The sequence below is a fragment of the Cannabis sativa genome, chromosome 8 (assembly GCF_029168945.1).
Source record: "Cannabis sativa cultivar Pink pepper isolate KNU-18-1 chromosome 8, ASM2916894v1, whole genome shotgun sequence".
Classification (NCBI taxonomy): Eukaryota; Viridiplantae; Streptophyta; class Magnoliopsida; order Rosales; family Cannabaceae; genus Cannabis; species Cannabis sativa.
In genome coordinates this window covers 41714172-41772482 of record NC_083608.1, presented here as the reverse complement: position 1 = coordinate 41772482, position 58311 = coordinate 41714172, and the positions used below count along the sequence as shown (strand labels likewise).

General features: G+C 35.5%; 3 protein-coding genes across 4 annotated transcripts; 2 read left to right on the top strand and 1 right to left on the bottom strand.

Annotated features, from left to right (window-relative positions):
- Positions 1 to 18427: 18427 nt before the first annotated feature.
- On the bottom strand, positions 18428 to 20626 carry LOC115701417 (putative dehydration-responsive element-binding protein 2H). The gene is made up of 2 exons (XM_030629206.2): positions 20236 to 20626; positions 18428 to 19289 (listed from the first exon to the last, which is right to left on the bottom strand). Exon 2 carries the CDS (start codon positions 19282 to 19284, stop codon positions 18694 to 18696), a length of 591 nt encoding a protein of 196 aa, XP_030485066.2. The 5' UTR covers positions 19285 to 19289; positions 20236 to 20626; the 3' UTR covers positions 18428 to 18693.
- A 5194-nt stretch (positions 20627 to 25820) lies between these two features.
- On the top strand, positions 25821 to 26428 carry LOC133030625 (uncharacterized). The gene is made up of 3 exons (XM_061103426.1): positions 25821 to 25857; positions 25952 to 26143; positions 26231 to 26428. The coding sequence occupies exons 1-3, from the start codon at positions 25825 to 25827 to the stop codon at positions 26426 to 26428; spliced, it is 423 nt and encodes a 140-aa protein (XP_060959409.1). The 5' UTR covers positions 25821 to 25824.
- A 5392-nt stretch (positions 26429 to 31820) lies between these two features.
- On the top strand, positions 31821 to 41433 carry LOC133029945 (carotenoid 9,10(9',10')-cleavage dioxygenase 1-like). Of its 2 annotated transcripts, XM_061101948.1 has the most exons (13): positions 31821 to 32247; positions 32362 to 32505; positions 32610 to 32712; positions 38565 to 38824; positions 38914 to 39093; positions 39246 to 39324; positions 39448 to 39529; positions 39605 to 39667; positions 39766 to 39907; positions 39983 to 40253; positions 40344 to 40552; positions 40675 to 40786; positions 41132 to 41433. In XM_061101948.1, the coding sequence occupies exons 1-12, from the start codon at positions 32128 to 32130 to the stop codon at positions 40777 to 40779; spliced, it is 1758 nt and encodes a 585-aa protein (XP_060957931.1). In that variant the 5' UTR covers positions 31821 to 32127; the 3' UTR covers positions 40780 to 40786; positions 41132 to 41433. The 2 variants fall into 2 exon arrangements, with proteins under 2 accessions (XP_060957931.1, XP_060957932.1); XM_061101949.1 differs by lacking the exon at positions 39605 to 39667 and having other exon boundaries at positions 31822 to 32247.
- Positions 41434 to 58311: the final 16878 nt, after the last annotated feature.

The following is a 58311-nucleotide window of genomic DNA, read 5'->3' as shown; positions in this document are numbered from 1 at the left end:
TCCTAAATCATAGCTCTATACAGTATCACTAGTAATTTATTGGAAGCATGCTTATCCAAGCTTTAATTTTTACTTGAGGAAATTCACCATGTTAAGTTTTTTTTTTCTTGTGAAGTTGAAGGAATTATAAGAGAGAAAAATGATAGTGATATTTCCTTTTTACTTTTTTTCTAATTGCTTTTGCATGCAGAATTGATTCTAGTAGTCTATCTAATTAAGGATAGTTGCTGCATAACATCTTAAAATTTTACTTTTGTAATTAATAGAGATTCAATCATTTTTTTTAGTGGCAAAACTACTTCAAATTACTAAAACTATAATTTTATATGTTTTTGTCTGTGAGCCTCCATTAAGTTATAATGACTAAAATACTTGTGTCACTACCTATAATTGAACCGTGTCTCATAATTATTTATGATGTGACTTAATTAAATTGTGACACATGTTATTATAGTCACCACTTATTAAAAATTAATCGGTAATTTTGCCGCTAAAGAAATATATTATATTTCTTTCGGTTAGATTATCTCTAACTTAAACATTAAAATTTAAATTTAGTGTCACACTATTATCAAATTAATACTAAATTTAGTGTCAAAACTTATTTTTACTCCAACCACAACACTAAAAACATATTCCTTATTATTATAATAATTTTTTAATAAAATAAAATATTATCTTTAATGTGTGTTAAAATTTATAATATTTTTATTGTGTAACATTTTTTCATTAAAAAGAAATACAAAATGCAATAATTTTTTACTTAAATCTAATTGAATTTAATAATAATTGATATTCACATTTAAATTTATACACAATAATAATAATTGATAAAAGTCTTTAAATTTAACAATCTAATAATTCAGGGGAATTTTTAACGGCCAAAAAATGTCAAAACTCAGGAAGAAAAATTACTAATTATGCTAAAATCAATTCCTGCCTCCATCCCACGTCAAGTGGAGCAGATTTTACAACATAGAAGGCATCCGTGACTTGTTCATATTCAATGAACATTAATTTCTCATTATGTACTAATTGTTTAAAAGAGAAAAAAAAATATAAAAAACAAAATAGGAGTAAAAAAGGAAAAAGAAAAAGGGAAACACATTCACATGATGAGATTACAAAAAAGAAAAGAAAAAAGGCCGAAGATTTGGCTCTTCCTCTCGAAATAGTACTTTTCTACCTAAATCTGATGGCATATATTCCATAATATATCACGGCTAACATTATGGCATTCCGCGTCTTATTATATTAACTCTCACACACTTTCACCAAATATACAATAAATGATAAATATGTAAATAATAATTTCTAAATAAAAATCAAAATTAGCAGGGAGGGAGGGGCATCCAGGCATTGCCATCTGTCGTATGTACTCGGCTCCATTCGCAACCTTAACAGATTTTATTTTATTTTATTTTTCTGAAGAAATATTAGAGCTTTACAAATCCTATACCCGGTTCCCACTACTTTGGAACACTAAATTAAAACTGAGTGATAACTACTCAATTATCTAAAGATATGCCCAGAACTAAGTTTATGGCATCAAAGTGTACACATTCAGATTTTGATCAGAATTGGTAATATAAACGAGAACAGAAAAAGGCAGAATATATAAACTGAAAACATTCACATTAATGTATATCTTTTATATTTTTTTGAGTTATAAAATGAACTGAAGTAATCCTCAATATATATATCTATATATTTATATTTTAATGCCATAAAACCCAGTATTCTTAACTTCTGCACAATATATATGAGAAGAAAAAAAATTAAACCTCACTAGCTTCCCATATCATAAAATAGATTCCTTTACTACTCCTAATTAGTCCTATCTAAAAGAATGAACATCTAACTACTAATAAGTATAAAGCCCCAAAAAGTTTTTTTACGAAGGTAGCTGAGCATTTCTCTTTCTAGTGACCCGAATATAACAAAACACAGCTGCAAATATGGCAGTGACAAGGCCACCAATGATAACACCTCCACCAGCCATAGACTTATCAGAATGGTGTTTCCCCATCTTTCTACTCGCCGGAGCTTCAGCCTCGGTTTCGGCCTCTTCTGGTTCTTCCTTTTCTTCATCAGATCTCTCAGCAACACTTGGAACTGGCCGATCTGCTGTCCTGTTCACATTCACAACACCTTGAGCTTTTAAAATCCCAGCAGGGTTTGGCTCAGATACTTCAGATTTATCACCTAAAGCCTGGATAACCAACATCCCAGCTAGAATTAAGCCAAACAAACAAAGCCTATGAGCCATTTCTTGATAATGGATAGTTAAGAAGAGAATGTATTGTATGTGTGGGTTGTACTTGGTTGAGTTTGTGTAGTGAGTTTATGAGTACCGGAAGGCTTTGAGTGATTTTGATTCTTTACTTACGATTGAGGGTTTGGGGGACAGTTTATATAGAAGAAGAGAAGAGAAAGAAAAGATTTTTGGGAGTGACGACGTGTGGCTGGAAGTTGAGGAGAAAGTTGAATCTTTTATTCTCCATCATAAAAGTGGTCCCATTCTATGTAAGTTTTTTTTTTTAATAAAATATTTGTAAAAAATAAAAAGCTGGAGATTATTGGGAAGAGAGAAAGAGAGGGTCAGGAGAGGAGAAGGTGACTTAGTTTTGTTTTGTACTGCTTTAGTTTATTTGATGTGAAAGTAACTAACCTAGGCAGGTGATCACTTGAAGACCTGAAAGAATTGAAAGAAAGTGAATTAGAGAAGTAGACATCTGGTGGTCACCAACTGACTATTGACAACTGGATTCTTCTTGTTGCTAAGCTATGGGGTGGCTTCACATCCCAAGTTTAATTATAAATTAATCATTGTTTATAAAAGATAAATTTGGGTTACATACTTAAATGTGTAATATAGAACGATAGTACCATCTCCAATCAAAGTATAAATAAGTGGTAAAAAGTTAAAATATAATTCATTTAAGGGATATTGGCGGCTAAACCACCTGAACTTTACGGTTTGTAACACTTAACCACCAAAACTGAATTTTTGGCGGCTAAACTACCTAAACTCCACTTCCGTTTTGCTCTGCACACCTCCGTCCAAAAATCACAGTTAAGTGTCACGGTGGACTGTCCTCGTGTACACACTTGTACACGTGACAAATTTTTAGTGGTCCACGTAATATTAATTTTAAAAATAATTATAATATTTAAAAAAATTAAAAATAAAAAAAAATTATTTTTTTTCTTTTTTACTTTTTTTTTTAATTTAAAAAAATTAAAAAATTAATTTTTTTTTTCCTTTTTTTTTTCTTTTTCTTCTTCTTCTTCTTCTTTCTTTTTTCTTCTTCTTTTTCTGCAGAAACTCTCTTTCTCTCTCTAACCCCTTTCTCTTTCTATATACATATATATATATATATACATGTGTGAAGAGATCAAATTAAATAAAGATGGTGAAACTTGGCCAGGATTGCTCAAGAAGTTCATTGATTTTAATGTTCTGCACTCATTTCACAAGCTCTGCCATTACCCCATCGACAAGGTCTCTGCATTGCTGAATCGCTTCACTTCGATTAGAATCTTGATCATGGTGAGGTAAGTGAGGTGGTTGTGTTTGTAACCGCGCTGTTGGGCAGTCCAGCGGAAGATGTCGAAGGCTAGATCTGGGTCCGATTGAGCCCATAAGGTGTCGCTGGAGAGGTGAAAACCCATGTTTCAAAATCTGAACCCATATCTCGAATTGCTTCTTGAGTGGGGTTCTGGTTCGGGATGCGATTGGGTAGTTAGGGATTTGGGGCTCTGGTGTTGGTGGGTTTAGGTTTTCTGGGTTTTGAGTGGGTGACGAAGAAAAAGTGGGTTGGGAAGAAGAAGAAGAAAGAAGAAAAAGAAAAAGAAAAAAAAAAAAGAAGAAAGGGGTTAGAGAGAGCGAGAGAGTTTCTGCAGAAAAAGAAGAAGTAAAAAGAAAGAAGAAGAAGAAGAAGAAGAAAAAAAAAAAAGGAAAAAAAAAATAATTTTTTTAAATTAAAAAAAAAAAGTAAAAAAGAAAAATAATAATTTTTTTTTATTTTTTATTTTTTAATTTTTTTAAATATTTATAATTATTTTTTAAAATTAATATTACGTGGACCACTAAAAATTTGCCACGTGTACAAGTGTGTACACGAGGACAGTCCACTGTGGCACTTAACTGTGATTTTTGGACGGAGGTGTGCAGAGCAAAACGGAAGTGGAGTTTAGGTAGTTTAGCCGCCAAAAATTCAGTTTTGGTGGTTAAGTGTTACAAACCGTAAAGTTCAGGTGGTTTAGCCGCCAATATCCCTTCATTTAATAAAAAGTGTACTCTAATGGTGGTGCGCCAAAAAGTAATGTAAATTTGGCACATAGTAAATTTTGTGCTAAATTTGGCACAACATAAAATTTACACCACAATAAATGCACTATTTTTTAATTTACATTTATGTCATTTCTATTATTTTATTAGTATATTTAATTATCACATTAAATTATGAAATATTTTATATTATTGTTTTACTATCTTACATATTAAAATAATAATAAAATTGATTATAAAGATGAGATTTTTTTTTTAATAAAACATTAATTAGATATTAAATTTATATCAAAATTTTGTAATTGTCCATTGGAGCACAAAGCTAAAATTTGGTGTAAATTTACTACAAAATTACTTTTTGTACCAAATATAGCACAATTTTTACATCTCCCATTAGAAATGTCTAATATACCATCCATTAAAACATAAAATAATTATACTAGTGTATTAATTTAGTTCCAATTTTACATCTCAAATAATAAAACCCACACTTATTCATTTTTCTTCTCTCTTTCTTGTCTCTCTCTCTCTAGAAAAGTCACACTCACACACATACTCAAGTGAGTCTAACCGGAGCACCCAACATCAGAGCACCCATTGCCGGAGTTAGCTGGACCACCATACTCCACAACAAGTGCATTAGACCACCACAAACACCCACTGTAGCAACACATTTCTTGCAAAAAAATAAAAACAAAAACTAGATATGTAATTTCTTTACTAATTGTTGTTGGGTTTAGTTGTATTTAGTTTGTATTGAATAGATCTACACATGTGATGCACATTGTTTGTTGATTTTGTGTCTGAAATGAAACTTCGATATAGTTGTATTTTCCAGGTTTTTTTGTCGTTTAATGATATTTAGTGACATGTTAGCGATATTTTTGTAATATATTTGCGAATTGGAGGTTAGGGATAAAATTTAACGATATTTACCAATGCATAGCGATATCCTTAGCGAAGTAGATCCCTGCATATTAGTTTATCAGAGATTAGCGGTGCTTATCGATGTTTGGGGACATACGTATCGATATTGTTTCATTTATATTAGTCGAGTGAATTTTAGTGATGTGTTTAGCGATATTTCACGATATATTTGCAAACGAGTCTAGGGACGAAGTTTAACAATATTTACCGATATATAGCAATGTCCTTAGCAATGTAGATCCATGCATATTTCTTTATTAAAGATTAGCAATATTTATCGATGTTGTTCCACTAATATTAGCTAAGTAAATTTTAGCAATGACAATTGATGGTTTGTGATACATTTAGCAATGTATATTAGAAAGTGTGGAATTTACTTTTTTCAAGATATTTATCGATGTGTTTGCAAGTAGCACGTAATTTTATTTTTTCAACTAATTTTTTGTTCTATGTTTATTTGCAGATTCAACTGAAACCTCTTCTTTGATCTTCACTAACTCTGGATCAGTTAACTGAGCAGCTTTAATTCACTCCAACAGATCAAATTGCAGCGTCAAGTTATAAAGTTTGCCTACAACAAACTCGATGCTAGATATGACCATGTCCTCTGCTAATTGAGGTAAAATCTGAACCATACTAGTTACTTGTCCGGGACCCTTCCTGCTCAGGGCATCAGACACTACATTGGCTTTCCCTGGATGGTAAAGGATCTCACAATCGTAATCCTTAACCAACTCTAACCAACGCCTCTGTCTCATATTCAAATCTTTCTGAGTAAAGAAATATTTGAGGCTCTTATGGTCAGTATAAATTTCACATCTCAAAAATGGTACCCTTGGTGGGGTCCAGGCAAGAGTTGGACATCATCCTGTGACTGTATATCACCAATGGTCGCGATATTGGTATCTATTGGAGATAAAAGATGCTCATCATCATCATGTTCCCAATCTTCTTGGTACACATCATCATCATGATCACACTGGCAGTAATCATTTGCATCATGCATTCGGTCATCTACAAGTTAAAATGGTTATGGTTCTCCCTCCTTCAACAATGTCATCATGTCGCCCATTTGAACCATGAAGAACTCCTTTAACTTTTTCTAATTATCCAAGTATATTCAACCTTTCTACCACTGCTCTATAGTCTAGTGTATTAGTTATAGCGGTCAAGGCAGATGGCTCGATTAGTTCCTAAGGCAATGGTGGTGGAACTATATTTTCCTTACTCATGACCTCAACAATGGTTTTGGCTTATGTTTCAAACACCAAACCTTCTTGTGTACCATTATTGTTCACCGTGTCATCCATTTCCATCTCAACACAAAGAAGGGCTTTACTATCGTTGATGGAACTGTAATACTCCTTCTCAGTAGACTAAGGGCACAAGCAGTGATGTGTGGTTAACTTCCAAAAAAAAAAAGATAAAAAAATATTAAATTTTGTTACAAATCCCAAAATCTCAAAAAACATATTGTGAAATATGTCAAAACAAGTCGCCACACATCGTTAAATGTTGCTAACTATCTACTAGCAAGTGTCGCTAAACATATTGGACCATGTCGCGCTATGTCGCTAAATATCAAATGTTATAACTAGTAAAGTAAATCATCATTAACTTAATTACAACATTTCGCGAAAAATATCACTAAATAACCATCTGCTTAAATAATGAACATAGTCACTTATATCGCCAAATATATCGATATATTTTGCTAAATATATAAACACCTAATAATTTATCAACCAACAAACAAATATCGAGAAACATCGCTAATATAAAAAAATGGCCAAAAAAATAAGAACTTACACTTGTATTAAACATTTCTAAGATGTCACTCGCCTTGATGTCTTGTTTTCACTAGCCCTCAAGGCCTTTCAAATTTATCATCCTAAGGAAATTGCTCCCACTGCAATGACCATACTTCTTTTGCACTTTCTCTGTGGCTTCAAATACCCAATACTGTATGGCAGGTGCTAGCCATGTACGGTGTACTTTGCCTTCTGAGAAAACTTCTTGCCTTTCTTCTTCTCAACATTTTTCTTGCAATGCTCCATGTCCTCACTCATAGACTACGTCAACTTATGAAAAGCATGCCCGCCCCACGAATATTGGAAGAAGAACTCGAGGTCATCAACAAATTTCAACATTTTTGGCCAACACATGGACATTGCTATCTTTCAAAATCAATACTCCCTCAACAAAGGCTCATAGTTCGAGCTTGTAGATATCATCTACAACTCACATCTCTCTACTTGGAGCATAAGTGCCTCCAACTGACCACCACTCTTCCCTTCAAAATACATCCTCAGGAAGCGGTCACTGGACTTGGCTTCTATCTCTTCGTCTGTAGGGGAACTACCTATACGGAGGCTAATAATCATTTGAAACTCAGTGCGCCTGAATCTCATGTCATTTTTACTCACATAAAATCATATCTCATCTTCCAAATCTTTATTAACTTTTATTTTTTTGTAACAGTAGGTTGTGTACCAACGAACCAGAGAAGGTCAAATCTCCAGCTACCTAGAATGGCCCAAAAGAGCATGCTTTAACCCTCTCAGTCAACTATGCTTTTCAAACTTGGCCTTAATAAGTGTAAACCTATCTAAGTCTCGATAAGTAAGACGACTTGGGAAAGGCTTGATAACTAGAAGTTTAAGCCCAGGAGCCATCTGCAAAAATTTTAAGAAAATAAACAGAAACGACATATTAAAACCCAAAGTAAAAATATCACAAACATATTTCTAATGATATCGCTAATTATATCGTTAAATTTAAATCTCCAACGCTAAACATTGCTAAGTCTATTCCCTTTATGTCGCTAAACAAATCGTTAAAGATCGCTGATTATGTATTCTCCTTTTATATAGTTGTCAATATCATTATATATTGCTAAAGATATCATAACACATCGCTAATTAGTAGACATCAACAAAAAACCAACCCAAACACAAAAAATTAAACAAAAAGCAAACATAATTCCTTTGTTATTGCTACATGTCGATAAAAAATTGCTAAAGATCAATAATCGTGTATTCCTTATTTTATTGTTGTTAATATCATTCTATATTACTAACATTATTGCTAGAGATCACTAATCGTGTATTCCCTATTCATTTGATATCGATATATATCGCTAACGATATTGCAACACATTGATAATTATAGAAAAATCCTAAAAATGAACATACATCAACAAAAATCAAACCCAAGCACATAATTTAAAAGTAAAATCAAACATATTCCTTAAGCTCAAGAATAATCCACTAAACAAACCCAAAATTTAATTTACAAAACCTAATCCATGGAAAAATCACACAAAAGTAAAAATCCATACCAAAATGTGGTGAGAATCGATGGTGGGTGGCTTAAGTCTTGTTATCCACATTGATGGAGGTCCTTAAGGTGATCAAAAAACCTAATGTAGGTGGATTACAAGACTTCAGGGTGGTTGAGCACGTGCATTTTAGTGGTTTGGGTTGGCTGAGCTCGTGGATTTCAAGATTTTTAGGGTGGTTGAGCTCGTGGTTTTCGAGGCTTTGGGGTGGAGACAGCGAGAGTTAGAGAGAGATAATGAGAAAGGGAGGACGGCCAGTGGTGGATGGGGGTTCTACGTTGGAGAGTGAGAGAGTTAGAGAGTTAGAAAGAGGGAGGGTTTTTTGAAATGTAAGGGTATTTTTGGGAGTATGAGATATTAGAAGTGTTTATCGAGATTTTTATAAACTAATTTATTATGTGAAAGCTAAAGAAACTGATCAAAGATAAAGAAAATAACAATTAGATTTTTACATGGTTAGGGTGTTAACGAGCTTTATTCCACGAATCAATATTATTACTTGAAAGCTGGAAAAACCTTAAGGTTTACAAGAATGTCTGAACTCTAAATCTTGCTTGAGCAATTAAGGAGTGAGTTTCTAACTCCTTTGTATGAAAGATTTTTCGTATATTTATAGTGTTTAGGGTTCTTGCTAATTAGCCCTTGTCCACTGATAAGATGATTACAAGTAACATATTGACATTGGCTTATCTAGTGAAATTCAGCCCATGAGGCACACACTGTATGTTGATGTGGCTGCCATATCACGTTGGCAATTTCCAAAAATCATGTCCTATATCTATGGAGAAGAAAGACTTATTATATTATTGATTGCTAATTACTATCTCACCATATTTATGAAGATATGATCTTCGAGCGTGATCCTTGGAACTTAATTCTTGATATCTCAAGATCTCGTAATTAATGAGAATGCTTTTTAGCTAGACATCTGGATGCTCATTGTTTACTTCTCTGGATGTTTTGTTTGATGTCTTTCAGATGTGCGTTGTGCTCGAAGAGTATCTCACCTAGAGGAGCTTTCTGCCTTCCATCTGGAAAGTATGTTCTTGCTAATGGACCTCGTCCATTATTCTAATTGGGCCCGCTGTTGGGCCTAAAATAACTAAATGGTATTTGATGTTGGAATTTCACGTGTCCCCATTCAGAAACACAAATAACATTTACCCCCAAGCTTCAAGAACTCTAGGAGTTATGGAAGCTTGCATCCTTCCTCATGGATGGACAGATGGAGACTAAAGGTGGACCTTTAAGAATTCCACATTAATCTTGTTTGTGGTTGACAACTCTCCATTTTTTTAAAAAAATAGATCAAAATGTTGCATTATATTATCAGTTTATGGAGATAACTTTCACCGATGAGCCGTGTGTGGCGAAGCTTGATGAAATGACAGTTGATTAAATGAGTGTGAGTCTCAAGGAGAATATAATCATTCAGATTTTCTCAATTCAAAACATTGCATTAAATGTCCGACTGTGCCTTTTCCCAGACCGTTGGATATTTCTTCCTTTTTTTCTTGAGCGTAAACCTGGTCGTTGATCTGGGAATACTCGAATTTCTATTTGTGTGCATAAATATGGTGTAAACATGTCCGTTCACCACTTTCATCCAAATTTCAAGTTGAGTTCGAGCCTGTAGAGGAAAGGCAATGATGAACGAGATAACTCTAGAGCATTACATTGATCACTGCATACATATTCTTCTTCAAATTCATGAGCGAGAGAGTCCAAGAGCACCACCCCCAATTCTAATCGCCGATTCTTCACCGTCATCGAGAACAGTACTAGATATCAATGTCAAGATCGACGAACTTTTTATCAGTCAAGTTTATGCTCTTCAAACTAGGGTCGCATGTCTTGATCGACCATCCATATGAGAATTTTCTTTAACACCTTCTTTTGGCATGAGGATTCCTTCTCCGATGGTTCAATTTTCTTCAAGTTTTTCATCACCACCCTGCTCTTTATCAAGTAAGCTTCTTTCTGTATGTTCCTTGAATCTTCATAAAAGTCTAGATTTAGCAATTTGTTTAATAGTTGTATGTTTGCTTTATGTTGTTGATGCATAGAACTTAGGCCTTGGACTGATCCTGGCTGTCTTGTAAAAATATGACTTTTAGTGCATACCATTTGTAGTCTTGGATCCTGAAAAAATTTACCTTTTTATTTGAATATTTGATCAAAATTGGCAAGCTTTAGTAATGGGGATGACTAAAATTGCTTTCCCTGTCCGAGACCCTTATGGTTCCAAGTAATACATCATTTGTACTTTCGATTGTCCTTCTCTATTTCCGATCTATCTGATCATTCAGAATTGATACTCTTTGAGAGTTTAATTTTCATTAATTTTTTTTAAAACTTTTTATTAAAATAAAATTTATTTTATCACTAATAAATTGGAATACTATTATATTATATTTGATTTAATACTCTTCTGGTCTTTTACTTTGTCATCCTCTTTTGGTCTTTTAGTTCATGATGTTCATACTCTTCTCTTGTCCTTAAATAATGTTAAGTTTTCTTTTGTCAAACGATCTGCAAACAAGCTGCCTCATGTTTTAGCCAGGATTCTTGTTTCTCTACAGATCGTGTGTTTCAGTTAGAGGATTATTCCAATAAAGTGCGTTCTATTGTTATTAGCGATTGCTAGTTAATAAAGTTGCTAAGTTTTATTCAAAAAAAAATATATATTTTTAACTTACTAATATTTAAGTATTTTTGAGCAATTGAGGCCTTTCCTCTTTTGTTTGTTTTTTTCTTTAGTCATTTCCATTTTACAGCTGTGCTTCGCCAATTTTGAAGGTAAAGCCGCTTTACTCCTACTCGGTTTGAACGGACTGTGTCCAGCTCAAGTTGAGGTAAGCGTTTGAAAGCGACAGCCTCTCTCGTCCATTTGTAGAATGAAAAGTTCATTCATGGGCTCATCTGGGCAAGAGAGTGATCCACTAGGGCCCTGTATATGGAGATTAGGTGAGGGGTAAATATTCTAATGTAATAAATGCAAAGGAGAGGAATGGGTCAATGGGTGGTGATTTTGGTACTACATTACTTATTTTACGGTTTTTTGTTTTAAAAGCTACGCGGCATCATAATTATAGTTTGTTTCAAATGCATTTGACATTTGTATATGTCCGTGAAAATAGTAATCAAAGTCCCATCTTTCTACGGTTTCGCATCATTTTATTTCTCAATGTTGCCATTTCCAGTAAGACCATCTCCAATTGGTTGGATAAATTTTGTGTTAAATTTAATTTAAAAAGTAAATTAATATTATATTTGATTTTTTTTTTTTCGAAAGAAAGCGTTTATAACATAGATTAATAATCGTTAGACTCCGCGGTCATTATAAAATAAGGTTTTCGGCACAGAAGCAACCGGAAGAGACCCAAACGTCTGATGGGTAAAAGCCCATCTAGCTACATTATGAGCGGCAAAGTTACATGATCTACTGATAAAAGAAAAACAACAACTACTAAAAGATAGAGAAGACTTTTTACAAAATGAGATGTAGTTCTCTATTGCCCAACGGGACCCCTTCCCATTGATAGCATCAATTACTACTCTCGAGTCATTCTCCACAATAATATACTTATAGCCGATATCCAATGCAACTGACACAGCCAAAGAACAGGTCGCCGCTTCACCACAAAGAGCATCCGAGAAATCTTCCCGAGCTGTTTGAACTCTAATCACTCTGCCAAGATGGTTCCTTGCCATAACAGCAATACACATACTATCCAATCCCACTTTAACATCACAATTCAGCTTAATCCAATCCTGAGGAGGAGGGGACCAAACTTCCTTTAAAGCCGGGGTAGGACATTGGATCAAGGAGTCATAGATATCTGCATAAGAAGTACAAATATTATCAATGCATTTGTTAATATTAACAGGACAATTATTATGGACCTTCTCATTGCGCACCCTCCAGATAGTATCCGCAACAATAGAAGCATATAAGAATATTTCATCGACACAAGCCCCTTTATGCTTAAGATCCCAAATGAACTTGACCCAATCCCAGGCACAGATGCCCGTATCGCACACCGGGTAAATACCCCAAGGAGAAGAGCGCCAGAGATGAAGAGCTACATCACAAGAAAGAAACAGGTGTTCAATGGATTCTTCGCACCTTCCACAAAGGGGGCAACTTGGATCTTCTATGTGAAATCTGTTACCGATCACAACTCTTACAGGGAGAGCCCAAGATAAAATACACCACCATAGGATCTTATGTCGTTCCAGAATTTTGCTATTCCAGAGTTTGTTCCAAAGCTTTAGAGCGACATCGCAGTGGAGTGCTCTTTCCAAGGCTTGAGCTAGATAGGTAGATTTACACGAGAATTGCCCATTACTTTGCAGTGTCCAGATCCATCTATCTATGCCGGTACTTGTGGGTTGGCCCCTTTTTAGAATAACTGTAACTGATTCATCGTCAAAACAATGTTTCAGCTTGGGAATATCCCATTGCCCATTTTCACAAATAAGCTCAGAAACTCGATAAAGGTTGGAAGGAGTACCCCCTCTTGGTTTCGGACAGAAACCTTTATAGTGCGGAATCCAAGGATCCCGCCAGATATTCGTAGACTCTCTGTTTGCTACCAACTTGCAGGCCCCTTTCCTCAAGATAGAATTGGCCTTAATGACACTCTTCCAAAACCAAGAATCCGAACTTTTATACCTACAGGTAAGAAAATCTTTGCCCCTGAGGTACTTTGCAACCAGAACTTTACAACATAAAGATTGGCTCCCATTAAGAATATTCTACCCCCATTTAGCTAAGAAGGCCTGGTTCATTTCTTTGGTTTTTCGGAATCCCAGACCACCTAGAGATTTAGGGAGGCAGAGCTTGTCCCAGGACTTTAGATGAAGACCATGATTACCTTTCTCGAAACCCCACCAGAAGTCACGGACTAACCCATCGATCCGGTTAACCATGCGAGTAGAGAGCTTTGTGGTTTGCATGGCATACATAGGCAAAGACAGTCCCACAGATTTTATAAGAGTAGCTCGCCCTGCCTTCGACAAAGTTTTCGCCTTCCAGCCCTGAAGCTTTGCCGTAAGGTTGTCAAGAATAAAATTGAAATCAGCATCCTTTTGCCTAGACCTGAATAGGGGCAGACCCAAATATTTTATGCACCCTTCTGGATAATCAATTCCCAATGCTTGCTTTATATCATGACGCGAGTCCATCGGAGTGTTATTGCTGAAGAAAATGGTTGTCTTGAGCTTATTAACCTGTTGGCCTGACCAAGAACAGAATTTTTCTAAGCAGCTCCAGTAACCCTTTGCCTCAGTTAAATTAGCTTTTCCCACCAAAATTAAATTGTCCGCGAAGAAAATATGGGATAGAACCGGACCTCCCCTGCTGAGTTTAATTCCCTTGATGGCACCCTGCTCAAGGGTATTGGAAATCAGTCTTGAAAGAACTTCAGCAGCCCAGATGAACAGGTAAGGGGATAGAGGGTCTCCTTGGCAAAGTCCACAGGAGGGCTGGATATTCCCGACCTGACCCCCGTTCTGACAGACGTTAAGAGTTGTGGTTGAAATACACTGCGAGATCCAAAGACGGAACCTCTGAGGAATTCCCGAGCACTCCAGAACATGATCAATAAACTTCCAGCTCAACCTGTCGTAAGCTTTAACAAGGTCATTTTTTTATGGCAAAGAAACCTTCCTTACCTTTCTTCCTATTGAAGGAGTGAATAACTTCCTGGACAATCACGTTGTTGTCATGGATGTTCCGCCCCGGGACAAAGGCAGCTTGAGTTGGGCAGATGAGAGAAGGGAGCAAAGGTTTTATTCTGTTTGCTAATAACTTAGCAATAACTTTGCAAACCACATTACATAAGGAGATAGGCCTAAAGTGGTTGGTACGTTTAGGATTTTGAACCTTCGGTATGAGCACAATGTTCGTGGCATTTATCCCCCTATGTATATTGCCATTCACAAAAAAGTCTTGAACCGCATCACTGAAATCATCACCAACTGACTCCCAATAGTATTTATAAAACAATACTGACATCCCATCAGGACCCGGAGCTTTATGGTTATTCATGGCAAACAACGTTTTTTTGATCTCGTCAGCACTCGGAGTGCTAACAAGAGCCGACAACTCCTCCTGAGAGATTCGCTCATGAAACAACTGGGAGCAATTATAATCCAGACAAGTCATTGCCTTCGTAAAAATACCCCTAAAAAAATCAATGAACTCATTCCCAACGGCTTCCCGCCCAGAGATCCAGACATTATTTTTATCCATAATGCTCTCAGTGGTATTTCTTCGCCCTTTAATGGCAGCCGAAAGGAAGAAGAACTTAGAGCATTTGTCCCCATCTTTGAGCCAAGAGATTCTTGCCCTTTGTTTCCAGTAGATCGCCTTTCTTTCTAGAAACTCATTCAACTCTCGGCGGATTTCTCGTTCCCGAGACCCAGCCGGGAGGCTCTGCAGAGAGTTGAGCTTGAGTTCAAGATCTTTTATAGCCACATCAAGCTTACCAAATTGGGACCTACTCCAGTTTTGGAGGGCCACCCTAGTGGCCCCAACCTTTTTGAAAATTCTTGTAGGGGCCCAATCATGATTAATAGAATTCCAAGCATTGTCCACCTCCAGGTTGCTTCTAGTATCCCGGGTCCAACCTTCCTCAAACTTAAAGCATCTTTTAAACTTGGTGTGCAGACCATTCGTCAAAATGCACAAAGGCCTATGGTCAGAGTTGCAGGTCTGGGACGAGCAAAGGATAGCCTTAGGAAACAAATTGAGCCAAGCGCCATTCACTAAGCCTTTATCCAACACAGATTTCACATGATGCCTCCCAGACCGATGGTTATCCCAAGTCAGGTTGTCCCCTTGTATAGGTAAATTAATCAGACCTCCGGCGTCCAGAAGTTTAGAGATGATCGGGATAAAAGGGTCCCGACCAGAGGAAGCCTCTCTTTCCGAAGCACAAATGACAAAATTAGTATCACCCAAAATTAGCCAGGCCCCCCCAAATCTGTCACCTAGCTTCAGGAACTCAGACCAGAACTTTTTCTTCGCATGCAAGTAGGGAGGACCATAAACACACGAAAGGAGCCACGGATGAGAGGGGGGATCAGAGTAAACTAACCCCGAGATATGATTGCACGAGCAAGAGATACACTCAAAACTAAGCTATCAGTTTCCAAAATCACTTGTCCCCACGAATGACGGTCAATCCACCTTAAAGCTTTGATGCCAACAATTTCAGCTATTTTAGGTTGCACCCGCCCCATCTTTCCCATTGTGTAAGCTTATACCAAATTACCGCTAAAATCTTGAGCCACACAACCAAAACCAAACCGACCTTCTTGCTCAAACAAAGCGCCATCAATATTAACTTTGATCTTATTTATAACAGGTGCAGTCCAACGCTCAAGCACACGGTCCCCATCAATCAACGGAGACAAAGAAAGACCCTTTCTTTTTTGAGCGGATTTATATTGATCAAGCAGAGTTCTTGCTGAAGCAACCACATTCGCAGCAGTACAACTCCTTTGTTGCCAAACAAAGTTGTTACGGGCACGCCAAATTGACCAGCTAACAATCGCGGCTTCCTCCATCTCTTCTTGCCTACCACGGCTGAACAAAACCATCAGCCGATTGCAGAATGTGTCGTTCAAAGTGCTGCCCACGTCCACCATAATTCTATGCCAACACGCACGAGAAAAATCACACCCCACAAAAGCATGGTAGATCGTTTCATCTGAAGCATTACACAAAGGACATATAGAATTAATAGGAACATGCCTGTTCTTCAGCTGAAAACAAGTAGGAAGCGAACCCGAAGCTGCCCTCCATAGAAAATTACTGACTTTTGGTGGAACCTTCAGATTTCACAGCTCCTTCTAAAAATTCGAATCACCATCATTAGGCCAGACCCCTTTCATTTCTTGCAAATATTTATAAGCACTCTTGACCGAGTACTGTCCGAGGTTTTCATATTTCTAACTCCAGCAGTCATTTGTAGCAATTGCACTTAGTTGAATAGATAGAATCAACTATTGATCTCGAACGTTAAAGAGATCTCTAATAATCTCCTCGTCCCAAGCACGGTCGTCCGTCTTAAAAAGACTGCTAATATACTGGTTTTGAATAGCACGATGAGTTGAAGAGACAAAACTATTGGTGCGGTGAGGAAGCCAAGGGTCCCTTGATATTGAGATTTGATCACCCGTACCAATGGTTCGAGTGACACCTGCTTGTAACAACCCCTTAGCTTCAAAAATACTCTTCCATATAGATATTTAAATTTTTTATTTATTACCATTAATTATAATTAATATTCCCTTTTTTATGATTTTTCTTAGTTTCTAAATATTTGATTCTTATATTTGTATAAGTAAGAGATCACCTATTGAAATAAAATACTAAGAAAATTATCATCTCTTCTCTATTTTCAATCTCTAAATTATAATATTTTATAATACGTTATCAGCACGAGCCTCTAACCAAAGTATAATAATGTTTGTTATATGTGATCTCGAATTGTTTCAAAGTCATGATACGCTAAATATATATGTATATATATCTATCTGAATGAAACACATTCGAGCTAGCTTTTATTTATTTATTTTGTTATGAATCAATATTTATACAATACATATCTATGTTTATATATATATATATATATATCTATATAAATGCCTATATATTATATGTGTTGATTTGTTTATTAAATTATATATTGTTTAATTTTATTTTCTTATTCTATATTTTAGTGTTTTACTTTCTATGTGTTATATTTTGTTGTACTTTTATTTTCTTTCTAAAGTTTATGTATAGGTCTAATAATTTACACTTTATATTAATATAGTTTTCTTCATGGCAAACCTTGCAAAATTTGACTTTGTGGAACTTGATATTTTCGGAAGAATGTATATATCATGAATTCTTGATGCTGAAATTCATTTAGATGATATGGGTCTTTGAGACACCATCAAAGATCAAAATACTGAAACAAAGCAAAATAAGGTCAATGCTATGATTTTCTATGTTTAATTTAAAAAAATTTAAACCATTAAATTTTGATTCGATGGTAAATAATAAAAGAAAAATTTAAATTTCTATATTTAATTTAGCTATTTAATTAAAAAAAAAATATCAATATATATTCTTTTGGAGAAAACATTCAAACATACTAAAAAAATTCATGTTTCGAGATAGATTCTCTATTTCATCAAATTCTAATTTTATGAGAAACAGAGATTTGGAAGGTGAAAAAAAAACAGTCTTATTGTTCCTTATTCACTGAATGAATCTTTTACAAGAGCCAATGGTATATATATATACAACCAAGTAGAGTCGGTGAAGAGGATAACAGACCTAACAACTAACAGAATCTAACTAACTTTATAACAGAATTAATACACAGCTAATCATGTAATAAATTTACTATCATTGTCCGACTCTGGCCATATCTAGAGATATGTTAAAAACATGATGCTCCACATTTTTTGTATTGTTTTTTTTTTTATATATATTTATTTATTTATTTTGAGGATTTGTGATTGATATTAATTCAATCAACAAATCAACTAGGAAATGCATTATGTCCATTGTCCATGTCGAACTTGATCCTTCCATGTTTTTATAGAAACGACAGCAAGAAAAGTGTGTTTTATTCCGATTTTTACGTTGCACGAGCAAGTCTACACAATTGGACCCTCCACTGTCAAATCTTATCCTCACCTTGTCTCCAAAGAGAATTTTTTTTTCTTTTTATTTATTTATTATAACTATACGAAGTTGGACTAAGTTTCATGCTTCCAAAACAAACCAATTTAGTTAATGAGTTCGAGCTTGATGTATATACTAGTTCAGTCTGGTTACTAAATTTGGCACCAAAGAATAAGAGACGATAACTGTATCAAGTGTTACTGATGCCTTCCAGACTTGAAGGAGGAAATTGAATATGAAAATCATTACATTTCCTAATAATGCAGAATAAGTCTGTCAATTCGAAACAGGATCTCTAACTCGCAATAATTAGAGCAGAGAGACTAAAAGATACAAACATAGCCAATGTGTATACTTTCATCCAGGGTAAGAATATGAAATTTCTAGCAATTAACCAAGTATACATCATCAAATGAAAAGGATTTTAATACTGAATTTTCATTTATGTTCCCTTTTCTCGTGTACTTTACCATGATCAATGACACCTTTATTCCTTACATTGGTGGAAACAGGCTTCGCCCTATCCTCAACAGCAAAGACTTCTGAATGGATTGATGTTCGAGAGGACTCAGAATTTGCAGGACTTGCTTCTGGGCAACACCCCGTTGGTGTTGGAACTGACGTAGAATCCTTTTGTGTGCTGGGATTTGAAAAATTAGGAAAGTTAAGGCGAGCACCAGAACCATACATAGCCCTTGCAGCTTCATCATAGGCAAGTGCGGCATCAATGGCTGTTGAAAATGTACCTAGCCAAAGCCTACTACCCCTATTTGGTGCCCGAATTTCAGAAACCCACTTGCCCCAAGTCCTCTGCCTCACACCTCTGAAGTTACATTGAGAATTCTCGGGGCCCCCTTTACCTTTCATACAACCTTTCTTTGATCCCTTGGCTGGAACTCTACATGTTGTTGGTTTACCATCATCCTTTGATGAATCATGAGGACCATTGCATTCCTTCCATTTGGCCAGTGTCTTCGCAACAGATTTACATCCGTCCCGTCTAGATTGGTTTTCCTCCAACATGGGCATGCAAACTGATAATTGGGTTTAGTGTTAGTTTTAGAAGACAAATGGGATAGCCTGTATTACCCAAATGAATCGCCAACATTTCCAAGAAGAAAGTTCTTAAATTATGCATATAATGTCTGGCTGTACATACATATACTTAGTAAATTAGTAAAGACAGATACTCGAAAAGGGAAACTATTACAGTCCAGCATTATAATTTCTTCTTTTTGAGTTTCTGTCTTGACATATTGAAAATTGCTCGCTCAAAGAAAGAAGTTGTCTTAAGATTAACAGTCAACACACACTTAAAGAAGCAACCCATCAAACTAAAATATTGTAATTCCCACATGGCAGAGTATTACACTGGAAAACTCTTCTTTCAGTGAGCCGTAGAACAAACTTCATCTAACTTCTTCTGAAACTACTAGTCCTACCACTGAACAATAAAATCTTCAAGAGTTAAGAAGTTCTAGTGTGTATAGCTCCCACTGGAATCAAACCTCACAAACCTCAAACTAAAGGCGTGACCACTCAGCTTATCTTTTCTATCCTTATCTTTTCTACTTCTTTTACACAAAAGAAGAACGTTAAATATATGAAACATAACCATAAAAATTTTTACTTGCTTCTGGCTTAAAATTGTAATCATTATCTCATTCATATCAATGTGATAGTGGAAAATTCCAAAGAAGGAAAAAGGTTCATCAATAACGCAATTCCTAGTGTTGCCAATTTCAAGAGGTCATACAAGTGAAAAGAGAACAAGCAAGGAGACCAAAGGAGATAGGAGACAAACAACGGTTATCAAGCTATAAATAAGTACATAAATGAGAATAAAGCCATATAGAAACCAATAACTGGTTCAGCAATTGAATTTTACAAATGGATTGGTATCAGTTTACCATGTTAAAGAACAGCAAAATTGAGTAAAAGATGCAAAGTTTTGAGGAAGAAAAAAACTAAAAACTTTACCTTTCCTTGAAGAGCAGGACCCCAAGGCTTGAGTTCCAATCTCGGGTATTCAGAATGGAAACTAATTAGAGTTAGGGTTTCATTGAAACAGAAATTTGGCGCCCAAGGTTGGCAGGGCTGTCGATAATGACAAAGCACGAACCAGAAAATGCCTCTTTGGCTATTTTCTGTTTATTTTATTTTTTTATTATTATTATTTTTCTTTTTTTTGGTTACACTTTTTTTTAAACATTTGAGTTAGCTTAGTAGTAATAACTTTACTCCACCAAACCAAGTACATCTCTTTAAGTACATTTTATTTAATCTATTTAATCCAATGTAAAGCATGGAATGTGTGAGTTACAAAAATTTTAATGGAAACCATCCAAAATTTAATAAAAATATGAAAAAACTTTAATCAGGTTAATTGGATTAGTTTGAATTTATTGAGTAGATTGACTTTATTTTTAACTCGTCCAGGTATACAAATTATGCGAGTTATATTTCTATTGAATTTTCCGATTTTGTTTGTGCGAATCATTTAGGTTGGACAGTAAATTTATGTATAATTCTACTTATTCCAAAAATATCAACTTAATTGGCCCCACAGTTCAAGTCTAATGAAAATGTAATTTTCATGTTATGGACAAAGTGGTCCAATAACAGTTTGCATACAGTAATAATATTTTAGGGAAAATAAAACAGCTTTTATAAATATGAATGAAAAAAATAACACCATAAAATAATTGGAGTCGTTGTGAACACCGAAAAAGTTACCAAAACATTGTTGAAGTTGTCATCGTCTCAAAAAGCTAATAGGATTGTTATTATCACTGAAAAATTATCCAAGTATACTAAGGTTAAAATCTTCATCAGAGTCATCATCATTTACCACCACAATTTTAAAATAATTTTAATTAATTTTGAATATTGCTAAATAATCGAATTTTATTGGAAAACAACGAAAAATACATCAGGATAAATATTTTAGGGTAAATACCATTTTGGACCTTGTGTTTTACAAAAGTTACCAATTGGACCATCTGTTTTATTAAATGACAAAATGGACCCTGTATTTTCTAAAATGGTACAAATAGGACCCTTAACTTAAATTTTGACAACTTTTTTCTTTTTTTAATATAGCCAACTTGAAAATACGAACATATATAGAATATGTAAACAGTTTTGTCATAACACTTTTAGATCGGATTATTTTTAAATTTTATTTTGACAAAAAACCAGTTCATGGTCCTATTTTTACCATTTTGGAATATACATGGTCCATTTCGTCATTTAACAAAATAGAGGGTTCAATCGGTAACTTTTGCAAAACACAGGGTCCAAAATGGTATTTACCCAATATTTTACTATAATATTAATGTAATTTTCTTTTTGGATTATACTTGAGTTGGATTATTTTGGAACCCCAGTTCAATTTTTTTAGATCTGCATTTCATGGATCTGAAAATTGAAGTGAGGACATTAGTTTTATACGAATTAAATTGGATTTCTGATTGAATTTTAGTTTCGTACGCAGTAGTTTTTCTATATATATATATATATATATATATATTTTTTCATGAAATTGAAACAACCCATGTTTTGATTGATTCTGGTTGTCTTCTCATGTGAAGTCACCATAATTAATGGTGGTTCTCTTTCTGGTTGGATTTTCGTTTCGGTTGCGTTGGGCTACTACGTGGTTGTCCGATGGTTGCCCAGGAAGCATAGATCCTGGGTTGAAGGTCTGTGTAAGAGGTATTTGTGTATTTTTTTTTATTTGGATTGTATATTTATTTATTTGGCTAGCTGAAATTATTTTTGTAATATTGTTACATTCTTTTAGTTAAAACTGAAAAAATTTAAAATGTGGTGTTTGGTTGGAAAGAATGAAAACATAGGAATGAGAATGAGAATGAAAATGGGAATAGAAATGGAATGAAATAAAATTTAAAATACATAAAAAAAAATTGGCTGGTAAAAAAATTATTAAATTTTTTCTCATCATATATTGGAATGGTCTTTCCTTTCATTTCAAAATAGAATAGTCATTCTATCATAATGGTGGAAAGGTTATTCCATTAGAAAGACATTCCAACACTTAAATATATGCAACCAAACAAAAGAATGAAATGAAGATTATTGTTTCATTTTCTTTCTATTTCATTTTATTACCTTCAACCAAACGCTACCTAAAAGTATCTTTATGGATCAGTAGAGGATTCTTGCTAATTCTCAAGACTCTCATCTTATTTTAATGGCGGTATCCAAGTGGTTAGATAAGGTCTCCCAAGACCTGGTCGTATTCATGTGTTTGTGTATTTTGTTATAGGTGCTGGAGTGGGGGCGGTGGCAAATTTCTTTGTTCATAAATGTGGTAATGTGTAGGTCTTGTGCATCTTTGTAATGGTTTGCTTCATTTTGAGAAGTGAGTCCTCGTGTACTCACTAAGATTTTTCAGTTTAATGCATGATGTTATTCAAGAAAAAAAACAAATAGCATAGCAGTACTTAATGGAGTGGAAGAGAGTAAAACTGAAAATACTAGGGAAATTTCAATTTTTGACCCTAATAATACAACCTATATCAAAATTTATACCCCTTTATAATTTGTACAAATTTATTCCTATAATTTTAAAAGTTTCCTAAAATACCCCCTAAATTAAAAATTCCCTCTCTCAGACGTTCCCTCTCTCTTTCTGACGCTCCCTCTCTCTCTCGCTCTTCACGATCACGAACCCCCCCCCCACATTTCCCTCTCTCAGACGTTCCCTCTCTCTCTCATTCTCTCTGTTTTCCTCACGAGCACGAACCACAACCCACAAGCCCTCACGAACCCACAACCCGCTCCCACACTCACGAACCCACAAACCAGACTTCCCCTCTCTCTCTCTCTCTCTCTCTGTTCTGCTCACGAGCACGAACCCACAACCCCTCACGAACCACGACGAGGACGATCCAGGACCACGACGACGACGAAGCACTGAACTTCACTGAAGTGAACCATTGAACCACGAAAAGGTAAGTTTTTTTCTGTTTAAATTTTAGAAATTTCAATGCGAATTTGTGTATGTGCTTCAGATTTTGTGTGTTTTAGATTGTATATGCGAATTTAGATGTCAATAGTTGCATGTTGTATGTGTTGGATATGTTTCAATGGTGTTTTCTGTGTTTTTACTTAGTTGTCGATGAAATATCGATAGGATGTCGATAGGATGTCGATATGTGTAGGTATCTGGTGCTTGAACATTGTTGTCGACAGGTTATCGACGTAATGTCGACTACTTGTCGATGGTTTTACCATTGTTTTGATGTTGTGTAGTTTTGCCCTAGAATGTCGACAATTTGTCGACTGTATGTCGATAGTTTTGTCGATAATAAGTTGCAGTTCATTCTTTTGCAAGTTTACTGTTAGGATGTCGACAATTTGTCAACTGTATGTCGACAGTTTGTCGATTATAAGTCCGATTCATTTTGTTGGTATAATGTCGACGATTTGTCGACTGTATATCGATAACTTGTCGATGTTGGTAGTTTGTCAATGCTCTTATGGTAATGTCGATAGAATGTCGATTGTATGTCGACTGTTTATCGACCAGTTATGAATGTTTGTTAATGTCGACAGAATGTCGACATGATGTCGATGTTATGTCGACATTTCTTAACTTTTTTGACATTTAAATTTGTTTGGTTTTTGTTTTTTCGTATGGCTCCCGTACTCATTATTCCGGCCACCGAGCATTTCACTGGCCGCGTCACATATAGGGGCACTGGAATTTTTGCCAAAATTAAAGCTCGGTTTGAGGAGTTCAACCTTAACAACACGGCGAAGGAAAGCCGTTTCGGGAGCTTCTGGAATGCCGTACCACTGACATTCTCCTCGGTGTTATTTCACCACTCGATGCTCCACAAAATGAAAGTGGATGCTCAGGAGGAGTTGAGGATGAGGTTTTATGTTGGTCGGAAGGAGGTCCGATTCGGGGTGTTGGAGTTTGCACTCATTACGGGTTTGGACTTCTTCTCGGGGCCAACAGAAGAGGAGAAGGCTGCGCAGTCGCGCGCTCGGGGTCGACCGACCGATCAACAAATATTTCAACCGGTCGATAGTGTGAAGACGAAGCACTCCAACTTCGGTTCACAACCGCCGAACCGGAAGACTTGTACAAGCTCGGCTTGTGCTTGTTTGTGGAGTCAGTGCTTCTGGGCCGCGAGGCCAACGCGCTGATCACGCCTCACATCATTAGATATGTGGAAGACCTCGAGTTCTTCTTCCGGATTCCTTGGGGGAAGCACTCATTCGCCAGACTCATGCACTCGCTTCAGAAAGACATGTTGAAACAGAAGGCCAACTACGAGAAGAAGCCGAGTTCGGATGTTCGCACGAGTGCAAATACACGGCATATGGCTTCGCACCTGCAATTCAATATTGGGCGTACGAGGCCATTTTGGAGGTTGGCAAGAGGTATGGCACGAACCACGGGATTCGGTTCCCCGGGATGCTTAGGCCGGACGAGCAAAGGCGATATTGGGAAGAAAGACGTCGCCGCATTATTTTCTAGACGGGTATGATTTTCACTTATGTTACGAATAATTATTTAACATAAATGCTTGTAATAAATGCTAAATGGTTTTATTTTGATATTTGTTAAACCATAAACGAGAATCCGGAAGTGGTGAAGGGGCTCCTTCCACGGACGGAGGAGGAGGCATTTGTGAGGACAATTTCTTACGATGGTGTGGAGAACCGGTTGATGATGCCGTGGATGACACAGAGGCTAAGGCGAGTAGTCGTACCGAGAGACTCGGGTCCCGTACACTCGGAAAGAGACACTCAGGTACCAATTTTTGGAACTTTTTTTATGTATTTATTTTTTATTATTTTTGTTTTGTGATATTTGTTACATTGTGGAATTATCGTATGCTTACCGTATTTTTTTGATATATATTTTTTCAGGCCACTGGTTCAGAACCTCAGCCCAGTGCACCATCTTCATCAGGCGTTCGGGGTGCCGAGTACATTGATTTAGTGGCTCGGTTGGATAGGATCGAGGTCGACACTCGGGGTCCGTATGCTTTGCTCGTGCCGAGCCGAAGAAGGCATACGAGACCGGCCATGTAGAGCCGAAGGGTGGTCGAACGTAATTATGGAGCGGCTCGGACACATATTGGCCATGTTGAATCGTCCGCCAACGACGGCTTCGGCACGGAGGCCCCAGCGGATCCATCTACCCCACCACCACCGCTTCACCCCCGGTAGAAGAGGATGAGGTCTTCCCCGACGATTACGATCCTTATGAGGGAGCTCCGGCGACTCCGATCGAGGCACAACCTCTTATCCATGTACATGACACCGAGTCGCAGGGTGAGATTCGTCCATAGAGGCACAACCTGCGGTGGTTAAGAGTCGGAAGAGGAAGAGAAAGCCTCCCGTATGGTTCGGTGACTATACGGAGATGAAGAGGAGACATAGGCCATCTTCGACTTTTGATCCCCCGGAGCCACGGACGAGAAATTGTTAACCACTTTCCGAAAGTGGTGTGTTGGACTCATTCCGAACCACCGACTTCGGGATTTGAGAAGTGGTGATTACGGTCCGGGATTCTTTTGGATAATGCTCACACCAAAGGAATGGCTTACAGATGACGTAAGTAAAGTATTTTATAATATTACTTCACTTTACAACTTTATGTGCAATTAATATATTTTTTTGTGTAACTGACATTTCCGTTTATATGCAGCATATAGATGCAGCAATGCATATGTTGAGGAGGCGACGCACCGACTATCCACTGACATTTCCTCAGAAGGGTATCATTCTCTCCACATTCGGGACCGCCATGATCAGCAGTGCATGGACGAGCCACAAGGGTCCGAGGAAAAACTTTAAATGGGAGGAATATATCCTGGACTACTGCACAGGGTTTCATAAGGTATTGTTTTAGTAAGATTTTAAATGTTAATTGTTTGGGAAGATTATTATGGTTTGTTAATTGTTTCGTTGTTCTCTGTAATTACAGTCCCAAGTCTTTGAGAGATGGAGGGGTAACGAGTTTATTTACTTCGTTCTGCACCTTCCCACGGCAAGACACCGGGTCACGATTGAAGTGGACATAGAGCCGTGGAAAATTAATGTCTACGACCGTGATTCCGGCGTCCGTCATTGGACCGCCATGGAACCCATCTTGAAGGTTTGGTCGAACCTGCGCCCTCGCTAATCCTTGCAACCGGGAATTTCCACATAACAACCGGATCGTGGCGTTAGCTAACGGTGACATCGCGGTGCTTCCAAAAATGCACGCGAGTCGAGCCACTCACGACTTAGTTCCGAAGTCGGCAACTGTGTACATAGCGATAAAAAAGTACTATAGTATTAAAATATGTTTTACGTTAGACTGACTTTACATTTTATTTTGCATTTAGTGGTGATTGTGGCGTGTATTCCATTGAGTATGTGGAGCATCTCATGATGCAGCGTGGATTGACCGATGTGACGCCGTACGGATAGCCATGTTTCGTCAACGGTGGTGTGTCGATTTATTTTACCAAAATGTCGGTGATTATATTTTTAATTATTGGGACATTGTATATTTTGTGTAATTAACATTACGATTATGTATATATAGATTTTCTTTTCGTTCAAATTTTGATAATTATACGTGGTTTCAAATATAAAATATCAACATTATTCAACAAAAATAACTATTAAACCTAAAAATAATTAAAATATTTGAAAAATATTCAACCTCAACAAAAATAACATTACAAAATATGCGTCATTACAATATATCAAATTTCCCAACGAATACGTACAAGACGCCTCAGATGCGGGCTTTGCATGTTGCTCTGTTGTGGCCTGGAGCACCACAGCGGCTGCAGTTTCGTGGTACAGAACCTTTTTTATCACCGGACGGAAACGGTTCTCCCGTCTTCTTCCGCCGTTGCTTTTTCTTGGACGACCTACGGGCTTCTTTTCCACAGTACCCCAACTTTCATATTCTTGATGTGTTCTGGGAGAACCCAATCATCCTCGTCACCAGCGAGATTGATGGTATCATCGTAAATCTTCCTCCACGTTTCTTTTGAATAATAAGGTGAGCAAAGCGTGTACACACTTGTGTTCGTTTTCAATGCCGCGGCACATGCATGAAGGCAAGGGAGTTTCAATAACGTGAACACGCCGCAGGTGCATGTTTTTTCAACTAGATTCACATCACCACCTCTTTCACCGTTAGGTCCCCTACCAACGTTATACAAATTGGCTCCATTTCGTTGGACGCGCACCGTACCTTGCATTTTCATGAATTTTTGCCAAGTTTTTTTCGAAGAGCGTGGCCAAAGGGGTGGCACATTTGTCAGCATTTTCGAGGCGATCAGCGAACCACGATTGGAGTGTGAACCTGATAAAATTCAACCAAGTAGTTTATTGGATATTTCCTGAACTCTTCTGTGACACTATTGAAGCTTTCAGCAGCGTTGCTCGTCATGATGTTGTATCTATCGCCCAAACAATAAGGGTGAGCCCACTTCTCAAACCCTATACTCTCCACATATGCAGCGATCGCCGGATTCATCTTTCTAAGCTTCTCGAACTCTCTATCGCATTCGCCTTCGACCATGCGTAAGCAACATTATATATTTGGTTGTGAAAAGCATCGATCTTGAATTTGGCGTTCACGTTCATAACAATGTGGTGATAGCATGCACGGTGGACCTTCGGGAAAAACGAGTTCAACAAAGCATGATCAATGCTTTGATGCCTATCCGACACAAACACTAAGTTCTCAACCACGCCAATTGCTACCCTCAACTTCGTAAGAAATACGTCCAGAGTCGTTATTCTCACCGTCAACGATACCATAAGCAACCGCAACAATTGGTTGTTCGCATCGTATGCCACAAAGCAACTAACATTATACCGCCGTACTTCGTCTTCAAGAAGGTGCCATCGATACTCAAAACAGACGACAAAAAGAAAAGCCCCTTCTACATGCACCGAGTGATATAAAACAAGACTTGAACCGCTCATCCTCTAAGTACAAGTCGGTAATGGTACTGGATTCTTCGTTCCAGCATGTACAAGTACCCGGGAAGCTTCATGTATGAAAACTCGTGCGTACCCCTAGCATACGTAAGTCCCATCTCCCCGCACCTCCACGCCTTCACATAACTCATACCGATACCGTAGTTGTCAAACATGTCCCTCGTATGTCTTTAGCCTTGTACTTAGTTCCGTCTTGGGTGTACTTCCCCTTAATAAGGTGGCCAACTACCCATGGTGCTGCTTGACGGTGATCTGAACGTCTCGCATTCAAGTTACATGTGTGTTCATTGTGAAATACAGTGACCTCAAAGTTGTCAGAATGCATCTTCTTCCTCCCCCTCAATCTCCATTTACAATCCGGAGCCTTGCATGTAACGTACAACACATCGTGGGATGACTTCTTCACCATCCACTCGAAATTGTTATTAAGGGCAAACCTACCCACAACTTGTCTCGATTCTTCCTTGTTTTCATAAAAATTACCAAGCTCTATCACCCCGCTTCCTTACTTTGTAAACAAGTAGTTAGCTCATGATTTTCCATTATATCTTCCTTTGTCCACATGGGAGCTTTGAACTTGGTACAAACTTCGAAAGAGGAGAACGTTGAGAACGTTGCATGACGAGCATGTTCTTCGCCCGCCCGGTCGACTACCGCTAGTTCCGGGTGTAGTGCGATTTTCACTACGAGGTTGTCGTTCTCGCCGTGTACCTTGGTTACTCGGTACACACTCTAACCTCAACGATGGTCCCGCTACGGCTTCATCGACTGCCAAATCATGTTCATCGTCCATATTCAAATCTACAATAGGATCGTTATTGTAGAAGGGTGTATCGAACTCTTCAAACTGATGAAATCCTGTCGCGTCTTGTTCTTGCCCTACATTGGTCGGAACATCAGAATTGGTCGGAACCTCTAAATTGGCCGAACCTCCTCATTCACACCAATCCCAACATCCGTTTCGGGAACGCAAGACCCTACCACACTCCGAGGGAGAGGATTAGTAGGCGGCGTAGGCTCCGACTTCCCAACTTTTCTCACCTTGGTCACGAATAATGGCATAAACTCGTATTTGACATTGTTGCCCTCATCTCTAAAAACGTTCTCGGTTGGCGTTCTCTCTTAATAACCTCGGCGCAACCATTTTTCCCTTCATGTACAAGGAACAAATCTCCAACTTTAAATCATACGCTACCGATCAACTTCCAACTCTTCATATAAAATTTGTCGCAGCTTCTTGTAGGGTTGTCTCGGTTGTAACTGTCAACGTCAAGCCGCTATTTGCTTTGTAGATCCAATTATAATTCTCACATAACCAAACACCATCGTACGATACAACAAGGAACACTTTGTCTCCCGCAATTGCAAACCAAAAAACAAGGTGAGTAAAGGAAAAAACACCAAAAAATAAACATCGACATCCCATCGATATCAATAGACATAATGTCGAGAAGCACAATACCGTAAATTAGGCACCGATTGTCGACATTGTGTCGACATAATATCGACATACAATCGACAAAAAAACAACCATGCTCGTCATCGACATACTATCGACATACCATCGACATTATATCGACAATAGAAACGGTTGCACATTAAATGTTAATAAATTTTACATACGTTCCCAACAACCCTTCTCAACTGAAACGTTGCATGTCAGACACGTGTCCTATCGACAACATATCGACATGAAGTCGACATGTCGTCGACAAATGTGGTAGCAAAGTGACACTAAATTGGCATGTTGTCGATAAGATGTCGACATAGTATCGACATTCCGTCGATAAATACGCCATTTCATGCGTTTTTCCCCGTACGCTTACGCATTTAATGACCATTAAATTTTCATACATTCCCAACATTTTTACTGCTCTATAAAAGCAAAGGGAAATCTTATTCATAAGTGCTCTTGTATTCTACCTATCTCTTACTCTTAAAAATTTTCTCTTATTCTCTTAAGTTTCAAATATGGCCCCAAGAAAGAACGGCAAATACCCCATCCTAACTCCTGAGGAGCTGAAGCAGGAGGATGATGTTGGCGAAGTTACTCCTGCAATGCAGAAAGTTTTGGACGCCGCTCGAGCTTTCGAAAGAGAGCGAAACGGTAACGAGTTCAGGTTCATGCAACTTGAAAGAGAATTTGCAAAAATCGGCGAATGGCCGCTCCACCACACAGGTTCCCCGAAGGATGCCGTCGTTGCAAAGCGGGCATCTTCAACGGTAAACCTGTGAAGCACAGGAACATTATGCAAGTATTGCAAGGCTCACCCACAAGCCAAAGAATTTAAAGAAAAATAATTTCTTATGTTATGGTTTGTGGGTTTTATTTAATGTTTTTTTTTTAATTTTTATGAACTTTTATTTTCTGTTTTTTTTTTTATGTTTTTTTTTTGTTATTTTTAATGAAGTTTATTTTCTGTCAATGTTATGTTTATGTTTTATCTACGGTATTTTTCCATTGCATCGATATTTTGTCGACATCATGTCGACAAAATATCGATAACTTCTCAAAAACAACAAAAAATGCTTGTTGTCGACATTCTGTCGACAAACATGTCGACAAAATGTCGACAAATAGTTAATCCCAAAGTTGGTTGCATGATGTCGATAACATGTCGACATCATGTCGACATAACGTCGATAATGGTCGTCACTGACCTTTCCTCCATAATCATCGACAAACCATCGACATTTCATCGACATATCATCGATAACACTGGAAAACCCAGAAATCGACTGAAAACCAGATCTGCCAGATCTCAACAATTTCAGACCAAAAAACGGTTCCAACAATAAACACACGTATAACAATTTTAAACTACATAAAGTCAAACAAAATGCTTAAAATGCAACTTACCCATTATAATGGTGTAAGATTCTTGAGTGATGTTGTATTGTGCTTCGGTTTTCCACCAACACCCACCGAGAAAACAACCATGCAACAGCAAATAATATCGTGTGGGACGGATTTCAGCTTCGGTTTTTCATAAATTTTTCAAATTTTTTCCTAGAGAGAGAGTGGTGCACGAGAGAGAGAGGGAAGAGGGAAGAGAGAGAGAGAGAAATACACTTCCAGATTTTAGCTTTTGTTTTTATTTTTTTTTTTTAAAAAAAGGGTAAAATGGGAAGTTCATGTAATTAATGGACTAAATTTGTACAAATTATAAAGGGGTATAAATTTTGATATAGGTTGTATTATTAGGGTCAAAAATTGAAATTTCCCAAATACTAAGGTAAAAAAAAAAAGCTTTTATAGGATAAATGTAAAATTTTAGATAAAAAATAATATTTTATGTAAATTTAAGTTAACGTGCTCAAATTCAGCAATCTATACAATGTCAAAGAACCTGTCGTGTCAGTAAAGATAGATTTATTTATTATTTGGTGTGTTTCTGTATTTCATTATTGAATTTGACGTGTATGGATAGTTAGCTGTGAGCTTGATGAGATATATAAAAATATTAAAAACAAATCAAGTTATTATTGTCAAGTCAAATTCAGTACGCTATACTACTTCCAAATATTTGTCAACTGTAATGCCAAGCCCATCCATATCTATATATCTATACTCTATAATAAGAACATGGAACCTTGACAAGTTGTTCTTGTTTTATTTATTTATTTTTATTTTTTGTGTGTATTTTTAGTAAGTTATTTTTTTTATTATTATTATATTGCTCAATACTATACAGGGAGAAGCAGCAAATGGGAGACAACCCATCCATATCTATATATGTTTATATATATATATATATATATATTCTTCAAGCTCCTTATAAATTGTAAATCGCGATCAATAGAGAGTTTCTATCATCACATAAATAATGGTAATTAATTAAGAGTGAGAGATCTGTATGTAGCTAGATTTAAATGGCATCATCATTCTCACGTATGGCTTTTCAAGTAAGTTGTTCATCAATGGACGGTAGGCCCTCAACTCCAAAAAGCTACGACCAGATTATCAAGAACGCATTCTCTTCAGCCCTCAAGGTTTTCTTAATTTAGATCATTAAATCAAAGTGTGTAATACATAATATTTTATATCAATTAATGGAAAATAAATCAGTACATTATAAATAACAATTTATATATTATTATGAGCAGCCATGGTTGAGATTGCAACAAGTCCTTGATATGCGAAGTGATGTCCCAAAAAACATAATAAAGAATAGCATTTGTACCAACTTGTTGGATGCTTTTGTTGATTTGGCATTTGAGTTTGTTGATCAACCATTGCTCCCTTCTCAGGTACATACTACTACTACTTATATTATACAATCAAATTGAAGTATATATGAATTAGTAATATATATATTAAATATTTAAATGTATACATACTATAAATATTGTAGGAGAACTTTGCACCTGTTAAGGAGTTAGGAGAACCTGTTGTAATCACTCACATCGAGGGGAAAATTCCCGAAAGTTTTCATGGTGGTGTCTACATAAGAAATGGTCAGTAAGCCTGCCACCCTTTAAATTTAATATATTTATCACCAAAATTTAATTAAATATAGTAACTTTGTCTTCATCTACTGGTGTAGTCTGTAGAGATATCTTAAATATGCTAATTCTTCTTTGACAAGTAGTTTTGTTGCACTGTCGTAAGACTCTAATAGAGTAGCGCGCTCAAGGTCAATTAGCTCTTAATTAATATGAATCACAATAATGGTTATAAAAAAAAAATATGAATCACAATAATTATGTATGGTGGCGTTGTTTTTGAGAAATATTAAAGAGCACTAATGGTGCCTAGTGTCCTCTTATGTGTCAATATCGATATAATTTAATATAATAGTTTTTAAGAAGTATCGTTAGGCACCACTAGTACCTAATAGCAATGATCTTTGTTTATTGCCACTCTTGCTGATGATATATGATATATGATATATTTATATATATATATATATATAATTTTTGAAAAATGATCGATCCAATGCTCATTAAAGAAAGAATAATGTCCACATTGCTGATGATATTAATTATTGAATATATTGCAATCTTTTATTGAGAAAAAAAATTAATTAATTATAGTAGAATTATACAAGTGTCACACTTGTATATTTTATATTAAACTGATACCTATAAATAATGCTAGAAAATAGATATGGATACTGATATGTTCGGTAAGTTTCTTTTCGAGATTGGACAAATCTCCAAATTAATGCACTAACTCTGATACCCAAGCGAGCTCCACTTTCCTTCACTCTAATAATCTTCGATTGAGTTTGCCATTATTGCTTGGAAACTTTGAACCATGCATGAACTCTACCAGATTCATATCAGATTTGATATGCATTACGAACGAAGTGTCAACATTCGATTGAAATTTTATTCATTCACAATCAATAAAAGTCATTTTTTGTTTTGTTCAATTTCGCAATATAGTATAAGAGCAGGAAGAAAAGCTTTCTCTCGATCTTGACTCCTCTCCGGCATCATCACCGTGTGTTCTTCTTCTCTGGCAACACTCTCACCAGTTGGAGTTTCACCTTGCTCTGCGCTTCTCACACTCTCACTACTAAAGAAAAGTGGATTCTCCGATAGTTTTAAACAGTCAGCTAATGTATTATTGTCCGTCTCTATAATCGTTGCTATTTAACCGTTGCAAAATGTAATAGAATAGGTGACGGTTTAAAACAGTCCGTAAAAAACTCTATTGGCTGTTTAAAACCATTGGCAATAGTAAACACTATAGCTGACAGTTTTAAACTGTCATATTAAAAAGAACTAGATCGCTTTAAACTGTCACATTAAAAAAAAACTAGATCGCCTAGTCAACTCACTCCCCTCTCAATCACATAATAACAGTCCACTACTGGACTCAAAATACCAAACATATAAATGGGCAATAAGCATTAACATTAATTTAAATTAAAGAAAATAAACACAAACATCAATATTATGTACAATAACAAATCCAAAGCACGTACCAGAAACGAAAAATAAAAGACAAATATAAATATTACTAAAATAAAAATAAAAACTAAAAAATATAAACAAATCCAGCTCCGACGATCTCCAACCGCTTCTCTAAATATCCACCACATTTGTGAACTGATGCAACCCAACCACTTTCGAACGTGACGATACAAACAAATTTGTCATTAAAAACAATAAAAATTAAGAAGAGAAGAGGACAAGATTGACAATCTTTGCAAAAGAAGAAAAAGAGAAGATCTTCGATCTCATAAGAAAAAGAACCACATTTGAAGGAGAATACTCGTACATGGGTTTTAAAGGAGCGAGAATCTTATATACGACCATCGTAACAAGCAGAACCACTAGACAACACTACCTCAAAGATTTTGAATGCTACTCTTCCATTCAAGATCAATCTTTTACTCCTCGTCCCCTCAATAAATTTCTTTCTTACTCTAGGCTACCTAATTCTTATCATTTCAATCATCTCGCAAAAGGAACCAAAGACATACAAACAAGCAATACAATTCAAACAATGGCTCGATGCCATGGACACTGAACTTACAACCCTTTGAAATAACAAACACTACAAGAAGTGTCACTTTTGCCAGCATATTTTTGTGCTGGCAAAAGTTTGGTATTGCGCTGGTAAAATAGAATTTACTTTTGATGTGTTGGAAAATCAACGTTGGTATTAGAACTTTTGCCAACACAAAATGAAAAGCGCTGGCAAAAATAAATTTTTGCAATGCGTAAATGCACTGGTATAAGTTTAATTTTAGCCACTGCAAATGTACGCTGGTAAAATTTTGACTTTTTCTTGTAGTGAAAACATGGTTTATTATGCCTTTCCCACCATGCAAAAAAGCAATAGGTTGCCATTGGATGTATAAAATCATAATTAACAATGACGGGTCCATAGAAAGATACAAAACTCGACTTGTGACTCAAGGACATACACAAGAAGAGGGACTTGACTTCTTTGACACTTTCTCTCTCGTGGCCAAAATGGTCATTTAAGTTGCTACTTTCTGTCTCTACAATGAAACTGTGGCGTATGTTACAAATTAACATTAACAATGTGTTTATAACTAAGGACCTCAATGAAGAGGTCTATTTGAAATTATCACCAGGTTTAACTTTGCATTCTTCTTCCTCTATAGATACTAATCTGGTATACAAACTTCACAAGTCAATATATGGACTTCGTCAATCATCAAGACAGTGGTACAAAAAGCTCTCGGGTGCCTTGCTTCAAGAAGGTTTCAAGCAATCCCAATTCGATTACAGTACTCTTTTCACACGAGGCATAGATGACCAATTCATAACACTACTTGTTTATGTCGACGACATTGTAATAACTGGACCTAGTCTTGCTGCATTACATCAACTCTAAGAATCTCTACACCAAAAGTTTAAACTCCAGGCTCTCGGACCGCTACGATACTTTCTTGGATTTGAGATATCCAAGGGCAAAGATGGTTTATTTCTTTCTCAAGACAAGTACACCATTCAATTGCTCGAAGACACAGGTTATGCAGGTAGCAAACTCGCTAAAATGCTTATAGATCCTTGGACAAACCAAATGATCAACAAGGAGAACCCCTCACCAACCCTTTCTCATACCGCCAACTCATTGGCAAGCTACTATACCTAACCTTATCTAGACCTGACATCACATATATATATTGTGAATTGTCTCAAACGATTCATGTCTAGTCCTCGAAGCATCACATGTAGGCACTTAACCACTTGTTTCGATACCTCAAAGAGAGTCCAGGACAAGGTCTTCTCTATTCGACAAATCCCTCATCACATCTCTAGAATTTCTCTAACTTAGACTGGGCTTCTTGCCCCATCACAAGACATTCAACCACAGGCTTCTGTATGTTCATAGGAGATTGCCTAGTCTCTTGGAAAACTAAGAAATAACCCACTATATCCAAAAGCTCTGTTGAAGCATAGTACAAAGCACTTGCAGCAACAACAAGTGAGATAACATGGATTTAGTATCTCCTCACAGACTTGCATCTTCCCGAAACCAAACCTGCTTTCATCTACTATGATAATTAGTTAGCCATACACATTGCTAACAGTCCTACATTTTATGAGTGAACCAAACATATCGAACTCGATTGTCACTTCATTCGTGACAAGACTAACAACTCTATTATTCAGCTTATTCTTATCTCCAACAACTTAATTACAAATTGCAGATGCATTTACTAAATCGTTGCCTTTCTACCACACTTACTTCACATATGAACAAGATGTTTGTATATGATTTATACTAGCGTTGAACATCGGGTGGGTTGACTGGGATTTGGATTTGTGGGTTTCGGGTTCAAAAAAGTGTACCCGACCCCTACCCGTGATAAGGCTTTGTGTTCGGGAGTTTCGGGCTCTCGAGTTCAGGTTGGCTGGGTCAACGGATTGACCCGATTAACTCGTTATTTTTTTTTTTTTTTAAAAAAAAAAAGACTCAAATTTTATGTGGTTTTTTTTATAATATTAAGTTAAGCATATTATATAGTTGATATCTAGAATTTTAGGTACAAATTTTTGCCACTGGAGTGGATTGGCATGAATTCTATGCATGTCCATTTTATGACAACATAGGGTAATTTTAGTGGCTTCATCAATAGGTGGTATTATGATGACCCCCCATAATATATTAGATCCAAAAACACATATTCATTGGAGTTTGGCATTCAAGGAGAGTTGGGAACTTACTTTATGTTATATTTGTAGAGATCCTAATTTGGGGGGCTGTCTCACGAATATTACAAATTACATTCTATACCCTTTTCATATTGTCTTCTTTTATTTTTACATTTTTTTTTTTTTTTAAAGTCTATCATTTTTACCCATTTTTTAGACATTGTACCAATTTTGCCCATGTCACTTCAAGATACTCTCCATGTCACTCTCTTATGTCAAGGTATTTTGGGTACAATACATATAAAAAGAGGTATGTTTCAATTAAATATAAAATTAAAGGTAAATTTGATTAATTAATTAATAAAAGTGGTATTTTTCAACTTAAGTTTTGTAACCCGAAATTGGATTCCTACCTTTGCAAGAAGTGCTAATGCACAGGGCCCATAAATTAAAAAAGGCCCAATATAACTTTTTAGGATTTTTTTTTTCTTTTTTTTTTAAAAAAAAAAAATTCAATCTTCTACTAATTTGTTATCTCAAATAAAAAAAAAAAGTTTTTCCTTATTTAATGTCTTTTAATTTTTTTTCTATAATATTTGATATTAGCTTGAAGTTGCATTAGAAATAACAACAATTTTAATAAAATTATTTAAATTTTTGGGTGCTTAATTATGTAAAATATATTTCGTAATATGATAATATTTAAAATTATTATTTGCAAATTATAATTTTTTTTTGTTAGGGACCTACTTTTTAAATTTAGAATAGAGCCTCCCAAATATTTGAGACGGTAACTTGCCAATTTAGTGTACTTTTACTTGAACTTCATTTGCCATTATCTTATCTTGTATATTTGTCTTCAATTTCTTGGCGTTTGGCTGTGAAGTGTGATCATTATAGTAACAGTGGTGTTTGCTTTGAAAGAAATTTTCCCTTTTTGGCATGTGGTGATTTTGTTGAAATTATCTCCAGATGCATGATTTATGCTAAGTTTGGTATAAAAAATTAGTGAAATAAAGTCCCACAAGGATGTTTGACACCAAAAAAACAATTAAACTTATAACACCTTAATTAATATTCGTTAAATTAAAATAAAAAAATACATTAATTTTAAATTTAAAATACACAAATCAAATTTCAAACTATATTATATAATTATATATTATTATTTTTAATATATATAATTATATATATGTAATAAAAATAAAATGATTAGATTTTAGAGTTTTTTTATTTTTAATATATTATATATGTAATAAAAATAAAAGATAAAAAATGGCCACCGGTAATCCGATGTCTATAAAAAAATCAACTCACGAACCTGCCTAAAAGTGTATTGGATTGGATCCGATTCGCCCGAATAGAATGGTTTTCTTTAATTTTACGAGTTAACCGGGTCGGGTCCAGACAGGTCGGATCCGAATCAAATCAGATCAAAATGTTCAATCCTAATTTATACAGTCTACCTTGGGGAGGGTGGCTAGCTAATAGGAATTCGATTATTTTGATTTTCAGTTTAGTGTGTTTTGTAAGCTGGTTATAGCCATTAGTTTAGTGTTAGTTCTGTTAAGATTAGTTATTTCCTTCTAATGTTAAGCTAGTTAGGCATATTGGTTAAGTTTGTTAACAATTCTGTGTATTCTATATATAGAAAAACATTCACTTGTAATTTCATTCATTTCCGCAACATATGATGGATAATAAATAGTAATTAAAAATGGCAGGAGCAAATCCTCTGTTTGGAGCACTAAAGTCAACAAAATCTATATTTGGAAAGTCAAGTCGCATTTGGGTAGAAGGAGAAGGAATGCTTCATGCTCTTTATTTTACAAAAGACAAAAATGATAACTGGAGTGTTCACTACAACAACCGTTATGTTGAAACCCAAACTTTCAACCTTGAAAAACAAAGAAACAAGCCATCTTTCCTTCCCATCATAGAAGGCGACTCTACTGCTCTAATAGCTGCTTCTCTCCTCAATTTAGTACGTATTTATGTTATGTATTTGTATATATGCATTTTCTATATATACCCCATAAAATTAATTAATAAATTAGTTTAATTAATTTTCAGCTGAGATTTGGCAAAGTGGACAAATACATGAGCAACACCAATGTGTTTGAACACTCCGGAAAATTATATTCCGTAGCAGAAAATCATGTACCTCAAGAAATTGACATTTCTACCTTACAAACATTAGGCGATTGGGATCTCTCCAATCATTGGAATAGACCATTTGCAAGCCATCCTAAGGTTACATCATTTACCTTAATTATATATATAGTTAGTACTGTACATTATACAACAGTATCTGTAAATTTTAACTTTATTGTATGTTTATTTATATATATATATGTGAGATTTTTGTAAAATATTTGAACACTACAATATGCTTATGTATGCAGAAAGCTCCAGGTACCGGGGAGCTTGTTATAATTGGGATGAATGCAATAAAACCCTATGTTGAATTAGGAGTAATTTCAGGTACATAACTATAAAGCTATCTCAATAAATATTATAAAATGCATCATTTTTTATAGATTAGAAATGAAGTAGTTAAAGGAAAGGTTGTAATTTTACATGAACTTGGTCCCTCTGCATTTTCAGCTGACGGGAAAAAAATTGTTCACAAAACTGATCTTAAACTCGACCGGTGTACATTTTGCCATGACTTTGGTGTTACAAAAAGGTATAAAAAATTAATTAAAAAATCAATATGTAATCGTATTTTTTTTTTATTTGTTGAATAATGTGGGGTTTACAGGTACAATGTGTTTATGGATTTTCCACTCACTCTAGACGCAATGAGATTTTTCTGTGGAGGCTCGTGAGTGTATCTTTAATAAAAATATTATTAATCCATATATTTCAATACCATAATATATATAGAGTTGATTACATATAATATTATTTTTGATTGTGTAGATTAATAAAGTTCGATAAGAATGAGTATGCAAGGATTGGTGTCATGCCACGCTATGGAAATTCAGATTCAATTATATGGTTTGATGTTGAACCAAATTGCACGTTTCACCTTTTCAATTGTTTTGAAGATGGAGAAGACGAGGTATTAATTACCCTAATTATTATAATTGAATTATTGAATAATAATGTTCTAATATGTATGAGGATTAATGAACAGGTTGTAGTGTGGGGTTGTAGAACCCTCGAATCAGTGATAGCAACTGGCTCAAATAAAGAAAATTTTGATACCTCAATTAGTGATGGATTGTTATATGACCGGCCTTACGAGTGGCGATTAAACCTGCGAACCAAACAAGTTAAAGAAAGAAATCTCACCTCAAATACAGAATTTTCCATGGATTTTCCTACCATTAATCCAAATTTTTATGGTGTTAGGAATAGATTTGGTTACGCCCAAGTTGTGGATTCTCCTGCCAGCTTTGCAGCAGGTATAATGATCATATAGCAAAATGTAAAACTTTGATAATTCATTAAATGCCCCTGTTTAATGTGTAATCATTATGATTAACATGCCACAGATAACAATGCTAAATTTGGAGGTCTAGCAAAGTTGCATTTTGAGCCAGAGAATGATTCAAGATTTTCTTCTACAAAAGTAGAATACAAAATGTTTGAGAAGAACACATTTGGCAGTGGAGCTACTTTCATTCCTAAAATAGGAAGTGATGAAGAAGATGATGGTTGGATTATCACTTTTGTTCACAATGAAGACACTGACATATCCCAAGTAACTTTGTTTTCTTTTTTGTTTCATGCTATAATTTTAATTAAGAATTCTGACAAGGTAGCCAAGGTTGGCAATTTTGGTGCTAATTCTACTTATTTATTATTAATTAACCGAAATTGCAGGCTCTTGTGATTGACACAAAGAAGTTTTCTGGTGATCCAGTTGCCAAAATTACATTGCCCAGCAGAGTTCCGTATGGATTTCATGGGGCTTTTATACCATCGTAGCCTAAGAGTACGTGTTATAAATATGTATATAATTATTCATAGAGATTGTTATTGTGGCACCAGGACTGCCTAACATATTTAAAGACCGCGTTTTACAATTAATTAGTAATATTCTTTAAGAGCGCTATGATACTAAAAAAAAAAATACTAGTTACTATAGTAACTTTTACCATTTCTGTTATACTGATGGTTCTAAAAACTTCCAAAAGTGGTGATAATTAAAATTAAAGATAATACATCATGATCATAATTATCTTTTTATTGAGAAATTGAATATGAAAAAAAGTAAAAGGTTTAATCTACCTTCCACTTTAATGATTATTTATAAATGATTGCTTTTGATAATTTGCAGAGGTGGAAAAGGAAGTGATTTGCTGAAATCTTTAAATTGGAGCTCCAGGTGGCTGTAGACTATTGGAGAGTACTACTTTGTTTATGACCCTAATTAAAACATGATAAACACAGGAGAAGGAGATTATCCATCATATACTTGGCTTTTATTAGCCATTACGCTCCTCCCCTCATAATTTTGGTTCTATTAAACTCATTGTTATTATTGTGTCTTTCTTGGATAATGACACTTCACTTGTATTTTTCTTTTCCATTTTAACTTTTTAGCCATAAAAGGTTCAATTCAAAGGTCTCCACCTATAATTTTTAATTTTTAGTGTGAGACCAGAGTACCTGTCTTGATTTTTGTTTACCTAGTAATTAGCTTAAACCCTCCTGAAATGTCTAGATGATACATGGTAAATATTCTAAAATGGGATACTTGCATCAAAATCCTTTTAATATTTATAAATATTAGCATATGATCCTTATAAAAAAAATAAGGACAAAAGTATCTTATCTTACGATTTTGTTACGGTTGTACTATTTTTTGGCCATTAAGTGTTACTTTAAAAACATGTCGCAACATATTATTAGATCATGTATTAAATAAGCTAAAGAAATATGTAGCCATGTGTTTCTGAGCTGACACTTAATGGACTTAATTAGTACTTAACAGCCAAAAAGTAGTATAACTATAATAAAATCGTAAAATAAAGTAATTTTGCCACCACCTTTTTTAATTAAAGTGATATATATAACAATTACAAATATTAAAAGAATTTCGCCGCAAATATCCCTTCTAAAATATATGTACAGTAGAACAAGCCCTAATCTCATTTTCATTGAAATATTGTTACTAAATATAGTAGTATCCACTATCCAACATTATTACAAGTATAATAATTATAAAATTATATATATAAAACTTTTTATTTTATTATACTAACAAAAATATAATATACATTATTACAAGTATAATAATTATAAAATTAAATATATTCTTTACTTAATTACACTAATAAAAATATAATATGCTTTAAGTATATCTCTTCCTCATTTTTCATTAGCTCCTCTCGATCTATTTCTCTAGAGAATTGCTAAAAAAATATCACTGGTGCTTAGCACTTTCCTCAGTGTGATACTGTTGTTATATTTAAAATTCGGCTACACTTCAAAAACTAACATGTGTCTTGCGGTGGAATATGAACCACTAGATATAATAAAATTATATGCAAGATAGAATAACTCGTTAACAAAGATTAAATAGAAATTATTCATAATTCACTGGCTATATGGTCTTAGGCGAGATAAGAACAAAAGACTATTAAAACTTATATCGAAGAGACACGCACCTGCCTCGGAATACATAGTCAAAGAAGATATTCATCTATTCAAAGTAGAACAAAAACAATCACACATGGTAACCTCGGGTTACGTATAGTGAGACAGTCACCTCGCGATTCTAACTAAAGAGACTTGACGAGGCGTACCATCTGCTAAAACTTAGCGTTTTTCCACATCAAGATGGACAAGGAGAATAACTTGGGTTAAGCGAGATACAATTGTCCAAATCAGTATTAACCATCGAAAAGGATAAGAACAAAAAACAGTTAAGCAGTTATCAAATATTATCCTACATGTAATTAAATGAAACGTGGGAATTATCCACGTTTCATGAACAGTTACATTTTAAACTGATCCCAAGTAGATAACTGTCAACCTATATTCCTATCAATAGGGGCAGATTCCATAAAAAAAGACGACAGAGAATTTGAGAGAAAAAATGTTATCAATTAAATATTGTATCCTGTATTCAGAACATATAATAATAAGATAGACTCGCTGCAAAACCACGTAAATAATCTAGAGTTATTTAATCATTTATTATGATTTCTGTGATATATTTATTACGTAAAGGTTCATTAATTTTAGTTAACGAAAATTTGTGTTAACAACTGCTATTAGTATAATTCAGTATTGGGTCTCATATAACTTAAGAAAATAACTTTTAGAGAATATTGCTAACTAATCGTTAGGCGTCATCTATAAAAGTTGTTGGACACTATTTGTAACACTCATTTCTCTAAACAATGTGTTTGTCAAACATAATTATTCTTTTGCAGGGTTTTGTGACTTTTACTGTACATCTCAAATAGGGATTGTTTATTAAAATGGTCTTGCCAAAAAGTGTATGTAAAATAAACTTTGAGAATATAGATATTGAGTGTTGTTCAAAAGAGATAATAGTCATGTCATATTTTCTTTTTCTTTTAGAAAAAAAGTATATTTTTATCACGAAACTTTATTAATTTAGGTACCATTTGGAAATATTTTTGCTTTCGAATTTTTTAATGACAAAATGAAAGTAAAATTTTTATTTTTAAAAATTTTATTTTTGAAAAATAAAAATGCTTTCTATAACTACTTTGTTTTTCAATTTTAAAAACAAAAAATAAAAGTGTATTCTGTAAAATTCATTTTTATTTTTATTTTTTTATTCTATTTAAGTCGGGTCTAGGGTCCGAGATCGAATTCGAGATCGGGTCAGAAGTCGGGTTTGGTGCCAGGGCCATTTGGGGGGAGGGGATTGGTTCCAGGTTTAAAAGTGGCTTTTTTTTGAAAAATATAAAAAAATTAAAATAATTTTATAAAACATATTTTTGAAAAATATTTTTATTTTTTTAATTTTATAATTAAAAAATTGATTAAAAAAAATTATCAAACAATACTTTAATATTTAAAATATAATATGTGCAAACATAATAGATATTTTTTAAAATTGTCAATCATTCCATTAGTTTTTATAAAAAAAAAAAATGATTAAATATGAAAGAAAATAAAATGAAAAAAAAAGTCTCATAAAAAAATAATTTAATTACCAAGAGTCTCATAAAAAAAAATTAATTAGGAAGAGAAAAAGTCTTCTTTCCTTTTGTCATCATTTAAGATGGCCCATTATACCTATTTATTGATGTTTGAAGATAATCATGATTCCCTTTGCCAACCACCCCTTTCATGTTTCTCTCTCTTTATGAAATGTGTGCAATAAATTATTGAAGCTGAAAGCATTTAAAAAGCAAACTGGACTACAGACTACACTACAGAGTAAGTAAAAATAAAATCAACTCTAATTAATCAACCCTGAAAGCAACTAATTATACTTGGCACCACAGCTTTCAACATTGTTATATGAAAATAAATTTAGTGATAAAAGCTTAAGTATTCCACGGGGTCACATGTTTATATAGGAGTTTGCGTTGTCGGGTTGATTATCACTAAAGAAATACATTAATCATCGAAATTTTCACTTAGTTTTAATAATATTCTCTCATCGAGAAGAAAAGGTAACTAAACAAAACTTAGCTAAATTAACTTGGGATCACAACAATCACAACAAATACAATAATCTAAATGACATCAACATATGTAATATGTAAGTATATCGTTTCCTATGTGGGTCATTGTTTAATTTCAATAAAAAAAATATCACGATTGGACATTAATAATATTTAATATTTTTTATAGGTGACGCCCTATGATACAATTGATTAGCAATATCTTTTAAAAATTATTTTCTTAAGTTATATAAGATCTGACACTTAATTACATCAATAGCATTATAATATCGAAAAAATATTAGGCACCAATAATGTGTTTTAGCATTTCTCATAAAAAAACAAAATTCATAAGATTTGAAGGAGTTTAAGTATCACATTACACAAGCAATCTCTCTGTGAAATGTGGCCAGGCTCCATTTCGAAATATTTTTCTCCACTAATCACAATGAATTCTTACTACTAAGATGTGAATATGAAGATTGGATTCGCGTTATTAAATTTGGTTAAAATGGCCTCTAAATCAAAAATTTTAAATATTCTTCTTTTAAGGGTAAATTTTAACAAGTTTTTTCCTTACTCTTACACTAGTTAGTATTTTATTAAAATCTCATCCTACACATCTGGAAACATCGTGAAATTTCACATGTAAGAGGCCAAGACCGTTGTGCATCACTTTTTTATTGAACACGTTGAGAGATAAAGTAATTTTCATACACTAACAATTATTTTAATCGAAATAGTAAAAATCTCACAATTCTGATAGTGGTACCCCTTTGTGAAATGTGGCTCAGACCCATCTTAGAATATTTTCTGCCACTAGTCACAATAAATTCATACTACTAGGTCTTGAATATCAAGATTGGATTCGCGTTAAATTTAGTTAAAAGGGCCCCTAATTCAAAAATATTAAAAATTCTTCATTTCAGGGTAAATTTTAACAAGTTTTTTCCTTCCTCTTATACTCGCTAGTGTTCTGTTAAAATCTCACCCTACACATCTCAGAAAATAGTGAAACTTCTCAAGGATGAAGTCAAGACTGTTGTGCATCACTTTTCTATTGGACACGTTGAGAGATATAGTAGTTTTCATGCACTAAAAATCATTTTAATTGAAATTGTGAAAATCTCACATTTCTGATAGTAACAATGAACTCGTACTACTAAGACGTGAATATGAAGATTGGATTCGCATTAAATTTGGTTAAAATGACCCCTACTTCAAAAATTAAAAATATTTTTCTTTTCAAGTAAGTTTTTTAACAAGTTTTTTCCTTACTCTTACACTCGTTAGTGTTATTCTAAAATCTCACCCTACACATCTCGAAAAATAGTGAAATTTTACAAGGACGAATCCAAGACTATTGTGCATCACTTTTCTATTGGATGTACACGTTGAGATATAAAGTAATTTTCATGCACTAACAATCATTTTAATCAAAATAGTAAAAATCTCACATTTCTGATAGTGGTACCCTTTTGTGAAATATGCCCCGACCCCATCTTGAAATATTTTTCTCCACTAGTCACAATGAATTCTTACTACTAAGACATGAATATGAAGATTTTGCTTGCATTAAATTTGGTTAAAAGGGCCCCCTAATTCAAAATTTTTAAATATTCTTCATTTCAGGGTAAATTTTAACAAGTTTTTTCCTTCCTTTTATACTCGTTAGTAGGGATGCACATGGGGCGGGGAATTGGCGGGGAGTGCTCCCCCCGTCCCCATCCCCGTTAAGAATTTTAATCCCCATCCCCGCTTATTCCCCATCGGGGATGGGACGGGGAATCCCCTAATGGGGCGGGGACGGGGCGGGGAATCCCCTAATAATAAAATAAAGTTTATAATGAAATTTTTAATATACAAAAATATTAAACTACATAAAAATTAAAATATTACACATTAATTATTATTCAATAAACTAATTATTATCCAAAATATAACTTAAAATTCATAAAAAAAAGATACTAATATACTAAAAAAATGCAAACATAAATTATAAATTATAAAATATTATTAAAAATATAAGATAAAATACTAAACGGGTCCCCGTCGGGGCGGGGAGTGTGATCCTCGTCCCCGCCCCGTTCCCCATTTAGACGGGAAATCCCCGCCCCATTAGGGGCGGGTCCCCGCGGGGCCCCATCCCCGTGGGGAAAATGTGCATCCCTACTCGTTAGTGTTCTGTTAAAATCTCACCCTACACATCTCAGAAAATAGTGAAACTTCTCATAGACGAAGCTAAGACTGTAGTGCATCACTTTTCTATTAGACACGTTGAGAGATAAAGAAGTTTTCATGCACTAACAATCATTTTAATTAAAATTGTGAAAATCTCACATTTCTGATAGTTGTTCCCCTTTGTGAAATGTGGCTCGGACCCATCTCAGAATATTTTTTGCCACTAGTAACAATAAACTCGTACTACTAAAACATGAGTATGAAGATTGGATTCGCATTAAATTTAAAATATTCTTCTTTTCAAGGTATATGTTAACAAGTTTTTTCCATCCTCTTACACTCGTTAGTGTTCTGCTAAAATCTCATATTTCTGATAGTGGTACCCCTTTGTGAAATGTGGCCAGCTTCCATCTCGATATATTTATCTCCACTAGTCACAATGAATTCTTACTACTAAGACGTGAATATGAAGATTGGATTCGCGATAAATTTGGTTAAAATGGTCTCTAATTCAAAAATTTTAAATATTCTTCTTTTCAGGGTAAATTTTAACAAGTTTTTTCTTACTCTTACACTAGTTAGTGTTTTATTAAAATCTCACCCTACACATCTCGAAAAAATGTGAAATTTCACATGATGAAGCCAAGACCGTTGTGCATCTTTTTTTTTTTTTTTGGACTCGTTGAGAGATAAAGTAGTTTTCATGCACTAATAATTATTTTAATCGAAATAGTAAAAATCTCACAATTCTGGTAGTGGTATCCCTTTGAGAAATGTGCTCCAAACCCATCTTAGAATATTTTTTGCCACTAGTCACAATGAATTTTTACTACTAAGACTTGAATATGAAGAATGGATTTGCAATAAATTTGGTTAAATTGGCCCCCTAATTCAAAAATTTGAAAATATTCTTCTTTTCAATGTATATTTTAACAAGTTTTTTCCATCCTCTTACACTCGTGAAACTTGTCAAGGACGAAACAAAGACTGTTCTGCATCACTTTTCTATTGGACACATTGAGAGATAAAGTAGTTTTCATGCACTAACAATTATCTTAATCGAAATTGTAAAAATCTAACATTTCTGATAGTGGTACCCCTTTGTGAAATGTGGCCAGCTTCCATCTCGATATATTTATCTCCACTAGTCACAATGAATTCTTACTACTAAGACGTGAATATGAAGATTTGATTCGCATTAAATTTAGTTAAAATGGCCCCCTAATTCAAAAATTTGAAGGGTAAATTTTAACAAGGTTTTCCCTTACTCTTACACTAGTCAGTGTTTTATTAAAATCTCACGCTACACATCTCGAAAAATCGTGAAATTTCACATGGATGAAGCTAAGACCGTTGTGCTTCACTTTTCTATTAGACACTTTGAGAGATGAAGTAGTTTTCATGCACTAACAATTATTTTAATCGAAATAGTAAAAATCTTACATTTCTGATAGTGGTACCCCTTTGTGAAATGTAGCACAAACCCATCTTAGAATATTTTTCGCCACTAGTCACAATGAATTCATACTACAAAGACTTGAACATGAAGATTGGATTCGCGTTAAATTTGGTTAAATTGGCCCCGTAATTAAAAAATTTAAAATATTCTTCTTTTCGGGGTAAATTTTAACAAGTTTTTTCCTTACTCTTACACTCATTAGTGTTCTGTTAAAATCTCACCCTACACATCTCGAAAAATCATGAAATTTCACATGGACGAAGCCAAGACCGTTGTGGATCACTTTTTTATACGACACGTTGAGAGATAAAGTAGTTTTCATGCACTAACAGTCATTTTAATCAAAATAGTGAAAATCTCACATTTTTTTTAAAGTGGTACCCCTTTGTGAAATGTGGCGGAGACCCATCTCGGAATATTTTTTGCCATTAGTCACAATGAATTCGTACTACTAAGTCATGAATATAAAGATTGGATTCGCGTAAAATTTGGTTAAAATGGCCCCTTAATTTAAAAATTAAATATATCCCTCTTTTTAAAGTTTTCTCTTACTCTTACACTCGTTAGTTTTCTCTTAAAATCTCACCCTACACATCTCGAAAAATCATGAAATTGCACAGGGACAAAGCCAAGACCATTGTACATCACTTTTCTGTTAGTTACATTAAAGAAAAATTAGTTTTCAAGCAGTAATAATCATTCTAATTGAATCAGTGAAAATCTAACATTTCTGATAGTCGTACCCCTTTGTGAAATGTGGCCCGGACTCATCTCGAAATATTTTTCTCCACTAGTCACAATGAATTCGTACTACCAACACGTGAATATGAAAATTGGTTTGAAGTTAAATTTTGTTAAAATGACTCCTATTTCAAAAATTGAAATGTTATTCTGTTTAGGATAAATTTTAACAAGTTTTTTTTTTACTCTTACAGTCATTAGTGTTCTTTCAAAATCTCACCCTACACATCTCAAAAAATTGTGAAATTTCATAAGGACGAAGCCAAGACCGTTATCTATCACTTTTATATTGGGGTCTGGGGTTTGGGGTTTGGGATTTGGGGTTTTAAGGTTTGGGGTTCGAGGTTTGAGGGTTTTGAGGTTTGGGTTTTTGGGTTTGGTGCTTATGGGTTTAGTTATTTTACATCAGGATTTTGGGGTTTGGGTTTTGGGTTTTGAGTTTGGGGTTTTGGTTTGGGTTTTGGGTTTTTAGGTTCGGGATTTAGGGTTTTGTGGTTTGGGATTAAGGGTTTGGGGTTTGGTGTTTAGGGTCTTTAGCTTTTGGGATTTTTTGGTTTGAGGTTTAGGGTTTGGGGTTTTGTGACTAGGGTCTAGAGTTTAGGATCTTGGACCTAGTGTTTGGGGTTTGATGTTTTAAGTCTGGGGTTTGGTATTTGGGTTTTAGGGTTTGGGGATTAGGGGTTTAGGGTTTTAGGGTTTGAGGTTTGGGGTTTGGTGTTTTGTGTTTGGGGTTTTGAGGTTTGGTGTTTTGGGGATTAGGGTTTGGGATTTAGGGTGTGATGGTTGGAGTTTTGGGGTTTGGAGTTTTGAGGTTTTGGGGTTTAGAGTTTGAGATTTGGGGTTTAGGGTTTGGCAGTTTTGGCGTTTGGGGTTTGGTTATGGGAATGGGATGGGGAATGGGAATTCAAATGGGAATGGGCATGGGTCAAGGAATGGGAATGGGAATGGGAATGGAAATGGGGATTGGGGATTGGGAATGGGAATGGGAATAGGCCAGGGAATGGGAATGGGAACGAGAATGGAAATGGAAATGAGCCGGGGAATGGGAATGGGTCGGGGAATGTGAATAGGAATGGGAATGGGAATGGGTTGGGGAATAGAAATGGGAATGGGAATGGGAATGGGAATGCAAATGGGAATGGGAATGGGAATAGGGATGGGAATGGAAATGGAAATGGGTCGGGGAATGGGAATGGGAGTGGCTCAGAGAATGGGAATGGGAATGGGAATGGGAATTAGAATGGGAATGGGAATGGGCAAGAGGATTGGAATGGGAATGGAAGTGGGAAAGAGAATTGGAATGGCTCAGGGAATGGGAATTGGAATGTGAATGAGAATGGGAATGGGAATGGGCCAGGGAATGGGAATGGGGGTGGGAATGGGAATGGGAATTGGGATAGGAATTGGAATGGGAATGGCAATAGGAATAGCAATTGGGTGGGGAATGGGAATGTGAATGCAAATGGGAATGGGAATGGGTCGTGGAATGGGAATGGGAATGGGGAAGGGAATGGGAATGAGAATTGGCTGGGATTTGGGATTTGAGGTTTGGGGTTTGGGGTAGGGCTGTTCATATAAATCGGGAAACTGCAGTTTAAATTCGGACAACTACAATCCGAACCATTGTAAACAGTAATCGGGGAAACTGTTTTTTGGTGGTTTGGTCAATCCGGACCGTTTACGTCGTAATGGTTCGATTGCGGTTCATAATATATAATTAACGGTTAAATCGGATCGGACTATTTATAATAAATAATTAATTTATATATTTTTTTATACAAGACTATATGTATAATTTAGAACTTTTTTGTGTGTCAAGTTTTTTATTGCATAAATTTTAGATTTTTATGTTATGTTTGACTTTTGAGAGTGTTTTTATATCATTATTTATATCTTATAGATCTATTACTTATCATGTTAAATATATATTTTGAAAAAAAATTAAAAACTTAGTAAAAATAGTACAATTACTAAAAAAAATATGAATAATTATTAATTCCACATAAACCGTGGTTTCGAACCAAACCAAACCGTTCTTAAGGTTTGGTTTGAGAAATTTTTTGGTCTGGTTTGGTTTCTAATATTGAAAAAACCTTCATACTGGTTTGGTTCAAAACTTATGAAAATCCGAACCAAACCAATCCGTGAACACCCCTAGTTTGGGGTTTAGGGTTTAGGGTTGGGGTTTAGGGGTTAGATGTTAGGGTTAGAGGGTAGGGGTATGGGTAGGGGTTTGGAGTCAGGGGTCAGGGTTCAGGGTTTATGGCATGTTTACTAATAAGTAATGGGAATCAATAGTAAGGTAATTATTCCCTTACATTTCTTTACTTACATCATTAAAATTAGAAAATAGAGTACTTGATTAAATAAGGGAGAAAAAAAAGGGAGAACTTTCCCCACTAATTATGTAAGGAATGCCATTAAAGGTAATGGATTTTAATTATTTATATTACATTTTAATATATAATATATAATGACAATTTTATCTTCTAAAATATATCTTACAAAATAACTATCAAATAATATAGTTTAACTCAAAAGGGCAATTTAGTCAATTTAAGCATTCTGATTACGTTTCCTAATAAAGTAAACAAGATAAATCACAACTATTATATTTTCAAAAAATTTAGTAAACAACATATTACAAATATTGATTGTGATTATTTTTTATTTATTCTGGTACATTTCTCTATTAATTTATTCTAATTCTGAATACTGTATAGTAAACGTGCCATTAATGGCATTCCTTCCAAAATTGGCGGGTAAAGTCCTCCTTTTCTTTTCTCCCTTATTTAATCAAGTTCTCCCTTTCTTAATTTTAAAAATGCAAGTAAACAAATGTAAGGGAATCATTACCTTACCACTGATTCCCATTACTTATTCGTTTACATGCCATTAGGGTTTTGTGATTTTGGCGTTTGGTGTTTTAAGGTTTGGGGAATCGGATTCAGAGCGGACTAGGAATGGGAATAAGAATAGGAATGGGCATGGGTCGAGGAATGGGAATGGGCATGGGGATTGGGAATGGGCCAGGGAATGGGAATGGGCCAGGAAATGGGAATGAGCCGGGGAATGGGAATGGGAATGAGTATGGGAATAAAAGTGGGAATAGGAATGGGAATGGGCGAGAGAATGGGAATGGAAATGAGAATGGGAATGGCTAAGGGAATGGGAATGGGGATGGGAATGGGAATGGGAATGGGAATGGGAATGAGAATGGGAATGGGAATGGGAATGGGAAAAGGAATGGCAATGGCAATTGGCAGGGGAATTCGAATAAGAATAGGAATGTGAATGGGAACGGGCCAGGGAATGGGAAGGGGGATGGGAATGGGAATGGGAATGGGAATGAGAATGGGAATGAGAATAGGAATGGCAATTGGCTGGGGAATTGGAATGAGAATAGGAATGTGAATGCAAATGGGAATGGGATTGGGCCGGGGAATGGGAATGGTGTAGGATTTGGATTTTGAGGTTTGGGGTTTAGGGTTTAGGGTTCGAGTTTAGGGGTTAGATGTTAGGGTTAGAGAGTAGGGGTATGGGTAGGAGTTTGGGGTTAAGGGTTAGGGTTCAGGGTTTATGGCATGTTTACTAATAAGTAATGGGAATCAATTGTAATGTAATCATTCTCTTACATTTGTTTACTTACAATATTAGAATTAGAAAAGGGAGAGCTTGATTAAATAAGTGAGAAAAGATGGCGAGAACTTCCCCCACTTATTTTGTAAGGAATGCCATTAAAGGTTATTGATTTTAATTATTTTTATGTTATTATTTAATATTTAATATATAATGACAATTTTCTCTTTTAAAATATATCAAATAAAATAACTACCATATAATATAGTTTAATTAAAAAGGGTAATTTAGTCAATTTAAACATTCCGATTACGTTTCCTAAAAAAGCGAACAATATAAATCACAACTATTCCATTTCCAAAAAAATTTAGTAAACAACATATTAAAAATATTGATTCAGATTACTTTTTATTTATTCCATTACATTTCTTCATGAATTTATTCTTTGTCTTAATATTGTATAGTAAACGTGCCATTAACGGCATTCCTTACAAAATTGGTGGGGAAAGTTCTCCATTTCTTTTCTCCCTTATTTAATCAAGTTCTCCATTTCTTATATTTAGTAATGTAAGTAAACAAATGTAAGGGAATCATTACCTTACCATTGATTCCCATTACTTATTAGTTAGCATGCGTTTAGGGTTTTGTGATTTTGGCGTTTGGGGTTTTAGGGTTTGGGGAATGGGAATGGAATGAGAATAGGAATGGGCATGGGTCGGGGAATGGGAATGGGCATGGGGATTGGGAATGGAAATGGGCTGGGGAATGGGAATGGGAATGGGCTGCGGAATGGGAATGGGTCGTGGAATGGGAATGGGATTGAGCCAGGGAATGGGAATGGGAATGAGTATGGGAATGGGAATTGGAATAGGAATGGGAATGGTTGAGAGAATGGGAATGGGAATGGCTCAGGGAATGGCTCAGGGAATGGGAATGAGAATGGGAATGGGAATGGGAATGAGAATGGTAATGGGAATGGGCGAGAGAATGGGAATGGGAATGGGAGTGGGAATGAGAATAGGAATGGCTCAGGGAATGGGAATTGGAATGTGAATGAGAATGGGAATGGGAATGGGCCAGGGAATGGGAATGGGGATGGGAATGGGAATGGGAATGGGAATGGGAATGAGAATGGGAATGGAAATGGGAATGGGAATGGGAATGGCAATAGGAATAGCAATGGACTGGGGAATGGGAATAAGAATAGCAATGTGAATGAAAATGGGAATGGGAATGGGTCGTGGAATGGGAATGGGAATGGGGAAGGGAATGGGAATGAGAATTGGGTGGGATTTGGGTTTTGAGGTTTGGGTTTAGGGTTTAGGGTTTAGTGTTGGGGTTTAGGGGTTAGATGTTAGGGTTAGAGGGTAGGGGTTTGGAGTCATCGGTCAAGGTTCAAAATTCGAAAACCCCAAACCACAAGCACCAAACCCCTATTCCCATTCCCATTCCCATTCCCATCCCCATTCTCATTCCCATTCCCATTCTCATTCCCATTCTCCTGCCCATTCCCATTTCTATTTCCATTCCTATTCCCATTCCCATTCCCATTCCCATTCCAAATTCCATTCCCATTCCAATTGCCATTCCCATTTCCATTCCCATTCCCATTCCCATCCCTATTCCCATTCCCTTCGCATTCCCATTCCCATTCCCATTCCTATTCCCATTCCCATTCCCCAACCCATTCCCATTCCTATTCCCATTCTCATTCCCATTCCCATTCCCTGGCCCATTCCCATTCCCATTCCCATTCCCACTCCCACTCCCATTCCCATTCCCATTCCCATTCCCATTCCCATTCCCATTCTCATTCCCATTCCCCAGCCATTCACATTCCCATTCCCCATCCGCATTCGCATTCCCATTCCCTGGCCCATTCCCAATCCCATTCCCTGGACCATTCCTATTTCTATTTCCGTTCCTATTCCTATTCCCACTCCCATTTCTATTCCCATTCCTCGATCCATTCCAATTTCTATTCCCATTCTAATTCTCCGACCCATTCCCATTCCCCAGCCCATTCCCATTTCCAATCCCCATTCCCATTCCCCAGACCATTCCCATTCCCCAAACCCCAAAATCCCAAACGCCAATGGCACGTTTACTGTACAGTATTCATAATCGAAATAAATTAAAGGAGAAATGTAACAGAATACATAAAAAATAATTGAAATCAATATTTGTAATATGTTGTTTACTAAATTTTTTTAGAAATGAAATAGTTGTGATTTATCTTGTTTACTTTATTAGGAAACGTAATGGGAAGGGTTAAATTGACTAAATTATCCTTTTGAGCTAAACTATATTATATGATAGTTATTTTGTAAGATATATTTTCAAGGACAAAATTGTCATTATATATTTAATACTAATGAATAAAATAAAAATAATTAAAATCCATTACCCTTAATGGCATTCCTTACAAAATTGGTGGGGAAAGTTCTCCCTTTCATTTCTCTCTTATTTAATCAAGTTCTCCATTTCCTAATTTTAGTAATGTAAGTAAAAAAATTTAAGGGAATCATAACCTTACCATTAATTCCCATTTCTTATTAGTTTGTATGCCATTAGGGTTTTGTGATTTATGCGTTTGGGGTTTAAGAATTTGGGGAATGGGAATGGGAACGGGGAATAGAATGAGAATACGAATGGGCATAGGTCGAGGAATGGGAATGGGCATGGGGATTTGGAATGGAAATGGGAATGGGTTGGGGAATGGGAATAGGCCGGGGAATGGGAATGGGAATGAGCCGGGGAATGGGAATGGGAATGAGTATGGGAATGGGAATGGGTGAGAGAATGGGAATGGGAATGGCTCAGGGAGTGGGAATGGGAATTGGAATGAGAATGGGAATGGGAATGGGCAAGAGAATGGGAATGGGAATGGGAATGGGAGTGGGAATGAGAATTGGAATGGCTCAAGGAATGGGAATTGGAATGTGAATGAGAATGGGAATGGGAATGGGCCAGGGAATGGGAATGGGAATGGGAATTGGAATGAGAATGGGAATGGGAATTGGGATAGGAATGGGGATGGGAATGGCAATAGGAATATCAATGGGCTGGGAATGGGAATGAGAATAGGAATCCCTTTCTTTTCTCCCTTATTTAATCAAGTTCTCGATTTCCTAATTTTAGTAATGTAAGTAAACAAATATAAGGGAATCATTACCTTACCATTGATTCTCATTACTTATTAGTTTGCATGCCATTAGGTTTTTGTGATTTTGGCATTTGGGGTTTTATGACACGTTTACTATATAGTAATGAGAATCGGAATAAATTAATGGAGAAATGTAACGGAATAAATGAAAAATAATCGGAATTAGTATTTGTAATATGTTGTTCACTAAATTTTTTTAGAAATAGAATAGTTGTGATTTATCTTGTTTACTTTATTAGGAAACGTAATCGAAATGCTTAAATTGACTAAATTGCCCTTTTCAGTTAAACTATATTATATGGTAGTTATTTTGTAAGACATATTTTAAAGGACAAAATTGTCATTATATATTTAATATTAAAAAATATAATAAAAATAATAAAAATCCATTACCCTTAATGGCATTCCTTACAAAATTGGTGGGGGAAGTTCTCCTTTTCTTTTCTCCCTTATTTAATCAACTTCTCCTTTTCCTAATTTTAATAATGCAAGTAAACAAATGTAAGGGAATGATTACCTTACTATTGATTCCCATTACTTATTAGTAAACATGCCATTAGGGTTTGGGGAACGGGAATGGGAACGAACTGGGAATGGAATGAGAATAGGAATGGGCATGGGTTGGGGAATGGAAATGGGCTGGGGAATGGGAATGGAAATGGGTTGGGGAATTGGAATGGGCCAATGAGCCGGGGAATGGGAATGGGAATGGGAATGAGTACGGGAATGGGAATAGAAATGGGAATGGGTGAGAGAATGGGAATGAGAATGGCTCAGGGAATGGGAATGGGAATGGGAATGAGAATGGGAATGGGAATGGTCGAGAGAATGGGAATGGGAATGGGAGTGGGAATGAGAATTGGAATGGCTCAGGCAATGGGAATTGGAATGTGAATGAGAATGGGAATGGGAATGGGCCAGGGAATGGGAATGGGAATTGGGATGGAAATGGGAATGGGAATGAGAATGAGAATTGGAATTGGAATGGGAATGGGAATGGGAATGGGAATGGGGATAGGAATGGGAATGGGAGTGGGAATGGCAATAGGAATAGCAATGGGCTGGTGAATGGGAATGAGAATAGGAATGTGAATGCAAATGGGAATGGGAATGGGCCGTGGAATGGGAATGGAAATGGGGACAGGAATGGGAATGAAAATTGGCTGGGATTTTGGTTTTGAGGTTTGGGGTTTGAGGTTTAGGGTTTAGGGTTGGGGTTTAGGGGTTAGATGTTAGGGTTAGAGGGTAGGGGTATGGGTAGGGCTTTGGAGTAAGGGGTCAAGCTTAAGGGTTTATGGCATGTTTACTAATAAGTAATAGGAATCAATAGTAAGATAATTATTCTCTTACATTTGTTTACTTACATCATTACAATTAGAAAATGGAGAACTTGATTAAATAAGGGAGAAAAGATTAGGAGAACTTTCCCCACTAATTTAGTAAGGAATACCATTAAAGGTAATGGATTTTAATATATAATATATAATGACAATTTTGTTTTTTAAAATATATCTTACAAAATAACTATCATATAATATAGTTTAACTGAAAAGGGCAATTTAGTCAATTGAAGCATTATGATTACGTTTCCTAATAAAGTAAACAAGATAAATCACTACTATTATACTTTCAAAAAAAATTAGTAAACAACACATTACAAATATATATTGTGATTATTTTTTATTTATTCCGGTACATTTCTCTATTAATTTATTCTGATTCTGAATACTGTATAGTAAACGTGCCATTAATGGCATTCCTTACAAAATTGGCGGGTAAAGTCCTCCTTTTCTTTTCTCCCTTATTTAATCAAGTTCTCCTTTTCCTAATTTTAAAAATGTAAGTAAACAAATGTAAGGGAATCATTACATTACCACTGATTCCAATTACTTATTCGTTTACATGCCATTAGGGTTTTGTGATTTTGGCGTTTGGTGTTTTAAGGTTTGGGGAATCAGATTCAGAGCGGACTAGGAATGGGAATGAGAATAGGAATGGGCACGGGTCGAGGAATGGGAATGGGCATGGGGATTGAGAATGGGCCAGGGAATGGGAATGGGCCAGGAAATGGTAATGAGATTGGGAATGGGAATGGGAATGAGTATGGGAATAGGAGTGGGAATAGGAATGGGAATGGGCGAGAGAATGGGAATGGAAATGAGAATGGGAATGGCTAAGGGAATGGGAATGGGGATGGGAATGGGAATGGGAATGGGAATGGGAATGAGAATGGGAATGGGAATGGGAATGGGAAAAGGAATGGCAATGGCAATTGGCAGGGGAATTGGAATAAGAATAGGAATGTGAATGGGAACGGGCCAGGGAATGGGAATGGGGATGGGAATGGGAATGGGAATGGGAATGAGAATGGGAATGAGAATAGGAATAGGAATGGCAATTGGCTGGGGAATTGGAATGAGAATAGGAATGTGAATGCAAATGGGAATGGGATTGGGCCGGGGAATGGGAATGGTGTAGGATTTGGATTTTGAGGTTTGGGGTTTAGGGTTTAGGGTTCGAGTTTAGGGGTTAGATGTTAGGGTTAGAGAGTAGGGGTATGGGTAGGAGTTTGGGGTTAAGGGTTAGGGTTCAGGGTTTATGGCATGTTTACTAATAAGTAATGGGAATCAATTGTAATGTAATCATTCTCTTACATTTGTTTACTTACAATATTAGAATTAGAAAAGGGAGAGCTTGATTAAATAAGTGAGAAAAGATGGCGAGAACTTCCCCCACTT

Coding starts and splice junctions, on each gene's coding strand:
- LOC133030625 (XM_061103426.1), top strand. CDS start 25,825: ATGCTCACACCAAAGGAATGGCTTACAGATGAC. Junction 25,858..25,951: donor AGGAATGGCTTACAGATGAC/GTAAGTAAAGTA, acceptor GTTTATATGCAG/CATATAGATGCAGCAATGCA. Junction 26,144..26,230: donor ACTGCACAGGGTTTCATAAG/GTATTGTTTTAG, acceptor CTGTAATTACAG/TCCCAAGTCTTTGAGAGATG.
- LOC115701417 (XM_030629206.2), bottom strand. CDS start 19,284: ATGCCCATGTTGGAGGAAAACCAATCTAGACGGGACGGATGTAAATCT.
- LOC133029945 (XM_061101948.1), top strand. CDS start 32,128: ATGGCATCATCATTCTCACGTATGGCTTTTCAAGTAAGTTGTTCATCA. Junction 32,248..32,361: donor CATTCTCTTCAGCCCTCAAG/GTTTTCTTAATT, acceptor TATTATGAGCAG/CCATGGTTGAGATTGCAACA. Junction 40,254..40,343: donor TCCTGCCAGCTTTGCAGCAG/GTATAATGATCA, acceptor AACATGCCACAG/ATAACAATGCTAAATTTGGA.